The sequence below is a fragment of the Eurypyga helias genome, unplaced genomic scaffold, assembly GCF_000690775.1.
Source record: "Eurypyga helias isolate BGI_N326 unplaced genomic scaffold, ASM69077v1 scaffold6112, whole genome shotgun sequence".
Classification (NCBI taxonomy): Eukaryota; Metazoa; Chordata; class Aves; order Eurypygiformes; family Eurypygidae; genus Eurypyga; species Eurypyga helias.
In genome coordinates, this window is record NW_010233958.1 from 1 (window position 1) to 72,089 (window position 72,089).

General features: G+C 38.5%; 3 protein-coding genes across 3 annotated transcripts in view; 1 reads left to right on the top strand and 2 right to left on the bottom strand.

The window, feature by feature from the left end:
- Positions 1-6: 6 nt before the first annotated feature.
- On the top strand, positions 7-37,104 carry LOC104517271 (serine/threonine-protein phosphatase 4 regulatory subunit 4-like; the record flags this gene model as incomplete). The annotated part of the gene is given in 24 exon segments (XM_010161871.1): positions 7-46; positions 729-802; positions 2,492-2,598; positions 5,118-5,225; positions 9,372-9,493; positions 11,941-11,950; positions 12,041-12,153; positions 15,208-15,377; positions 16,440-16,559; positions 19,575-19,652; positions 20,921-21,004; positions 22,268-22,450; positions 23,217-23,322; positions 24,085-24,232; positions 25,955-26,099; positions 27,012-27,053; positions 27,145-27,219; positions 29,550-29,625; positions 30,018-30,098; positions 30,433-30,526; positions 30,978-31,017; positions 31,019-31,052; positions 31,837-31,972; positions 37,080-37,104. Coding segments are annotated over 24 exon segments (2,211 nt in total), but the record flags the coding sequence as incomplete, so codon positions are not given.
- Positions 37,105-40,625: 3,521 nt separating this feature from the next.
- Positions 40,626-46,931, bottom strand: SERPINA10 (serpin peptidase inhibitor, clade A (alpha-1 antiproteinase, antitrypsin), member 10). The gene is made up of 4 exons (XM_010161872.1): positions 46,223-46,931; positions 44,527-44,800; positions 43,651-43,798; positions 40,626-40,854 (listed from the first exon to the last, which is right to left on the bottom strand). Exons 1-4 carry the CDS (start codon positions 46,929-46,931, stop codon positions 40,663-40,665), a joined length of 1,323 nt encoding a protein of 440 aa, XP_010160174.1. The 3' UTR covers positions 40,626-40,662.
- Positions 46,932-68,790: 21,859 nt separating this feature from the next.
- LOC104517273 (alpha-1-antiproteinase 2-like) overlaps positions 68,791-72,089 on the bottom strand; it is a 9,680-nt gene continuing 6,381 nt past the window's right edge. The window contains exons 4-6 of the mRNA XM_010161873.1: positions 71,624-71,894; positions 69,707-69,854; positions 68,791-69,028 (exon numbers count right to left, since the gene is read on the bottom strand). Coding sequence (XP_010160175.1) covers positions 68,834-69,028; positions 69,707-69,854; positions 71,624-71,894 — 614 coding nt within the window. The 3' untranslated portion in view covers positions 68,791-68,833. The remainder of the gene's footprint in view (positions 69,029-69,706; positions 69,855-71,623; positions 71,895-72,089) is intronic.

Genomic DNA, 72,089 nt, shown 5'->3' on the forward strand with positions numbered 1-72,089 from the left:
TCTTTCCTACACATCATTCTCCAGAACCTGGAACACCGAGATGCAGGTCAGGGCTGTATGACTGTGCTGATGACTGACTTCTGTATGCTTTGTTTCCTTAGTGACCACACAATAATGTGTAAAGCAGTGAGTGCAATCACTGTGACTTTGTAGCTAGACTTGCATGAATTAAAACATTTTTGCATGCTGACCACTTACATTCTGATATTTAAATGTAATTCTGATTTGAAGCAAACTAAAACACTTTGAGGGACTAAATTGCAAAGCTTTTTCTGAATCCAGGCTTCTGCTGAAGGACCAGAATTTTGTGGCTGAGAAAAAGGAGGGGCAATGGTTGATGTTTCTTCTGTGATGATTAGTTTTTCTTAACTTGTTTGACACTATTTTCAGGATACAAAGGAACATAAAAGAGGTCTCCTTGTAAAACTAGAAAGTTTCAGTGGGCATAAGAAAAGAATATGCTTCTAAGTGAGGGAAATTATCTTTTTTAAACAAACAAGGTCATTATTATTTTTGTACAGGAATTGAAAACATAAAAGAAATGGGGGCAGAACTTACTTCTCACCTGTCCTACTTCTTTGAAGTCTTGCATGTTAATTTAGTGCCTTATACATACATAGTTCCTTGAAGAGATGCGTGTAAAAAATGGGAACTTTGTAAAACTGATGTGTGTTTTGTTATACTCACTATATGCACAACATAACATATAGCCCCTTTCTTTCTCACAGGTGTCAGCAATGCATGGCTAGAAACTCTTCTTGCTGTAATAGAAGCTTTACCAAAAGAGACTATCAGACATGAGGTAATAATATTCTCCCACTTATGCTAACAACAAATTAATAATATTTTGTAAGATTGTGATTCCCTGCAAGTCTCCCTGCAAATCTCATTCACTTTAGCAAGACTTGTGGTAGTTCTACGCTGTGAAAACAGTAATGCTTGTGAGAGAGATGAGTGTGCTAAAAGGCGAGACAGGAAGATCTCCGTAAAACATTTTAGGGCTCTTCAGCAAATAAAGGCTATTTAGTGTAACCCTTAAGTTTTCTCAGTAACGTGTTTTCACGTAACCTGTTTTGGTTTACAGGATAGTATATCAGTGTCTTCATGAAACAACTACATTTTGTTTGCTACTGGACTAAAATATTGGTTTGTGCTAAATGGGACTGAATGCTAGAGTTCCATTTCTCTGTATTTCAGGTGTTCTTGATGCACCAAAAACCTAAGACCCTGCAAACTCTCTTTCACTGTGTAGCTCAGGAAAGAGGAATGAAATCTGTCACTGTCATAATGTTACTCCCCTTTACTCAGCTAATTTATTCATTTTTGTTTTGAGTATTCGTATTTTATTGTTGTTTAAAAGCTTTGTACCAGGCATATTTTACTGTGTTTATAGTTTAAAACAATATGGAGATGTAAATATATGAGTGTGTAGCATAAGGACTGTGTCAAGGTCAGTAACTGGAGTTAGTATTACTAGACCTGGTGTGTTTGCTGTCACAGTTCAAAGACCAAGTGAGTAATACAGAGTTTTGTAGATAACTAATGATACGTTCCTTTATGCAGTGTTATAATTAGAAGCATACCTTATGTACTAATTCTAGTGTGGGTGATCTATTTGTCCTTACAGTGGTAAGAATCTCTCATCTCAAGTTTTCAGCTGGAAAGAGGAGGGGAAAAATGCTTTCAGAATATTGCTGGATGCTCCAGACCTGTATATTATCCTTTTGTTGAGCTCTGCAAAAGAGGTTGAGGGAGGAACTGTGGCAGACCACAGGAGACATCTCTTTGTAATGTTTTCCTTGGCCTGGCACCTGGATTTCTTAGATTATTTCAAGGAAAAAAATAACATATCTAAATATGGTGTTCTGCAGGCCTCTCTTTGTTTCTGACACCATAGAGGTGATCCAGTAAATGACAGCAAAGCTCTAATGAAGATGAAGTTTTTCGGTGTCTGTATGAAAATGAAACCTCATCCCCACATCCCCACAGATCCTCAAAGTGTGCATAAGTGAGGGGGATCATTGCCTCAAAACTTTACTTCAAAAGTGATGTTTCCTGGGAAAACGTATGAGAAAACCTCAGAGAGCCTTCCTTTTCCTTTCTCTGCATATTTTTTTATTCCTTGTGCAGGAAAATATTTAACAAGTATTGTGAAAATTACCAGATAATAGCTATAAATATTCATATACAACTTAAACTCAAAATAAAGACACAGAGTAGAGAGATGTAAAACTGTGGCTGTGATGTGAATAATAAACTGCTATTTGGGCTGAAATATGGGTTTAATATGCTATAATTAGCACTGAATATTAAATCTAGGTTTCCAATAGACTATTAATGTACATAGGCATCATTATTGTTAGTACTGATTAATTCCATGAAAGGGGTAGATGACATTTGGGTTATGCTTTTCTAGATTTTTTTTTTTTTTTTTTTTTAAAGCTGGGGAATGCATTATTTACTTCTCACATTTCTTTTTTCTTTCATATAGATCCTGAACCCACTTGTTTCCAAAGCACAGGTTTCTCAAACACTTCAGTCCCGTCTAGTTAGTTGTAAAATCATGGGGAAATTAGCTAACAAATTCGAAGCTCATATGTAAGTAGACTATACATATATTTTCATTCCACAGTATATACCAATGTTTCTTTGTCAGTGGGCAAAAATTACTACTGGAAAAGTAGACTTCATTGTAAAAATTAAAGGCTTTATTTTTACAGATCCATTTATCTGGATATTAGTTAATAATAAAACGTACGTTTGTTATGTAACTAGTATTTTCAAACTTGCTGGTGTTCATCAGTTTATAACTTTAGTTTGTATGTTCTTCCACAGGTTTGAATGGGTACCATTTTCATGCCATTCTTCCATACCATTTTTACTTACTAGAAAATAAGCCAAACAGTGTATTTCTCTGCAATTTAGAGAAAAAACACGTCATCAACTTAGAGTTTGTCATTAAGAGAAGAATCCTGTTCCTAACTTCTTATTTTTATAACCAAATTTAACATGTATTTTCTTATCCTAATTTTGTAGAGATTTATCAGGAGTCACTGTTGTTGCCTGATATTATCCAGCTTTTAGATTCAGTGTCTGTGGATTTGGACAGTGATGCAGAAGAGGGAAGCAATGATAAAAGTAAATCTGGGTAACTTATGCCCAAAGCAGTTGGTACAGTACACTCTTCTAAGGGTTTATCCAGTCTTAGGATAGTAGGACTATTTCACCACAGGTGTTTCCCACCCAGGCAGTTGGCCAGATGTGATTTTACATTACAGAAGAAATCCACTGAGGACTACTAAATACACAGAAACCATGGCTAGCTGAGGAAGTCTGCTCTAATAATGAACTTGATCTGCCCCAAAACGCAGGAATTCAGCATAACAGAATAGATGAACAACAGGACCATATGACAAGACATTTAGGAATAAATTTCTTTAAAATCTGATTTTTTTTCTTCAATAAAAACGAGAAAGTAGCAATCAAAAAGAAAGCTATCTACATCTTCTTATGCTATACAGACTATACTTGTTAGACATGCAGAATTTAATAAGCATGGTAACAGTAGTATTTTTTGGGGAATTTACTAAAGCCTTCAAATCTTTATCTTCAAAGTTTGTAGAATTCTCACAGAATCACAATTAGTTTTACTTATTTGATACTACATTCTCATGAAAACAGTGAATTCCCGGATCACCCAGGGATCATGAGAAAATTACAATAGTGTTAGCCATAATACATTCAATTACTCATACCTTTGTTTGGTTTCATTAATATGATTCCTTGTGCAGAAGTAGGAAACCCCTAATTTCAGTGAACTGATAGTAGCACCATTTCTATACAGAAGGTACATTTAAAGAAGATGACTGAGAATTTTCTGGGACAAATTGGTCCTTGGGTAGAGGGCTCTGAGTGCAGGTCACAGGGCTGAAAAGAGACCTGGGTCCCCAAGTTTAGAATGTGGCAGGCTGAGTAAGATTCATGACACAGTCTCCCCTTGCAGGTGGGGTCTTGTTATAGGCTTCGGGAGATATGTCTGGCCTCAGGAGCAGGCAGTATATAAATATATCTTCATATTCTTCTTCAGAATGGCACTATTTTTCCTCAGAAAATTTATGCTATAATTAAAAACCTTTCTTTCATATGAGTCCCAGGTTATTTTATCGAGTATTGGAAAATGTCCTGGCCTTGGAATCAGAATATTAGTTTTTCTACCCTCTGTTCCAACAGCTAGTTAAAAACCAGTCTTTTTTGGAAGTAGTCCCTACTTCAGGGTATTCTAAAATACCAGACTCCCAAGACTTTGTACAATTTTTGAAACTTGAGGCCAAATTTTGCTGTAAAAAGTGAATTAGTTTACACTACGATGAGTGGAGGCTGTGCAAGCTAGCTTGGAAATTTGCTTGTCTGTGGCTTCATATTATTTCTCTTGAGTTTCGCAACAACATAAGGATTTGGATAGAGATATTTTATGAATACTCATGACAGTATCTTGGGCAGTGAAAGGAAACACAATGGCTGATTCTGCAAAGTTGAAGTATGTGTTTTTACTTAAACAGAGTTCAGAATAGTTATTTTGTGTCTTCCATTGATTTAACATGAATACTTGGGTCTACTTACATAAATGCATTGCATTACTGAAGCTTCTAATCTTAAATTATTTTTCTACTTTCTTCCCAAATATCTCTTTGGTGCTGCATGCATACCAAAGATGAGGTATTAGAGACATTTAATTGGGATTTTCACTTCCATTTTTATAACTCTTTGTATTCTTACAGTGGCTGTTCAAAAATTGTGCTGAACATAGTTATTAAATGGGAACATCTTCTCTAAGCCTCCCTCCTATTTTTGTAGTTAAAAAAAAAAAAGCAGATGAAATTGAGATAATATTAATGTCTGAAAGTAATCCTTTTCCTGTTTCTTTATAGCACATATTTGTGTTTGATGTACAGCATTATTATAGAATAGCTAATTCTGAGAAAAATCATTTGCCATGTGTGATAAATTTTTTTTTAAATATTGTCATTGGAAGAAATATATGGGTAAAATTTGGGTACTACAGAGTGGATTCTATATATTCTTTTTCTGTATATTAATAAAAATATTCACATTTTTAGTATTAAAAGAGAGATTCTTCCATTGGTAAAATCACTGTGCCAGGATGTGGAGTATGAAGTGAGAACTTGCATGTGTCGGCAACTGGAACATATAGCTCAAGGAATAGGGTGAGTACGATTTGCATAACTGCTTCTAAATGCAAAATCTTTCTCCAAAATATTTAATGGTAACCTAAACACTCCTTTTAAGACTTTTAATTTCATTCATGTGTACTCAGTAACGAATTTAGAGTGTACAGATGTGTTCTTAGGAATTGGCTGTTAGCACTTGGTTCTTTTCCTTTTTCAGAATTTTGTTTCTCTGTGATAGTAAAATTGCTGAACCATACAAACAACAGTTTTATGTAAATAATTAATTCATCTATAGCTTCTTGAAATCATTTCAATTATGCCTTGATGCCATTAGGCTTATTTAAAAATGGAAGAGGATTATGGCAAGTATAAGCAGTTTATAATAATTACTGCAGTTTTTTGCAAAAGGATGCTAAATGTGTTTTGTTAGCAAATTTCAGTTCAGTATCAACTTTTTTACTCTATGCTTGAAGACCTTCGATACTGCACATAGAGAAGTAGAAGAAGTCTGGAAATTTTTATTGTAACAGCTTAGCCATATGGGATTGGTCTCTGAGTGAACAAATATTTTAAAGTTCCGGGTCTGTCCAGCTGTTACTGTGTCAGGAAGAAAAAAAAGCAGTAACCTCACTTACAGACTTGAAGAAATTGTCTAGCAAGGTTCCCTGCCCTGTGTTACACAGCAGGGGTAGATTAGATCTTAAGATTCCCTCTGGCCTTTAAAATTGTGAATTTATGAGCAAATTCAGGGATGAGGCTGAAACTGAAATGTAATTTGAAAGATCTGGTAAATACGCACTTCAGTTTGTTAGTACTGGTGTTTGCGGAAAAGATGCCTTCCTGTGCCTGTGGAATAATTTTTTTTTTTTTGATAATGGAGAATTGCGCTGTGGTTTAGATTCTGAGTTATGTTAAAAAATGAAACAAAACAAAAAAACCCCAAAAACCAAACTACCAGAAATTCCTAAAACAATGCGATTTACCTCCCAGCCATGGAATGGCTGGCGAAGTGTATGTTCAGGCAGTATTTTAGCTTACTCAGATAATAGGGAATGAATATTCACATCAAGAACTAAGTGTTACTGCCATCTACTTAATTTAGCTTTGCTTTGGTAAGGACATGAGGGATAGTAATTTCTGGATTCCTAGATAAACTTGTCTTTATTGCATATGAAATAATTTTATATACGTGCTCTAGACAGCTCTTCTGCAAGATCCTTGCCCTGCAAAAGTTCAGAGGACATAAATAATGTGAAAACATGATATTACTTATCTTAGTAGTTATTAATTTGTCTTTGTACTTATTTTCTTTTATAACAAGACATACATCAGCTCAGTAAACCATTCTAATATTTTCCATATTGAATGGCTTTAGGCTTAAAAGAATTTGTGATTACAGAAAAAGAAAGGTGTATTTATTTGTTGATATTCTTGGTATTTGTGAAATTGAAAATTTAACACTCAATGCACTGAAATGCTGAATAATTACTGTATGCATGTATTTCATGTATATTTATGTATCTTAAAACTGAATTATATTTAATGGAGATTGAAGATGAGTGAAAGAGAAAGTTCTGTTTATCTTCAGAGGGTGACCAGGGTGTTTTTTGGTCCATGCTGACTGAGTTTTTAAGAAAGCAATGGTTCTGTCTTATTAGTTTGAAGTTTTTGATACAAACAAAATGGAAATCCATAGAAACACATTTCCAAAGCTGGGTTTTTTTTTTTTCCCCCTGTTCTTTCTTCCTGATTTCTGGGTCTTGATTTTTAGGATGTAGTCCTATCCTTCAGTCCCCTAACCCTTCCTTCCTCTTTTCTCATTTGTTATTGCTTAATCCCATGAGAATTTTTTTTGGTATCTTATTTGAGCTATAGTCTGTATTTCCATGGATTCCTCTAACCTTCTCAAATAACCTCTGCGTAGTCAAGAACTGAGAAGCAGTCATATGAATTCAGCTTTGAAAATCGTTTGTGACATATAATACACCAAAATAATTTTAAAAACTAATGTATGTTACTCTGAGTAAAGTAGCTGTTACCTAGGATGTATGTATAGTTAAAGAATATTCCTTTCAGATAGAACTGAAACATTTTTTTATGTTTTAAAAATGTACAGCTGCACAGATTGCCTTTCTCTGTGGCCTGTGGCTCAGTCTATTGAGAACCAAAAAATGGTTTTAGTGGTGGCTTTTAGGAGCACTCAGGTTTTGTGAATCTGCTTTCAGCAGGTTTGTTTTGTTAACTAAATTGAATGTATTACACTTGGGAGCTAAAAGCCTTAAAATGAGATAGGCGTTATGCAGTGGCAAATGACAGTATTGCTAGAAATTTACCCAGCCTTAGAATACTGGTTTAATAGGGCTAAATACATGGTTTTCAATTAGTGGTCTGTTCTGTATATTTTTCTTTCTTTCCTCACTAATGTTTATTTTTAGAATTTATGTGTCCATACACACTGCCATCTCTCTCAGGTTTTTGTCTGGTCCCTTCCCAATGATGTAGAGGCTTTCATCTTTAATCTCATAACAAATGGTGAGCTGTCAGTATTTTTGGTATGTGAACTACTGCAGTGTTTCATGTTGAGGATGAGTAGGTAGTAGGAAAATAAAGGCAAATAAACAGAAATAAACACACTTTTAGGTTAATGTTGATGGCATGATGTGACAACAGTCCCAATGCTTACTTTTACTATTTAGTGATGGTACCACTGAATGATGATATTATGTCATTTCCTAATAATTTTATATGAATGATTAATCATCTGTTTGGAAGAATAATATTAAGCTACATCTTGATTTGCTGGTAACAGTAATAAACTCTATAAGGTGCAAATCACTTTGCTGATTATAAACGTTTGAAAGTGTTATTGTTCATATTGACTGACAAAAGGGACAGCTGTTGTTTAGTCTGATTGGAAGGGGTGTTTTTTGGCATTTTTATTTCAGTAAAATCTGTTATCCTGGAAGTTGTTATCGGTTCTGCATTAAAAACTGTGATTGAAATGACAAAGTCTGAACTCTTCAGACACAGTTGCTCAAAGTGTCAAATAGTTTCAATGTTGTCATCTTGATCAGTGTTCAGGTAGTGTAATTTTATTAGGAGTGTTTCCCTGCAGTTTTACGTTTTGGGCAGTATAAACGTTGAGGGCCGGATATCTGGTGGTTATAAACTGCTGAGATGTGGTGCTTACAACAGCTTTCAGTACTTGATGAGCAGACCAAGGGCTTATACACATGAACAGGATAAAATGGGCTTCTTAACTCAGATGCAGACAAATTGGAACACTAGAAATCATGACTACTATAAATAAAATAAAGGCATGGGGAAAAAAAAAAAAAGATGGGAATACTGGGTATGTCTTCCCAGTTCTTGTTGATAGGAGGGCCGCAGAAAAGATTTTTCTAAGCTCTTAAAGCAATCAGGGATCAGTTATACAGTGGGACATGGGAGATTAGCTGGTTGGCAGCTTCTACAGCAGCTGTACTTTTGCTCCAAGAAGCAAATCTTGTTTCATCTTACTTGTTCTAGTCACCTTACTGCACAAATGTTTCTGTGTCGAGAATATTTTAACGCCTTAGTCACCACTCTGATTAAACTCTGAGCTCAGAGTCAGTCCCTAATACAGCAATCTGTTGCCAATGTAGATTCATGTTGTCAGGACCATCACACATGCAGACCTAGTGCTAGTAGTTACCAAGGCAAAAAGAGACAAGCAGAACCCTTTCTTTACACTTTAAAAAAAGCCTAAAAGCTAGTGTTTCAACTCTGTAAAGGAGGGTTATCGTCAAAGCATATTTCCAGACACTTCAGTCCAACATGACTCATATTTAATAATTTTTGGCTTTGGGCCGTTGCATTGAGCAGTTTCTGTATATTTGATCAGAAGAATTGTCTTAGTGACACGGTGAGGTAGCTGGACTCTGAGTTATTTCAGATTGCACTTTTTTGAATATTTTTTTAGTGATGAAATTTCACATTTGAAACTTGCATGTTTCTTGGGCTGACAAAGAAAAAAATCCTGAGATTGACTGGAGGTTTATATTTAATTTTCATTTCCTTACAACTATGTCAATTTTTCCTCTTGACTGCCTAAAAAATATCTAAGTGAGTATTTCAAGGAAGAATCCTGTTTGACAATATTGTTTCATATGTTTTTTCTTGACTGCTTGCCTCACTTTGCAGGACAGAACTAACAAAAACTGTGGTGCTTCCTGAGTTAGTAGAACTGGCAAGAGATGAGGGCAGCAGTGTACGCCTTGCAGCTTTTGAGACATTAGTGAATCTGCTTGATATGTTTGATGCGGGTAAGAATTTAATTTAGGCTTACTTGCCCAGTTCTTAATACTTTAATGCATCCTGCAAATGTATTTAAATGCTTTTTGTTCTTTCTGCATTCTTCAGATATCTGCTTTTATTTTATTTATTGTTTTATCCCTTATATATTGCATGCCTGGAAGTGCCTTATATGTAATGAGTTTTAAGGAAGGTGAACCGGTTGTCCATGAAATCAGTTATCTTATTCCAAGTTTCTAATGTAATGTGCCTAAGTGGAATGAGTAAAATCACTATATAAATGATAAGAATATTGCGTTGTTAGCATTTACTTACTGCTAACAATACACAGAATACAAAATGCTAGCTCAACAGATGCCATTGCTTGTCCTTTTTTTGGCTCTTAATTAAAGCAAAGCTAGTCTTCACTACAGGCTGCAGCCTGCCTTCTGAGCTAAAGAACCCAGACTGGGACAATGACAGGATATTTTTGTGCATCTCAGTAAACCTTGCAGGTTTTAACAGCTAGTGTTAGATGTTAAATACATTTGTAAATTTTGGAACAGAAAATATTTCTTCATGTCCCATAAACTGCAGTGTGCACAATTTATGCTTAGAGGCACTAAGCACCAGCAATTCCTATTTAAATCCCTTTAAACTTGTAGCTGGATGACATTGAAAACTTTATTGCAGTGAGCAAGTGTGTGTATTTTATAGAGCTTTTCTGTATTTAGAACAGAAAATGTAAATGCTTGTATTTTTCTCAGTACTCTATATCTTTCTTCTGATCAACATGCATATTTCATTTTTCTCCTGGTGTAGTGGTGAGCACCTGTGTCCTCATGTGAGGAAGGAGAAATTCTCTGTTGTATCTGGTTCTTCTGTCACAGTGGTGGTGGGTTACCTACACACATGGCTCTCGGGTTCTCATTGCAAGTTCAGTTCAACATTGGTTGGAGCAGACTTTTAAGACCAGCTACTGTGACTGCTCCTCTGTAGGGGAACATACTGGATAACTGCTGTGCATTGTTCTCCAATCAGCTGCTCTGTCTAGATTATTTCAGGGACATGTAGAAGACAGTAACAACCAGCTTTTCTGTCTCTGTTATCAGTTGTGCGCTGGGTTTTTTTTTTCAACTGGAAATCTATGAGGCAGCAAAGTACACAACAGATTATTGCTGTAGTGTATATGAAATTATATTGTCAGTCACTGCTCATTATTTGCCAACTTCACTCTTTATACTGTCTTTTTACAAACTTTTAGTTGTTTATCTTCATTAGCAACTCTGTATTTTGCACTTTTCCCACTCTCATCTTACTGACTCTACTACTCCTTCCTGATACATAAGTGAGGAGCAAATATTTACTGTACAGAAACTTGGTGATGATTTACTAAAATACATGATTTCATGTAAGCCATATGGAGGAGTACATAATGAAATAAGCTTTTGGGAGAATACCATAAATGGACTTCTTATCAGTTAGTGCTTATATCAGTAAGTATGATAGTAGTTTATTTTTCAGATTATTGAGGTTTCGCACTGATGCAACCAAGTTTGTGCTTCTCTACGCACCTCTCAGGTTTCACATCTCCCTCTGCCCCTGCCCCAATTTCTTTAACTACTTCTTTTAGCTATTGAAAAAAGCATACAGAAAGCAATCGGGGATTATTTACACATTTGTAAGGAATGTGTTTCTAGAAATTTGGTTTGTGTAGTTTTTAACAATTTGAAGGTAGATGAATTGTATCCTAGGATATAATTTTACAATTATATATAAGGTTTCTTTTTCACCATATAAAAATATTTCTTCAGGTCAGACTAAATATTTTGTTCAACCATAATTATTTCTTGAATTTTGGTGTTGATCTACCAGTAAAAATGCGCTTTTATGTAAAATAAGTCAAAACACATAAATTTCTTTTAACATTTACTCCTTTGTTTTATAAGGAGGCAGAGTGGTCAGACTTGACTTTAATTTCTAAATTATTTAGATTCTTTCTTTTACCCTTAATTATTTTGTTTCTTTGTGAATTTATTGTTTACCAGAAGATTTTCAACCACTTCTCAGTAGTTGAAAAAATTCACTTCCAGTGTATCTAGGTTTTTCTTTTTACTGGTAGGAGTACTGCAGTATTCATCTCCCTGTATTCTTGATAAATGGAGAAGTTAATGACTTTTCATTTATTCTCTGTGTCATCCTTTACTGTTTGTTTTTTTCTTGTTTCTTTTTTTTTCCCTATAAACAAACAAGACAGGTAAGTTGTTAAAATTTAGGACCTATATTATGGACTATGTTTGTCATTCTCTGTACCTCTTGTTTTCTGCCTCCATTGAATGCCTGCCAAAAATATTCCTGAGCATATTAAAATATGTTTTTCAGAATTTATTATGGAAGTCCACTCTCTGTGCTCTTTTTCAGATGTTGACAAATGGCTAACTTAAAAAATGTCTTTTTTTCTTCTTTTTTTTTTTTTCAGATGACAGAAAGTCAAACTGTGCTCCCCTTAGTAAAGTCATTCTGTGAAAAATCCTTCAAAGCAGATGAATCTATCCTAGTTTCTCTATCTTTCCATTTAGTCAAACTGTGCTCCCCTTAGTAAAGTCATTCTGTGAAAAATCCTTCAAAGCAGATGAATCTATCCTAGTTTCTCTATCTTTCCATTTAGGGAAACTCTGCAATGGATTATATGGTATGATTTAATGTTCTTTAAAAAAAAAAAAAATTAAAAATGAGGGAAGATTGGAGAATTTGAAGCCCTCAGAAAACACACAGATTTGAATGTATCAAATTAAATGATAGTTAGAAAATATGGAATTAAAATCTGAACTCATCTATTGCATTAATATTGGATTTTATGAAATTCCTCTTTCAGTGTCCACATGTGGATTTTGGGGTTTTTTTGTGTTCAGACAGGGACGGAGTTTTTTCTTTAGACAGGGTCAGAGATGGAAACATGGTGGTTTGTGTTTTCTTGGGTATTCTGGAGCTTGTGAGTTTGTCATGGTTTAACCTGGGCTCGCAGTAAAGTAACATTCCCCCCGCCAGTGCAGAAGGAGAGATGGAGGAAAAGATAAATAAGATCGTAAAAGTTGAGATAAGATCTATTTAATAATTGAATATAAATGAAAATCGTAGTGATACTACTAATAGTGACGATACTATTATTACTTAGTAATTAAAATAATAGTAAGTAGAATATTTGATACAGTAGCGCACCATGCACCAACCAACACACAGCCGGGTCCCAAAGCAGGGAACAGTCCCTGAGCCTGAGCCCCCAGAGCCCCACACCAGGGAGAAAATCCACCAATCCCTCCAACCCACTAACACAACAACCTCCCCCACTGCTAGCAATGACACCAAGAGCTGACAAAGGAGCTAAGCACCCAACTGTCAAGCTAACCCAAGTCTTAATGACCCCTCCTCCCAGGCTACTTCCCTAATGTATACTGAACTGGAATGAAATACTCCTTTGGCCAGGTCAGCCATCTGCACTGTGGAGAAAATTAACTCTTTCCTGCCTGAAACCAGCATAGAGTTGGATGACTGAATTTTTGCAACCAGAAAACTTTGAAAACACAGTATGATGTTAACCATGTATGTTCACTTCTGTGCCTGTGGCTTCTTTTTGAGCCACATTACAAAGTGTGGTCCCTATGGAACTTGAGGGGAGAAGGGAGACCTAAGGGCATGTGGATTCCCAGCCGCAGCTGAGGCCAAGTCTGTATGCATCATTTTTGTGCTTTTCACTTTCAGCACAGCAGATCTTTCCTTGCTCATTCTGCCTGCCACGTACCCTCCCTACAGAGCTTAACTGGGGAGGGACAGCACAGAATCATGGTTCAACATCACAGAGAATTTCCCCCTAGACTTTTAAACCATTTGGTCTTTCTTACAGATCTTGGGAATGATCTTTTATGATTGTGTTAGAGACTATTAAAGTGACTGTTGCTTCACTATAAATAACTTGAAAGAACTGTTCCACAGTGTCAAACTGTTATTTACAGAAACATAGAGCTAGGATAGTCCACCCTGTTTTCATCGTCTTTCCAGTCGTCTTTTCTCTGGGTTGAATGACTAATTGCTGATCTCTATTCACCTCTGAACTATGTCTGGCAAGTTCATACTTTTCTTGAAGTGTTACGCCTTAGAAGAGCTGAACAAAGTGAAAGTTACTTTGTGTCTTGCAAGCTACCTTGCTGTTTAGATTTTTCAGTGTGAAAAACTGCCCTTTTTTTTTTTTTTGGCAGTAGTTTGACATTATATGTTCAAGTGCAGCCTATGAAGCATGTTTGGTTGGATTTTTTTTATAAATCTGATAGGTAGTTAGGCCTTTCCTGGCCTTGTGCAGGTAATCTGGATCTGTACCTTTCATCTGTCCTAATGGAATAATAGTCTAAAGTTTTAAGAGCTTATGTCCAGTTTCTGAAGATCATTTTAAACTCTGTCTTCTGAAGAATAAGCATTCTCCTTCCTAGGTTGATGTTATCAGAATATTTAATAATTGAAGTCTCTATTCCAACATCCAAAAAGCCAGCAAAAATACTGAATAGTATCAGTACTAGGATATGAGTCAAGTCAGTGAGCCCTGGGTAACTTTCTCTTAACTGTTTTTCCAAGCAGTTTTGTAACACCTGTATAGGTTTTCGTCTGTCTTTCCTGATGCCTTATTTTTGTTGTGAAAAACATGACCTTACTGCATCTTTTATATTCACAGGCCCTGTTATCCAGTAATAGAAGGAAGTGGAATCAGTTTGACAAGTTTTGCTTTTGCCATGTTGACTTGCTACTTGTTTTCTTGTTTTTGGTATAGACAAGTAGATCTTTTTGATATTTCTTCCAATTTTTTCAGAAACGTGGAAGTAATCTGCCTGATCTGTAATTATATGGCTTCTTCTTCCCCTTTCCAATTATTAAATATCAGTACCACTTCAGCCTTTTTCCTTTCTGGTATCTCACTTATTTAAGACTTCAGCAGCTAGTACTTTTGGTACTTTTGAATATTGGAATGACATATATCTGACCCTGCACATTTTTAAAACCTCTCTTGTTTTAAGTATTCACTGACCTCTTATTTTTCTACTTAAAGCTTGAATCTTTGTCATAGTTATTAATTGTGCTGAACCTGATGATACTAAGTGGAATTTGAATAAGAAAATAAAAGCATTAAGCAATTCAACCTTTTTGGTACCAATCCCTGATAGCTTTCCTCTCTCTCCTGACTAGAAAACTGAGCCTTTCCTTGATTGTTCTCTTGTTACTAATGTACTTATAAAATGACTTGTAATTTTTGAAGTCATCTTGCTAGGTGCGTTCCAGTTTGTTCTGAGTTTTCCAATTTTATTCTTACACCTCTTTATTATCTGTGGCAACATGGCCTAATTTTTCGACTTTCTGCAGGCATGCATTCTTCATGTGATTGAGTTCCATAAAGATCTAAAAATATAATCAAGAAGAAACCAGTGTTAGCGGAACAAATAAATATATTTGCAATCCTGCAGTTTATATCTTGAGTACGTCAAGAATTATATAAACAGAGGTTGAGATTCACTCTGTTATAGTTCGCTGTCATTTTTCTGTAATCACTTTTACTGTATAATGTGTACTGATGATACTCTGCTAGACTCAAGGCAGGGAGGAAGAAGGATAAGAATCAACATATTTGGTAGATTTGTAAATAAGATTTGATTTGGGACATTATTAATAATATTTGTAATGAGGAAAGTAAACTTTTTTTTTTTAGGTATTTTTACTCCTGAACAGCATTTACGGTTTTTGGAATTTTATAAGAAGCTTTCCATGCTGGGTTTACAACAGGAAAATGGACACAATGATAATCAACTACAACTTCAAACTCTGGAACAGGAAAAGAAGTATATTTCTGTGAGGAAGAACTGTGCTTACAATTTTCCAGTAAGTAACATTAATTTAAGGTTAAATCATTTATGTCATGCATATAGTTCACTAAATAGGACTGCATTAGTTACAGAGGAGTTTCTCCCAAATGGTGTATTTTTAGTTAGATTCTAGCTCTCTCCTGGAAAGTTCAACTTAATGGCTTAAACCAGGGGTTGTCCAAAAGAGTTACCAGGAAAGATTCTTCTTTGCGGAGCCACAGAAATTTATTGGCAAGTTTTGACTGAGAGTGTGCTGCTTTAAGAGGTCACTGGTCTCATTCTTTCCTACACATTTTCTCTAAACCCTTAGTACAAAGGCTTTCAGCAAATAGCAGTGAAAGAATTGCCAATTTCAAACCACTCAAAGCTAGGTTTTGACATTTGCTGCCTGTCATGACGTTCTGGGGAGTTGAAGATTGAATCTGAATAATTAGGTTCATGTTTTACTCATGTTCCTGCTTGAACTCAGAAAGTCTTTTCAAGCTTCTGTGAGGTCTTTAAACTTACCACTCTTGTTTCTGTAAATCTACTTCGTATTTTGGCATTCTGTGTTTGTATTTAAAGAAAACATGTTTGTACCAAGAGCCAGTAGACAATTATTTTTATTCTGCCTTTAAAAGACAAGCACCCTCTATGTAGGTAGACATCTGTTGATTTATTTGAGCAAAACCAAGGTATGTACACACACGATTATGTTGAAATTCAGATGCTTGCTTTGCTGCTTGCTAAAATGTTCTTTGCTTTTGAAGTCTCCAGTTGCAGCTTCCACTAGTGTATGGAAACTTTAACAATATTTATAAAACAAAGGTTTTATATCTTGTGTTTTTAATCTGTGTCTTCAGAAAAAAAAGCACACAACATGTCTGGAAGATATGTAAATCCAGTTGAGTTCTCAACACCAGAACTTGTCTGGTGCCTGTGTTTTGACACAGGCATCAAAAATTACACACTTTTTAAAAATCACATCCTGTTATCTCCCAAGTGTCTTGCTGTCTGTGACTCAGTGTTTTCATCTGATAATCTCTGATCATGGAGTTCTTTAGCTATACAGTTAATAAAAGACTTTATCTTTCCACAGGCCATGATTGTTTTTGTGGATCCAAAGAACTTCCATTTAGAACTATATTCTATATTCTTCTGCCTTTGTCATGACCCTGAAGTTCCCGTCAGATACACTATGGCCATAAGCTTCTATGAAGTAAGTCTAGTGGTGGTTTGTTTGTACTTAGGTATTTTTATTTTATGTTGTTTTGCTCTTTAAGCTTACATTTGTGACTGTTCAACCAAAATAAAAGGACTTGAGAAAACTACTGAACTGAATTAGTTTGTCAGAGGTGTTCAGTCCCTCCTAACCTTTATGTATAGCCCATATATACACATCAGTCTATTTAAGTTCTGTGCCATTTGGCCACAAGAGACTACTGCTAGGTGAGCTTTTAAGGAGCAAAAGCTAGAAGAAACTTATAATGGTGTAGTACTGCAAACACAAGCACTTATAGTAATTACAATGTTTGAAGGTTTTCAGTGCTATTAGGAAATAACAGGACAGACGGGAGAAAGGAACTTGCCACTTCTGATCCTGAAAACCTTCTTTAGAACTGTACAGTTTTACTTCTATGCTGGTGTTCTGTGGAGAATATTTATATGGACCAAGTCCAAGTTAAATGCTGAGTTTCATATGAAACTGCTGGGAAATTTATGCAGATGTAAAAGCATATATGTTCTTATTATTCCACTCATTTTACATAAGTTCCACTGTATTATTTTCATAAAAGTTAAATTTAAAAATGCATAGGTCCTATTAGATATATGGCGTGAATTCCAGAAATGAAAATATACTAACTCCTGATTGGAGTAACCCATATCGGGAGGTCTTCAAGGTTTTCATAGTGTTTTACTGACAATCCTTATGTTTCAGTCCCTGAGCTAGCCTTTTATCCCATTTTGTTGCCAGGGAAGTTGGTAAGTTAATTAGCTTGCTGTAAGCAATTAAATCACTTGTAGAGGCATAAATGAAGCTCAGGTAGCTTTATTTCCAGCATTATAAGAAATATGGATGGATTTCCAGTTCTTATTACCTATTGATGCCTTGTATTAGCAAATGATATTCCAAGGTAATTGTTAAAATTGTAAAATTAACATCTAATTCCACATAATATTTTGGGTTAAATGTGTAACACTCTTGAGGTACTGCCTGAATATGAGCAAAGTATTTTAGCTCATTTAAAAAAATCTGTAAAGTTATACCTTGGTCTGAATGTACATTTAGTTGTGGCTGATTTAATTTTAACATCATAACTAGGCAACCACATGACAGCCAAAAATGAGTAATTTATGGCATTCACTGCTAGGTGGCTTCTTTTTTTTTTTTTTTTAAATAAACTCCCTGTAACCATTACCTTAAAGCTTCATCTTGATTGGAAGTAAGCTTATATTGTCACTTGGCTTGTGTAAACAAAGAAAATATTAAAACCCATCATCTTAATATTCTGTATGGCAAAAATCTCATTCCTCAAGTTTTTCTTATATTTGCTATAAAACCTTTTTAATAGTGTAGAGATGGGCTGCTGGGTTTTTTTAGAAATTTATGTATGACTTATGAATCACAGTAAAAAATCCAAAGAAGTAAGGAGTGAAAACTTCAGATAAAAAGGTTGAGGAAACTTAAAACCCAGCACAGGCTAAGTCAATTTTTATATTTTATCTTTTGTGAATTATAGGTTAGAAACATAACATCATTTAGGTTGGAAAAGACCTTTAAGATCATCAAGTCCAACTGTCAACCTAGCACTGCCAAGTCCACCACTGAACCACATCCCAAAGTTCTCCATCAACTCGTCTTTTAAATACCCCCAGGGATGATGATGTAACCACTTCCGTGGGCAGCCCATTCCAATGCCTGACAACCCTTTTGGTGAAGAAGTTTTTCCTAATATCCAATCTAAACCTTCCTTGGCACAGCTTGAGGCCATTTCTTGTCCTTGTTACTTGGGATAAGAGACTGACACCCACCTTGCTGCTTTTTCTAGGTAGCTGTAGCGAGTGACAAGGTCTCCCCTGAGCCTCCTCTTCTCCAGGCTGAACACCCCCAGCTCCCTCAGCAGCTCCTCACAGAACTTGTGCTCCAGACCCTTCCCCAGCTCCGTTGCCCTTCTCTGCACACGCTCCAGCATCTCAATGTCTTTCTTGTAGTGAAGGGCCCAAAACAGAACACAGGATTTGAGGTGTGGCCTCACCAGAGCCCAGTACAGGGAGCCAATCCCTCCCCTAGTCCTGCTGGCCACACTGTTCCTAGTGCAGGCCAGCATGCCACTGGCCTTGTGGCCACCTGGGCCCATATTCAGCTGGTTGTTGACCAACACCCCCAGGTCCTTTTCTACCAGACAGCTTTCCAGCCACTCATCCCCAAGCCTGTAGCATCTACCTTCGTTCACCACAGCTCTTCGGGCCTGGCTATCCAGCCAGGTTTTTACTCAGTGAAGTGTACATCCTTCCAAGCCATGAGTAGCCAGTTTGTCCAGGAGAATGCTGAGGGAAATGGTGTCAAAGGCTTTGCTGAAGTCTAGGCAGACAACATCCACAGCCTTTTCCTCATCCACTAAGCGAGTCACCTTGTCATAGAAGGAGATCAGGTTAGTCAAGCAGGACCTGCCTTTTGTAAACCCATGCTGACTGGGCCTGATTGCCTGGTTGTCCAGTACGTGCTGTGTGTTGGTACTCACACAGCTTGTACATCTGTTGACCACATAGATCTGCTCCATAATCTTCCCCAGCACTGAGGTCAAACTGACAGGCCTGTAGGTCCCCTGAGCCTCCTTCTGGCCCTTCAAGTGGATGAGTTTCACACTTGCTATTGTATAGCAGACTGTTAGCTCTAATATGGAACATGAAGTACAACATTTCAATATTCTGGAATGAATTTTTCTAATCTTGCATTGCAGTCATAATTTTTGGTGACTCTGAAAAAAAAGTTAATTCTAAAAGCATGTTTCATGGTTAGGTAATAGGCCTGCTTCTTGACTCATATTCTTTATATAAACATATTTTTAATGTGATCAGTGGGAAAGTACACAACTGTAGAAGGCTAATATTAAACAATGATTCTGCATGCATTCCTCTTTCATGCTTGCTGTAAGGTAAGCACATGTAGTGTAGTTGTAGTGCCATGGAACTAAGTAATGTTTCACCTTGTTATCTTACTGTCATTTTTTAGGTTGCTAAGCTTTTAAACTCTGGTGTGTACACAATACATAAAGAACTGGTTACACTATTACAAGATGAGTCACTGGAGGTAATATACTTTTATTGGAACTTTCTTTTGCTTGTTACATTGAGGCAGATAATCTTGATGTTTAGTAACTGGAGTAAGACAGTAGCTGTCTGAAATTATTAACAGCTTTTACTTGTGTTTCACAGACACTTCATAAAGATGCCAGCCTTATGTGGATAAAAAAGAGAAAACTAGGAAGGTGTTTGAGTTTAGTAAACCCGCTCTAAATTTATTAGCTTTAAAAATATTCATTCTAAATTGTTTTAATTGCTATACTACTTATTACCTTACAAATTCTGTGGGAAGATTTGGTTTTGATACTGTATTAAAATAATCATTGATAATGTTCCAAGTTTTTGCTTTGTTTTATTTTCATTTCTCCAATTGAAGAGATGATGATGATGTTGCGTATGGTTCAAAGATCAAGATTTATAGAAAGAGTTTCAGTCTAAGATCTGATACAGAATCTGTGAGTGTTTATGAGACAGTTTAGTGTAGAGCACCTGGGTTTTAACCTGTGTAAAAAATGAATCATTTAGCTATATTACAGACCTTACGTTGTGACTTTTTTGGATTGAAAAACAGACAAATATTTATGTCCGAGATAAAATCACCACTTCATCTGATACCAGTTATTCCACTAGCTGGTCTTTCTTTTTTTTTTTTTCTTTTTTTTTTTTTCCTTTTTAATGTAGGATCTTTGGGTATGACATGGAAAAATGAGTTTTACTTTCAGGTGCTCCTTTTTGTTTTGATACCTTTTGTTAGACATTTTCCAGGAAATGAAAAGTATTCATAGAACACGTACTTAAAGTGTGAAATTCTGAGACATCTTAAAACATTTCTCACCTGAAAGTTGAGACTCAGAAGCAGCTGGTGATTTTGAAAAATTCCTGGTTTGATCCCTATACAGTTACCTAAATAGTAAAAAAATATTAAGGTCTTTTGTCTTAGATACTACCTCACTCAGAATTGGTGCTCTTACATAACTGTCTATGAAATACAGATCTTTCTTAAGAATGAATCTTCATTTTAAAATATTATATGCTGTGAATAATTTAGAAAGCATTAAATGTGTTATTCATATAAATCAAAACTAGAGTTTGCTTTCTTAAACTGAAACTTGCAAGACCAGTCCTCATCAGTGCAAATACATTGCATCTTTTTTTTTTAATATGAATGTGAGAGAACAGTAACATAAGAGATGTCAGCTTGGATATGTTGGTAGGAGATTAAAATTGAGTCAAGTTAATTTACAGACCTCATTCATGCAGTCTTTCTTTGAGTAGGTGTTAGATGCCCTGGTAGGTCACCTTCCTGAAATACTTGAATTAATGACTAATGGAGGAGAAAACAGTGGATCAGAAAGCAAGGTGTGTATTCTTATGGTTTTTTAAATTGCTTTCTAAATGTAGTAGCAAAGTTGTTCAGACGTATATTGTATTAAAAGGCTTTCATGATTAGTTCCTGCTTTGCAGAGATAAAGCCTATGTGGGGTTTTTTTGGATTGTTGGTTGCCTTTATAAACTTTAAGATTAAAAGGTTTTGAAAGATTAAACTTAATATAAAAATGAACAGTTTACCCATGTTCTTTTTCTAATTAAACACAGATTTACTGAAATATATCAAATTTTGAAATACAGTCCTTGAGTTAAAATAAAACTTGGTTTTATGCTACAGGTATGATAACTAATACCTATTATTTTATATTGGTTTGGCAACTGCTCATGGTTGCCATTTTCAGACACAGTTTCTGCTAGAAGGAAGCCTATTTCATGAAGTAAAGGCACTGAGTTAGGATTTGGGATATCTGTATTCGAACTCCCAACTTGGCTAATTTAATTGTATGTGACTCTGAATGATGGTTTATTCAGTGACTTCTCACCTGTAAAATGGAACATAAAAGGTCGTCTGCTTCAAGATGCTGTTTTGAGCACAATTCCTAAATTTATAGAGAAATTGAGATATTCCAACAATATAAGAACTGAATAAATGTGTTTTCTTTTATGGACAAAAGTTGAGAGTGTAATTTGTTTACAGCTGTAAATATATATAACGTATAACAAGTACTATGTCAAGTGTGGCAGTCCGTTTCAGTTAACTTAGCACTAAAGAGAATTTAGCTTGGCTACTGTAAATTCTTTCCCTCCTACTGACGAAAGGTATATAATTCCTGCTACAATTAATTAGGGAGCTGAGAAGAATAACTGCAAAGATTACGAGGCTAGAAGGAAAATGGGATTTATTTGGCTTGAGAAAGAGAAGAATGAGGACAGTTCCTGTAATGTTCTTCATATCTGTTAAAGGGTATTGCAAAGAGCAGAGTGATTAGTTTTTCTTTGTTGGGGTGAGTTTGGAAATGAAAGTGTACTTAGTTGGGTACTGGGATGGCTTTTTGACTAGTTAAGTGGAACTTAATGCTTAGGGGAGATTGTTTAATCATGATCATTGAATTTTTTTAACAAGTTAGACTAATATCTACTGGAAGAGGTCACAGTGTCTGAGAAGAGGAATTAATTGACCCTTTAAAAATCTCTTCCCTCCTTACATTGTTATTATATGCTTTTTAAGTATAGTAACATGGCATATGGCTAGAAGATGTAAAATTATTTTAATGTTTATATTTTTATTTCTAGTTATTGTCTATTCCTGACTTGATTCCTGCATTAACAACAGCAGAACAGAGAGCTGCAGCTTCTTTAAAATGGAGAACTCATGAGAAGTTACTACAAAAATATGCATGTCTCCCTCATATCATATCTAGTGATCAGATTTATTACCGTTTTCTTCACAGAATGTTGACAATCATTTTGACAAATGTGAGCCTGCCTGTTTCTTTCCCTTTGTTTTTTATTTGTTTACACTATTTAGAACAATGATCACCAGATATTGACTATCTGTAGTACTTAATATATTACATTAAATACTTAATATACTGCGTATGCATCATTGCATACGGTTTATCAGGCCGTGTTTTTTTCTATAAGACTGAGAGGTTGCTCTGAAAACTCCCCCCAGTTTGAAGAGCAAAATTTGGGGACAGATTGTCTGTTTTTCCTCCCACCCAAGATTTCTTTCCTTTCCTTGTGCTCATTATCAGTTTTTATCTAAGTAAATCGTAACTTTTTCCTCTGAGCTAGGCCTTCTTTTTCCTGATTCCATACATTACTTTGCATTGTGTTCCATGCTTTATGAAAGAAAATTTTATTCTGAAAATGAATGCTCATTTAGAGCTACTAGTCTGGAATTTTATTGAATTAATTCAAAGGTAAAACTGTTTGTTGTAAGAGAAAACATTGTTTTATTTTCTAACACCTACAAATACAGACGGTGCCTTCCAAATGTGGAATGCTTTAAAGTGTTTATAAAATAGTTGAATAAACAAGTTAGGCAGAAGGGATAAAGAAGTAGGTGTCTCATGATTTGGCCAAACTTCCTTATTCTCCCTTACATTATGCTAATTATTTCAAAATTTATGAAGTCAGGCTAATTTTTAGCTAATTTTTCTACTTCTAGAATTTTTTATATGATTTTGGTCATATTCCTTCAGGTATGTTTAATTGTGTTCCCTTTATTTCTTTCAAGAACGTCCTTCCAGTCCAAAAAGCAGCTGCTCGAACTCTGTGTGTTTATTTACGTTACAATCGCAAACAAGAACAGAGGCATGAGGTTATTCAGAAACTGATTGAACGTAAGATCATTTTTCCTTGATTACTTAGAGATGCAAGTTAATTTTGACTCAAGATCTATTTATGGTTTTATTTATTCAGTGTAACTTCCTGCATTCATTACAGTTAGAAGATGTTCAGTTGCTCATATTATCACCAGGCAAAACATATTGTGCATATGCAAGGAGTATATCTGAAGCTTATGCAAGGGATTTGGGAAAGGCAATATGGGAAATGGATAATGTGCCAAGACCCCTCCACCCCTCCTTCTTGAATCCAAGATTGCTTAGGTGTAGGTGCTGCAATATACAAAGCAGAGTTCCTCTGCAGAAGTAAAATTCATTAGAGCCTTCAGCATAAGAAGTGCTGAATAAATATTCTCAGAAATTAATTTATGAATGAGTTGTTAGTCACCCAAGTGGACTTTCTGGTATATGTGTTTTAAAGATAGAAGGTTGAATAGTTTCCATTAGCAATCCTTAATGTTAACTCAGTAATTTTCATAGACTTGTGACCAGGTTTGAAAGGCATACAGAGCTTTGTTCAACACAGTAGCTAGTTCACTTGCTATTTTAGCCTTTCCACATGGTTAAAGGGACAGGTTGAATTTCTGAAAAAAATGCTCACTAGCAGAAAAGGTCTTTGAATTCAGAAGGATAGGTTTTCACTGAAAGAAAGAATTGAGATAGGCTGAGAAGCTGTGTCTTGTGATGAGTGTCATTATCATGTTTTCCAGATGCCATTGAAAACTTAATAGATAATACCTGTGGATTGTTATTTTTCAGAACTGGGCCAAGGAAAAAGCTACTGGAACAGACTTCGTTTTTTAGATACTTGTGAATTCATTATGGAACTGTTTTCAAAATCATTCTTTTGTAAATATTTCTTTCTTCCTGTGCTTGAACTTACACACGATCCAGTGGCAAATGTGAGGTACTGTATGAAGAGTATGTAGCAGTGCAAAGAAAAAACCTTTAAATAATATATTCAGAAATATTGTTACAGGGTTTATGTCTTCTTTAAATGATGGGACTTGAGTAAAAAGGTACAGAGCCTTCATAGTGACCAGTATTAAAGGTGTAGGGGACTATGGGAATAATGTTAGAAAACTACAGAAGCAGGTCAGTCTGAGTGTTTGAGGGACTGATCAAAAATGTTCTCTTTTGGGAATGAGAGGACCACTGAGGCAGAGGACCCAGTAGTGGATGAGAAGAAAGTACACTGTTTCACAGGAGGAGAGAGAGAAATGTAACTTCAGAGTCTCCCTTAATTTCCATCCATTAAATGTATTAATACAATAAACTAAATTTGTATATAATCTGAAGTAGCTTATTGGTTTTAACAAACATTTTAATTAAAAGCTCTATTGATACAATATTAAAATTTAATGGAAACTTGAAATAACTCATAATCCCTTAACTGACATTAAAATTAATTTTGTCATAATCCTTTTCTGGATTGTTCCCTAAAACTTTTTACAGAAGGAATGCACTGTCTGTAGTGGACTGTAGTAGTTCCCTGAGCAACCCATTCCAATGCTTGACAACCCTTTTGCTGAAGAAATTTTTCCTCATATCCCGTCTAAACCTCCACTGGTGTAACTTAAGACCATTTTCTCTTGTCCTATCACTTGGTACTTGGGAGAAAACACCAGCACCCACCTCTCTGCAACCTCATTTCAGGGATTTATAGAGAGCGATAAGGTCTCCCTGCCTTTCGTAAACCCATGCTGAGTGGGCCTGATCACCTGGTTGTCCTGTACGTGCCATGTGATGGCCCTCAAGATGATCTACTCCATAACCTTTTCCTGACAGGCCTGTACTTCCCCAGATCCTCCTTCCAGCCCTTCTTGTAGGTGGGTGTCACATTTGCTTCAGTCAACTGGGACCTCCTTGGTTATGCAGGGCTGCTGATAGATAATTTACTGCATTTAAAATTGCATCCTCTGTCAATAAAGCAGCTCACAGCTCCTGAAAGCATCTTAGCCTGTTACTCCTTTTCTTTCATCCTGATTCCTAACCACAATTGACCCCTTCCATTGCCTTGAGGAGTGCTTATTGGACTTTTGGCCAGTCATATTAAACTCACTAAGGCATTAGAAAACTGTCCACTTTTTTTCAGCCCTCCCTGGCTCAATTAAGTTGTTTTTTTGCTATATTAGTCAGTTGAGGGTTGGTCTGACTGAGCTGATGAAAAGTCCAGCTGGTCACAGAGACAGCACAAGCAGGAGGAGCCTCCAGACAGAAGCTGGGAGATAGGGTAGGAGGAAGAAGGGCTTTCTTCTTTTATGGGGCAGTAAATAGTTAAATCCTTTAGTCCATGTGATACTCTGTCATCCTTGTGGTTGTATGGAGCTGCAGTCACGTACTTTTTGGTGATACTTGGGCTCCTTCATACCGACAGACCAGATTTCCTGGGTATTTATGTACCTCATAGACTTAGTTACGTATATAATTTTGAAAATCTAGAGGTCTGCTTGTTTTTCTAGGTTAAAAACAACCCTCCAAACCCAAAGATACCTTTATTGACTTGCAGATAGAGGACTGTAGTCTCCATATATGGAGAAGATTTTGAAAGTGTTACAGTATGTTTGGAAACAACACACAAACATCTGCATCGAAAGGTGAATATTTACTCTTTTTTTTTTTTTTTTAGAATGAAGCTGTGCTATTTGTTGCCGAAAGTTAAATCTACTCTGAAGATTCCCACTGATAAACATTTACTTCAGCAGTTGGAATTATGTATAAGAAAACTTTTGTGTCAAGAGAAAGACAAAGATGTGCTGAGTATTGTAAAAAGAGTAAGCATTTTTCTTTTTCAGCAGCATTTGGTCTTGGGGTTACCATTAAAATTTAAGATGATCGTAGTTATGCTTTCTGTTGATTCTCTTAATCAGGAGAACAGAGACTAAGGATTTCTGTTGTCTCATATGGAATTTTGAACAATTAAGAGAGGATGTAGTACAGTGCCTTCTGTCAAATTTAAGAGTTGGTGTTTCCTTGGTTACTTATATTACAGTTATTTTCTAGTGACTGGGATTCATGATATTGATTCAGTGACCATTTGTGAAAAAATAGCAGATGACTGAAGATAGAATTAAAGGTTGACCCTAGTAAATATGATCAAGTATTTGACGTAGAGATATCTTGTTCATGTATTTATTTTACAGTGTACAGAGAAGGGATTTGCATGATTTTTAAATGTTATGAATGTATTTGTAACATGAATATTCACATTACAAGTAAAGTTTTAAGGGATGCCTATGCTTAGTCTCAAAGAAGCCATGAAGTGATGTAGCTAAAGTAGGTGGCTAATCCTTGTGGGGCTAGTCTGCAGGAGAGATTGGGTGAACACCTGCCTTGAGCATCCTGTCTTATTCACAGGTTCTTGAGTTGTTTTTTTCAGTCTTGTTTCCTACATCCATGCTCCAGCCATTCAGGCTTCTGTGCTTTCCATGAGTGTATTTTGAGTTCTACATCCATAGTCTATTAGTCCTTTGTCGTGAGTCTCAGCAGGGCCCTCAGAATACTCTTGCAGTTTTTAACAGCGTTTGTAGCACAGAAATACAAGCATGGGCTTGAAATGTTTAGGAAGAAAAGGTATGTTTAATTTTGAATGCCACTATTCTAAGATGCTTATCTGGAAATTTTTTTAGTTAGAAGTGTGGCATGCTTTTGAGTAATGATAAATAATGTTTCAATTTTCTTTATAGACAGTGTTAGAATTGGACAGGATGGAGATGTCTGTAGATGCTGTAAGTACATACTAACTTTAATACTTACCAAGTACTTTTAATTCCCATTTTCATGTAGTGATTTTTTATTTTTATTGATTTTATTTTGAAGTTTCAGAAAAGATTTTACGAAAATGATTTATTGGATCAAGAAAAAGAGAGACAAGAACATCTCCTTTTGGAAATGGTATATTTTATCAGTACAATCTGTCCTTTTTTAGTAGTTTGTACCTAAGTATTATTGAGGCAATTAATATTAAGGTAGGGGAAGTGCATATTATGGAGAGGCCTGGCAAATTCATAATCTGTGTGTGGTTTAATTTTATACTTTACTGTAGGGTTAAGTCCTTTAAAGTAACATATAATTTCCTTTACTACCTAAATTTTGCTGTATCAATTAGGAAAGCAAACTGGAATTTCTTGAGAAATACTCATACTTGATGCCTCTGTAGTTCCAATATACCAAGCCGTTCGCAGCAACACCTTTATGAAATCTTTTTGAGAGAGCTTAGCAATTTGTCAGATGTGGATAACATAATAAATTGAATAATGAAACACCTCAGAACTCACATATAGCTTCCAAGAAATGAATGTCCTATTTTCTTTTGTACCAAGGAAGCTAAAGGAAGCTCTGTGTGCTACAAGCGTTCCTGATAGCCATTAAAAAAAAAAAAAAAAGGAAGGCAGGCAGGCTGATGGTATCTGCAGCCTGTCAGGAGGGAGACAGTGCAGGTTGTATAAGAGCAAAAGGAGCTACAAGTTACTTAGGATTTGGAAGAGAAATTCGCAGAATGCTTTTCCAGCTTACAAAACTATTTATCTTCAGTCGTGGCTATAAGCTGAAGGCGCAGCAGGCACTTCACCACATAGCCTACTACAGCCTCACAAAACCAAGGTGAGATTACCGCAGTCCTCTCTTCTGCTGCCTCCTCCCCAGCTTGAGGTGGGAGAAACTAAGAAGCTGGTGGGATTTAGAAGAGGCTAAATTTCATTGGCATGCTTCCTCTGACTTGTAGTAATTGGGCTCCTCTGTCGTAAACCAGAACAGATTCAAGACTGTCCAAACAATGTCACTTTTTCCTCTTTGGGATTGCTACAGAGCCTACATTTGTGGCCCACTTTGATGGCAGCTAAGTACTGCAGGCCTTTTCTTGAGCAGCTGATCTTCTCAATTTATGTCTCATGTGCTTCCTACCACCTCCTATTAGCTGGAGCCAAGGGTTCAAGCTTTGTTCTCAGGACCTATATACGCATATTCCGAGACTTGGTTAGCTTTAGTAGTGTTTAGGTACATACAAGTGATGTTTTTCTAGTGAAACCATTTGGGGCTGTGGTAAAATAGCCTCCAGTGCACTCTGTGTTACTGCATATTGTACGATAACATCAATTTTTACCCTGTTTCTACAGCTAGACGTTAGAAGGGCACTTGTATTTTGATATATGCTGTTGGTATGGGCATACACTCTCTGTCAGAGTCTCATTAAGCATTGTCTGTGAGAGGCATGCTTTTGAGGAACTAGATGTACACAGTAAACTGTGACATGTTGCTGTCCCAAATAAATGAGGCCACTGAACTCAGTTAAATGTATCTGACTAATTGTAATACTGAATATATTAATAAGTTTCCTTAATTTTACTAATTGACTTAGTAGAAACTATATTCCAGCAACCTTGACCTGAATTAATTACCTCTTTCTTTTTTCTTTTCTTTTTTTCTTTTTTAACTTGGGTAGTAATTAGAGTGAAATAAAGAGATAGAGTAGAACCATTATGGTTCACTTGGTGCTTTTTATTATGAACATAGTACAGAAAATAATATGATATGAGTAGAACAATTATGGTTCACTTGGTGCTTTTTATTATGGACATAGTACAGAAAATAATATGATACAGTTTTTTGAAGTTGGAGTGGTATCTATTCACCAAGAATCCTGGAGCAAGTTTTGGCTTTTGAAGTCATTGATGTAGCTGTGTTAAGCTTGTCTATGGATGTGCTCTCAAAAGGTATTCTAATACCTTTGAGTACTGTAGTACTTGGTTTTGTTTTGCATAAAGGCTTATCAACTGTAGAAGTTAATTTTAACCCTTTTTGAGCATATGTGACACACCTTACCATTTGAGAAAACATTTTCATTGAATTGTATGTTTGAATTAAAGATATTGCCAAGTCTGTTATCAGAATATCCCTGTAGCACAAAAATTTTATGTTGTCAGCTGCCAATCTTTTTAATTAAGAAAAAAACAAAGGCCAAGCATAATCTTAATAATAAGTTATAAATGCATACTTCAAGTCTGAGGTTCCTTCATAACTAAAGTCAACACTTTTTGGTGTAATTTTTATATAGGATATATACCCTGATTTCATTCTGTACTATTTAATTTGTTCTCTGGATATTCATTAGGGCTTGTACTAATAGTAGGAGAAACTGTTATTTTGGTGATTTGGAAACAAATGCCTAGTTGGAACACAACTTATTTTTTTCTGAGTAATACCTAAGAAAATTATTTATTTTTTAGGAACAATTAGAAAAAGACAAGCAGCAAAATGAAGGAAGATCTACAAATATTAATGATAAAATATTTGAAAAGAAGCGTAAGTTTATTTGTTTACCTGTTGTGTGTGCATGCATTGCTCTTCTACCAGGGTAGAAGAGAAGGGAGCAGAAAAGAGACACTTTGTACAATAAATAGTACAGTTGTAGAAAGCGGCAATAATACCTTTTTTCTATATATTTCTGAAGATATGTATGGCCTCATTATATTATAGGGAAGACTTTTGGCTTTATTAATAAAATACGTGACAGTTTTAGTTCTCTGGTATTTTTCATTTTGGGATGTAATGTAAGCACTTGTCTGTGGTATTTTTTAAGTGTTAATAGCGCTGGATTAGATATTCTTACTGCTTACCCCGGGCTGTGATATGCTATGTCCTCTTTAAATAAAGTTAAGCTTTGAGAGAAGTATTTATACCAAACTTTATTTCAGGTAGAGACAGTAAAACATCATCAGTGTTGTCAAAAAGCATCAGTCACTCTGTTCCTGGAAACTCTTCTGGTACATCAGCAGGTCAGAACTCTTTAAAAACTCTTAGAATGCTTTTATCTCACACCAGCAGGGTAAACCCCAGCAAAGCTGCTCTTGGTATTTGTGGGCCATAGTTTCACCTACTGCACATAGCAAAACACTCCACTGCTAGAACTGAATGTGCTTTCTTTATTTTTTTATGTTTTACTTTATTCTTCAGTGTATAAATAGCTGACATAAGTTTTTTTTATTGTTACTGACTTATTTAAATCAGTTCTTTCAGCTAGCATAGGTGGACAGAAAATTTTATTAAGAAGTGTTCCAGATTACTGAGAAAATGCATTGACATCCTTGGTTTTGCTACTTAAAATTTTAGGCAAAGAAGACAAGAAATCCAAGTTGGTTCGAAGCCAGTCTTTCAGTACTCAAGCACTACATCCAAAATACAGCAACATAGACAAGTGTCCTAAGTATCTTTATTATCTTCATTTCTTACCTCATAGGCAACTCTTTACCTAATAACTGTTATGAAATTCTATGCACATGAATCTATGACAGTAGTGATGTGCTCATTGAATTGTGACCTAAAATTTCAGCTTTCTGTTTAATTGATTAAGGTATGCATGAACTAAGGAAGAAATACCATTTCTAAGGCATGCTGAGGCCTACAAATAGTTATGAATTCCTTTTAAGTTAATATATCCCATCTTTTATCATATATTAAGAATATTTTTAATATGAACTGTTAAATCTGAATTTGTACATTTCTTAAAGAAATTTCAGTATAACTTTCTCATTTAATTTTTTTTTCATATAAACTCAGAAAAAAATCCAATATTATTAAACAGCAGGATGATACAATTGACAAAATCACTTTTCTGTAAAAAGCAATTTGGTTTTGTTTTCTTTTTGGTTTTCAAGTAAAAGCTCGGCTACAGGATATACATCTTCAGTATCAGGAAAAAAAAGGAAAGAGTTGTATGTTATCCTTTAGTGGTAAGTAGGTTAATACATTATATTTTACATTAGTTTTTTCTGTGAGTGCTGAATATGTGGGACCCGTTAGACAGTCATAGTCTAAGATACCATACTGCTAAAGAATGTAGAATAATAGATATCCAGTTGTTTGAGCACTTAACTACTAGTCTAGTTAGACTATTTTTCAGATTCTTTTTTTTTTTTTCTTACCAGTTAATTAGAAAGTGGTAAAAAAAAGAGTTTAGTATTTATTGATTGGAATTTTGGTTAGCATAAAAGATTGGGTTTGCAATTTGCCTCCAGCTGTTCTATGTGAAGTAAAGGATATTATGTGTAACTTCTACTGTATTAGGAGAGACAAACTGCTCTCTGGAAATGCCTCTCCATTTGCTGTTGAAGAGTTTAGATCATTAAAGATGAGAATAAGATGAATTACTTCCTGGAGGAACCTGTCTTTTTCCATCCTCTACCAATAGACACTAGACCACTAGCTTAGGTGAAATAGCTAAATTTTAAGCAGTGAAAGATTAGCCAATTAAATCCCACTATTTTCATATATTAAATGTATTAATCTTCTCTTCCAAAATGTGTCATCTAATTATTTTTATTTAGTCTTTTTTTCATAAAAATATTTTTTAAAATGTTATGTTGAAACCATTCCCTTACAGAAAGTTAAACTTTTGGGTTATTGCCATAGGAAAAATGCCACTATGGCCACAAGGAAAACAGCTCATTCTTTTTACTCATTGTGTATTCTTTTTCAGACAAAATTCTTTGTCTAAACTGTAAGTCTTTATTTCAGATGATTCATTCCGGACTCATTCTACTGGTAATAGCGGGAATGCTGCCTTCCCTTCCAGTTCTTCTCGCAACTTATTTAACTCAGCTGATCAAAAAAGCAATGGAAATAAAGAGAGTCAGTCACGGAAGATGAGCATGTAAGTGGTTAATAGGTTAAATCAGCTTCTGGGTAACATTTTCAAAGGGAACTCAAAAGAGCCACGTAAAATTAAGCCTATATTTATCATAGTTCTGCACCCAGATTTTGAAATACTAAAATAGCAGGAGAGAAATGTGATGTGTACAATTACAGGTGTTTTTAAGATTTCATTCCCTTTTAATTAGTTTTTCACAGTTTCTCCTGCACGTTTGCGTTCAGCTGATAGATTATGGGGAGGGTGGAATGGGACAAAGTGAAAGTTAGTGCACTTTACATATAACAACTACAGTGACAGTCAATTAGCTGCCTGTAGTTGGAAAAACAGAATGTTAGATTCATTGTTACATGATTTATTTTTTCCTTCTATTCCTTTTTGTGTGCTTATATATGTTTATGTATTATTATCTATCAATTCCATCATTAATTTTGAGAGTTATGGTGACCTGGTACTGCTACTTGTGATTAAGGCTGCCTTTTTGCCACTGAGATAAAAAAAATTCAATGCTAGGCATCTCCCTCAGGCTGGTTTTCTTTAAACATCAGCCTAAACTGTTAAATGTTTTGCAAGAGCAAAATCAAAGATGAATTTCTTTGCTCCTGTGATAAGTGTTACAGTCTTAGAAAATCACTGTGATGTGTACTTACTCAGTCAGATCTCTGTAGACTCTAGCAGCTAATTCCCTGCAGATGTCTTTTGCGCTCTAACTTGCAGTTCTAAATTACTGTCATTGGACTAGCTGTAATTTTGGGTGCTCAAACTAAGATTTTTCTTTGCTGTCAGAGGTTTGCTTTCTTAGCCAAGGCAGAATGTAGAAAGGAAAGGAGCCAGCTATAGCAAGAAAGGAAGGTTGTTTGGGAAAGCAGACTGAAGTGTAATAGAAACTAGAAGCAGAAGCTGAAAAATATGGGGAAATGCAAGATGGGCCTTGGAACTGTGAGTAGGTATGAGAGGCCAGGAGTGAAAAAGAGGTCCAGAATGTGAGGCTATGCCTTCCTGGTCAAAGATAACGGAGCTGAGATACAGAGCCTGCACTGGATAGGAAAGAGGAAACACCTTACACTGGTTTGCCAAGTAGAAAGAGGAAACAGTGATAGTGATAGCTCTTGAGTGGTCCTTTCTGGTGAATTAAGTTCTGTATGAACTCATATTTTTCCGCTTCAGTATTTTCAGTTTCCTTTAAAAAACCAAACCAAAACAGCCTCCCTTGACTTGACTCGCAGTTAGATATAAGTTAATAAAACTTCTAAATTGTAACATTCAAAAGTTTAACAAATGTAAAAAGGAGTTTTCTGAACAGTTTGCATTCAAGTACTTGTTTATGTTATTTTATGATACAGTCTCTTGCTGTGTGATCACATAGGATTTTTTTCTACTGGAATTTTACCACCTTTATTGTACAAGATAGATTTGTTATGGAATGAAATCAAGCTTGCACAGTGGCCTGTTGTTTGTAAAAATGCATTTTCTTTGTGTAAAAGATGTTGGAAGATTAGTAGTGAATGAAGGTGTACTGTTTCTGTTGAGTCAGTGGTTTCACAGCAGAAATATCTTAGGGTGCCAAGTCAAATTGCACTCTATCTTTGCCAGAATCTAATGCCTTCACTTAAATCTTACAGTGCTTACTTCAGACGTTTTATAGATTTTCATTAGGTGGTCACTTATTTCAAAGTGCATGATTTCAAACTCAACAGTTATATTAGTAGATATGCTGACAATTTCAGCTATTTCCAAGTACAAGGGATATGTATCTGGAGTACCTAAGATGACATCGAGTGCGTCATACCTTCAAAAATCAGATGTGCTCAAAACTCCTTTAGTTTCACACTAGTCACTATATACCTCTGTTCACTCTCTTTAAGACCAGAAAATTAGTTCAAATGTTGTAAATTTTTTTAGCAACCATTGTAGAATTCCAATTACTCATCTGTCTCACAAGGATTTGAGGAAAATAAATGGATTAATATTCACTAAGCAGTTAGATGCAAAGATTAGTTAGATATACCTTTTAAATCACATAAAACTTTGCCAAATTTCAAAGGTGTTTCTATCTGTCACTTAAAACTGATACCCTTTGTTTGAATACAAAGGGACAGAAGAAGACTCACGCAGAGCAGTGTGTACCTTTGTCTTCAAACAGGAAAGTGGAACGTGAGGGACTCAGCTTCAATTCTCAGTGTACCATTCCTAAGTGAATACCTTAACAGCAGACTGTTTGAAAGTAGGTGTCTGATCAAACACAAAGATCTGGATGCTCTTTCTGCTTCAGAAAGTCCCTAAACTGCATAGTGACAGAAGGCAAGAGAGTATACTAGGGGAAGAAAAACATTTTTGGAGAAAGGAGTCTTAGGATGACCTACATTTAGCAGTGAATAAGAGTTTCAATGTTCTGTGTTCTTAAAACACATCTCTCAAATTGGTATATCATCTGCTGCACTCTAGATTCAACTTCTCTGTTGTAATCTAGCCAAATACTTAATTGTTTTCATAAAAAAATGGAGCAGCTCTATAAGAAGATTTTAAGAGATCGGGATACATGAATGGTTTGCAGTAAATGTGTTCATCAGAATAACCTTGTTGATCACACATATGTTCAGGTGTACCTCTTTTATCTTTTGTTCAGAAAGTCAGTCCTGGTGCTAAGTATACAAAAAAGTCAGTTTCAAAGACACATTATTTTCTGCCTTGAATGATGGAAAAATTTAATATCCAGATTTATAAGCAGTTGACAGAAATCAATCTTAATGAGAGAAGAATTTGAAAATTGTGTAGGAGAGAGTTGCGATTGAATAGATGCTCACGTGTGAGTGTCGCCACCTATGCACTCACTAAGGCAGGAAACTTGTGAGAAAATAATAATTGAGTATATACTCAATTTAGACTGTATCATCGTGTAAATTTACATATGTGCTAGTTAAACATTGCACTGATCGTCTTAATTCTGGCAAGTCCTAGCTTTCAGTTTATTGGCTCTGCATCATGAGTAAGGTAACTTGTAATATCTTTCTTTTTCAAAGTAATTATGTGCTTTTGTGAAGAATGGAAGATTGGGCAGTAATATGTTGCTTAATAATTAAAATATCAACAGATATAACTAATGATTTTTAGTTCAAGTTGATGATTGGGCAAAATATTATTTAAATGCTTAAGTGTATTATTTTCCATGAAACTGTGCTACTGAATTTTGAGAAATGTTCACTTTTGACCATATAGTGTAGTTTGCAGGGATGAAGAATTTCTGATTTTTCTGTATTCATGTTGTTCCAGGAACTTATCAAAACCAAACGTTACTTTGGTGCAGAACTAAGGTCTTTACTTACCATACTCATGAGTTGATACTTTTTTATTTTTGTCCCATTTCAGAGATATGTGTGCCAGTTAAAAGATTCCCTCTTTTAAAAAATAATGTAGATGCAAGAAAAAGAAAGTCTCAGTAAGTCCTGATCCAGTGCTCACAAGCAGGTGACAAGAAAATGACCATTAGCTTTGGTGTCATTTGCTAGACCTTAGGTAATAGTCAATATAAAATGCAAGAATTGTGCTGTAGGTACACCTGTATAACTTACTGGTGGAATCACGAAGGAGATGAATATTTGATTTTTAAGCACCTTATGGAATAGGAAAGAATCCCAAAGAGCATTGGTTGAATATTTCATCCCACAGATACTTTAGTTAAGGTATTTTGCAGAGTAAATGTTCTTTTCGGACTTTCTGTTGAAGAGTTGCCAGTTAGATCATGAATAATCCTAGTGCAGGAATTGACATGATCCATAAACACTGCATTCCATCAAGTAGTCCAATCTTGTATTATTATGCCATGTAGCTTTATTATATTCTTTTAAATGTTTTCATCTTTATGAGATTAAGATATTTTCTTTTAGGACAGGAACTGCTGTTTTGCTTGGGTTTACCTTGCTGTAATATCACTGATTTCAATATGCAATTGGTTAAAACTATTTTCCAGAACTTTATAGGTTCATATGTAAAAATATTCAACTTTATAGACAGGATTTAAGAACATTGCATCTTGCCTATAGACATACAGATAGTGCCTGAATGAGGGATACAGGTTTTTCCATCTTGTAAAAAAATGAGGGTAGATAATAAATCCACAAAAATTAAATTCTTAATAATAAATTTATACCAGTATTTAATAGGATGCCCACAACTGACTTTTAGGACATCTGCATTGGTGTGTAACCATGTTGTAACAGTTAAATGCATAAGTATCTTAAAGTAGTGTTTTTCATCCAGTCATAATTGCTTAGGAAGTTGGGCACGATATGAAGTATTGCTGCTACTGACCTGCTATACTTTGAGTTGGTTATTTAGAGATTCTAAACATGTTTTTGTCCTGCCATTTAAGATGGCAAGAGTTCTGAGGTCCAGTAGGGCTGGCATGTGATTTGGGTCCTATTTCTAAGATGGAGCGAGTAGGTATCCTGACACCGACATGTTATCATGATGGCTTCCATCAGCAATTTTAAAAGGGTGAAGCAGAACAATATCTTGTGTTGCTTGTAAATGGTATTTTCAAGTATTGATGCAAATTAATATTTCCACAGAGTTCTGGAAGTTAAGCCCTGTTCTTTGAAATATTTCTGACCATTACAAACAGTTTTTAATGGACATAGCTACTACTCTGTGAAGCTGAAGAACTGTATATTTAAAGATAAAAAAGTTAAGGCTATGAAAAATGCCAAAATTGCCCAAATGACATTGTAGTCAACAGAAGACCTAGAAATAATACTGTAAAGAGCTCTAAGTTTCTCTTTCTTCCCCATCTCCGCTTTCCCCAGATTTTATCATGGCATTATTTGTAGCCATGAGGAGACTTCTTGTACTACCTTAACTATCTCACTTAGAGGGTACTCTACATGACCTTCTGTACAAAACTTAAAGGAGAAATACACCCTTCTTGAGAAGAATGACCTCAGATTGTGTCCATTTGGCTTTTTCAGTGGGTGCAGTAGAGCAGGTAGTAATGTTCTGAAGTACAGTAACTAAGAGTTATATTAAAATGTTGCATGTTATAAGAGTTTAATAAGTTATGTTATTTAATAATACAGCAACAACATATTATGTATGTTTCTTCTTTTGTATGAAGAAAAAACAGAAAATCAAACTCTTAGATCTTCTGACAGAAAAAGAAGGCAACCAGCAACTGGTGGAAGCAACATTCTGGTATGATAAGGTGGGAGCAGCAGATGGGACTCTCTAATGCCTGGAATGAATAAAATGCATCTTGCAATGTTAAAACCTTTTAAATAAAATCCCAAGATGTAAAATACGTTCTGATAAGTAATGTAATGGTTGCAGAATTCTAACGTTGTAGTGAAATGTTATGAAATATAACTTCAGCTATGTACTCTTAACTGCTGCAGCTAACGGGAGGATTTTGTTGTCATTGATTATGCCTTTGGTAGTTGAAATTCTTGGATTTAGAATGCACATATCCATAACTTAATTGGCTTATTTACAATTTTAGCAATTATTAGCATCCACGTTTTATGTAAGAAATAGAAGGAATGAATATGAAAAAGTAATACGACATTTTAAAGAACCTTCAAACCTAGTTTAAGACCAAAGTTGAGAACCATTGATCAGTCTATAAAAAACATGAACTTCGTAGCATTGTGCTGTGAATATGGAGGTAAAATTTTTACAAGTACTAGGTAAAGTTCATAAAAATTCTGTGTCAGTTTCAAAGCAATCTAAAAGCGTATGTCTCCAGATGATATTAAAAGTTTAATTTCATAGGTTTTGTTGTATAAATACTTGTTTTAATTTTTAGTATTTCAGATTGTATTTTCACTTGAATAATTTCTAATGATGAATCTAGTTTTTAATCAAATGCTATTGCAAGCTATTGTGCTTCAGTGATGTCATCTACATTTGTTTGTATTAATGCTAATGTTTCTATCAAAATTTGTCTGTGGAAAAACATACAATTCTATTTTAAAAAATTCTATTTATGCCAATACTTGAGAGAGAGCCTATGAAGCTATTGTCAGCTTCTCTGTTTCAGAATGGAAGCAGCATAAATATATTGATAACAGAAATATGTGTTTTTTAAAATCTGTTGGTGTATGATAAAGATGATCTGATTTGTGAATGCATATGCGTGTGTGGTTACTTTTTATAATGTAAAAATATGAATGATGATTTACTCAAAATAAAGCCTAGGACAATGCTGTACATGCATGTTCTTGAAAAAAATTTCTCAGGGCATCTTTTATAATTAAAATAAATAAAAGCATTTACCTATAGAAGGTATTTCTTTTAATTAGTAATAATGCTAAATGTATGCTGTCCTGTGTGAAGTAGAAAATGTGTCTTTTGGATTTAGCAATTTACTGTCTGAATTCTTAAGCTTCTTACACTGCAGTTGGATTTAGGTGTATTCTCTGTCTTCAGTCGCAGACATTGTTTGGATTCTGTGGAAACACTCAAGTTTTCAGTTTGTTCTGCAGCCTGGCGTAGGATCTTGTAAATCAGATTTCTTTGAAAGCTTCTTCAGCCATTATGAAGATTAACATGCAGTATTGATACAGATATACTGACAACTTGTACTGGCTCCTCCTACGTTCTGTTTTTATCTCATTGATGAAAACAGGTACTCCCAGTTCCCCACAACAACTAGCTGAACGTGCCAGCTACAGCTGGTCACCCATGGGCCACAGGAGACTGCTCAGTCTGTTCTCTGACTTCTGCCAGGGACCAAACTCAGATCAGCCATACCCAGCTGCAGAACAGGACTCAAAACTGTGTTTGACCCTCAGATGCCTTTACTAGAGCAATGCAGAACAGCCAGTAAAATCAGAAACTTGAATCCAAGCTACTTCTCCCCTGAATAAGCATGTAATGAGTTCTGTATACAGTCTGTCTTTTGTTTCTTATTGGCTGTCATTTGTCTGTCTTTGATTTATTTATGCTGATAACACGTGCTCCACTCAGTAAGCCTACGATGTATTAAATTCCTGCTATGTAATCTTTAAATGCTCTATTTAGACGTTTTTTGGTCTGCACATCTTCCTTGTACGATACTCCTGGTGTCTTATGTATACTTTCATCAGTCTTTCATGCTACAGACCTCCATCCAGCAGTCGCTGGCAGGGCTGCTTGCTTCTGGGTTAGTTTTGGACAGCACCAATACTTCTGAATCGTTCATAGCATTGTTTTTCTGGGCAAATTAGAATAACAGCTGGAGGTCAACTGAACATTGGTAATTACGTGGTTCTCTGTAGCAATGTTCCTCCTATTAATTGTCCGGAGGCAGGAAGGAGTGTTTTCTTTCTGGGTACGTTCATACTGCAGTGTGGAGTTAGGTTAGAGGCACCTTCGTTGACTAGTCAGATACCAGAGTGCCTGCTAAATGCTTTTCTGAGTGGCTTACACCAGTGTCTGGGCTGCTGTGGGTCGACATCGAATGGTAACTGAGGTGGCTTTTAGAGATATTTACCAGCGTTACCCTGAATGCATCTTTTGTATCTTCTCTTGCAAATGCATCTGTCTGTGTGCGTTTACCAGTAGACACACCTTGGATACTTCTATGCCAAATGAATTTGAACTCTTCTGCCCCCTTTTGAGCAGCTATTTTGTGAAGGCTGTCTGAGCAAGTAGATTAATGCTTAGATCTGTTAGTTTTATATAGCTAGGAGTAGCTTTTTGCATTGTTGCATAGGCAATATATATAGGGCTGCTGCTAATTAAAATTACTAATTGTTAAAGGTCTTGTTTTGTTGGAATCAATACACTACTGGAATAAAGTGAATTTTATTTAGACCATGGAAATATTTTTCTGAAATATTTTAGCAACACATTATAGGTTTCAGGATCGACTCTGAATAGATTTACTCCACTTTTATGGAAGTATGTTTTTTCCTACCAAAGTTTTGGTTTAGTTCAGGCATAGTTCTGTTACATAGTTCACCCTGATACCTAGATGATAATATGTGCAGAAAGTCTGTTTTTTGGAGAGGCCTAGCTTGATGTTATGAAGTAGCAGAGATTCAGATTTTTTAGGTTCACAGTACCTAAGTTACTTTTCAGAATTATTTTATCTTTAATAGAAGGAATATTTTAAAAGCAGGCACATCAGTGCTCTGAGAAAATGAGGTGATTCGGTACTCTGAATAAACACTTTGGAAAAGGTCACGCTCTCAGACGATGCAGACTTCATGATAGACTCGGCACAATTTCTGTGGTGATAAAACGAAGATCTCTAGGCAAAGGTGGTAAATTCTTTCTTAGGGCTTTTTCCTGGTTCTGGTTTTCTGTCAAAATTCTGCTAACACTGAGGGTTAAGTCTCATTGCAAGAGAAGATAACATTGTGGAATACCAAGCTGCACTGTTTGGGAATGAGCTGCCTGAATATTTTGGCATATGAGTATCTGGTTGTCATTCAGACTTATCATTAAAATATTGAATTTTGAAGGTTCACTTCTGTTTTATTTTTTTAATTTGCATAGTAGGTTTTACAAGACATGTTTTTGTCATTTTGTGGCTTAGTGAATTTAGCTTGTTACTTGGGCATTAATAAAGTATTAATAAGATGACCTACTGCTAGCTGGAGAGACAAAACAGATTCTCACATTTTCATATTTCACTATCTTTTTATTCTAATGTGAATTAATAAAATAGAAATAAAGCCTCTTACATACCCCAGAATAGAAACTGTTACCTTTATTCACATTTCTGTTGGGTCAACCACCCTGCCAATGAACAGTAATGTTTTAAAAGTTTCTTCAAAAATCATAAAAAGGAACGGTCGGTCCACTTTGATGACAGGAGGCACTGTGAATGCAGTTATTTCTGACCCACTAGCTGCTATGGCCTCGGTTCCTTCTTCATCCACTTCAATTACTGCCTTTTGCACAAGCTGAAATGCAATGTGGAAATAAAATATATGGCAAAAAAAAAATATTAACATGAAGAACGTTTTTCAAAGTGCAAGGCAATGGTTGATGTAGGCCTCTGTTAGGGGTTAAACTGAGTAAGTTTCTGCAATCTAGCTCTGTGTGTTACACCTGTAGACCTGTATGCTGACTGCTTCAGCAGCAGAGGAGTTAATACAGCCACTGTGACCACAGTACCTGCAGTGGGGATGCTAGTTCAGGTGTCATTGTACTTTTCCACATTTCTGAGCATGGACCTCGCTTAGAGATTTTCTTCTTGTAGCTGGTAGCACACAGCAACCATTGCATTTGCATAGTGCTCCTCTTTGACACCCAGCTGTGGAAAGGAGTGTTTCTCAAAAGTGGGAGGTGTCACAAACACTGACTGACTGGATATGTCATTCACAGCTGATTTTGTGAGAGCTTAGGCAAAGGCACCAATCTTGGCTTTTTTCCTGTATATTTCTAATTTCTACATTTGGTAGCACAGAGTAAATATGTTCAGCAATGAGGTACAATCCTGGATTAGCCTGAGGACCTTCCCTTCCCACTGAGAAGCCTAGCAGGATCTGATTTGTTTTCCCTTCTTGTTCTTTCAGCCTGCATGTATCTCTCAGTAATTCTGTATTTGGGTCTGTATTGGTGAACCTACTAGTCAGCTAGTACATTCCCAATTCCGAAACTCCTAATTCTAGGAATGACTTATCTCAAGGTAGTTGAAGGACTTAAGCACTGTTGAGCTTTCTGCTAAATATTCTTAAATAGTGAAGCTGGCCACTGTGATTCCCAGGGACAGGATACTTCTCTGGCACTTGGTAGCTGATGCACATATTGCTTCTACTATCAGTTACCAGCTACTATTCCAGTGTGATTTCCCCCCCCAATAACATAAGAGTTAACTGGTGAGAATCAGCTTGGAATAGTTATATGATCAAGAGGACAGGGAAAAGTGCTGTGGTTTGCCATTGTACTTCCCAAAAGTGAAATATCTTATACCAAACTGAAGATCACTGTAATTTTGTCCGTTAAGTATTTATTCCTAGGATGTTATGTTTTACCAGAAATGTTATTTTGTTAAGCCAGCACCATTTTGGAAAACCGTAGCTCAGGGCTTAGAGTTTTTGAAACTTGTGTAGAAGTGTTTGTCATACCCGCTGTTAGCAATTTTGGCAAATCACAAAGGCTTCTGTAATTGTTTGCTGCAGGGAGACTTGTAACAGCAAAATCAGTAGCTTAAAAGGATTCTTTCTGATAGGGTAAAAATACCTGGAGGGAGGGTGCATGGAAGAGGGAGCCAGACTCTTTTCAGAAGTGCCTAGTGACAGGGCAAGAGGCAGAAGGCACAAACCAAAACACAGGAGGTTCCCTCTGAGTATCAGGAAATGACTTTTCACTGTGAGGGTGACCAAGCACTGGCACAGGTTGCCCAGAGAGGTTGTGGAGTCTCCATCCTTGGAGATATTCAAAAGCTGTGTGGAGAAGGTTCTGGGCACCCAGCTCTAGGTGACCCTACTTGAGCAGAGAGGGTTGGACCTGATTCCAACCTCAACCATTCTGTGGTTCTTTGAGGTCAGAGTTAGAGTCCTAGGTTTTATCAGCGCTATAAACGCTGTACAACAAGGATTGCATTATATAAACTTCAACAACCAGTTGCATTATATAAATTTCTTACACAGATTTATAAAGCTATGTTTTTAAATCCTGTGTTAAATTAATCTCATTTGAGTGTTGTTTTCCTCAGCCATTTATAAGTCTGGCTTGGTGCAGAATTTTTTTTATTTTTACTCTAATGTATGAATTTCATTTAGGATTAACTGCCTTTCATCTTGTTCCATACACTCTTGAGGTCACCAGTTTCTCTGTTATCTCTTTGATCTCCTTTCTTTGACCATACCTCTTAATTTTCTATCATCAGCATGCTGTCTTTTGTATAGGCTAGCTGTTTCTTCTTAATGGGACATCTTTGGTCACATAGACCTGTTCCTTCTTGATGTGTGCCTGTGAAGTCCTTCTCTTCCATTCTTTCCTGCTTTTCTGTCTGCCTCTGTTTTCTATCAGTCTTCTGAAATACATCTTTGCTTTCCCTTAAATAGTGGTCCTGAGTTATCTTCTCTTTTTCTGTGAGGCTGTGTTTCCCTCTTTTTGGCCATTCGCCACCTTTGCCTGTCTACGTGTTGATCTTCAAAAGTTTTGGTATATGAAGTGGGACAGCTGTATGGGTTGGAATACAGCTGCATTGTGCTGATGCTTTGCTGTGAGATTTTGGCTTTTCTCTGCCAAAGTATGCGGAAGGAAAGGCAAGACTGCTTCAGCTTCTCTTTCTCACTGTTACCTGTTTGAGATTTTAGTATTTGAACTTTCTGAAGTTTTTTGTTAATAAGAATACCTGTTCCTGGACTGTATGTGAGGGATTCCCTCATTGGGTTTCCTTCCTTGCTCTGACATTGCCATTTGACTGTCATTTATAATGTCTGTCTTGTTCACAATTCTTTTTAGTTGTGCTCCTTCCTCACCAGCCACATTCTTCTTGAGGCAGAGCTTTCCTCCTGTGATGGGCTAGCTTTGGAAGGTGTTGAGCACATATGAAATGTGACCGCCTCTTCTACACACCTCATCACTTGAGATGGGATCCATACTGATTAAGGTGTGCAGATTCCATATACTTTGAAGATGAGGTCCTTTCCTATTATTATCCTTACAGCTGTATACGACATAGTCTTTTGGCTGAACCATTTATATACTGTTATAATCCAAATAGCAAATAATTTCAGAATGCTTACCTGTGAAACACCTACATATCCTTGATCCGTGAGATGACTAAGATCTGCCGTACGTGTAAAGAGATTTTTAATTCCAAGACCATGAAGCAGTTTCTTCATTTTGTATTTTTGCTCTAGTTTGAACTTCGGAAATGAAATATCCACTTCTCTGTTTGTGGGGGGGGAAAAAATTCAGTGCAAACTTGGACCATAAAGTAGATTACTTGATTGATGAATGCAAGCTACTCAGGAATTAAGCTTTACACAGAAGAAGGGGCAAAAACTAAGGAGTGTCTACTGGAATTTAGGTTGGGAGAATATGATCTCTGACCTGTTGATTGCCAAAGATGCTAGAAACCATTTCCTTCTCTATATAAAATATTTCGACCAGCACTGACAGTGCCCTGATAACAGGGTGACACCCTAATTTATTTACCAGTGAAAAGAATTGTCACTTCAGGAACCACGTTTCACAGGAATAATTTGGATTTACATTTTCATATTCAAATGTATCCATTACTCTGGCTTTCCACTGGTAGGAAAGGTTTCATAAGTATACTGCATATCTAGATTTATTGTGCATGTTGCCTTGCAGTGGTAAATTTAAGGAGAGAGAAGGCCTAAGGAAGAATTTGGAAAGACTAGATCGACTGTGCCATCAGAGAGAGAGACATTTCTAGCTGAGATGGGCCACAGACTTGTCACCTCAGACTACGAGTTTTCACATGCTGCTTGAGCTGTGGGTAGGCCATTAAAGGACCTGTACTCTGTAGATAGCTAATGCCACAGAGACACCAGCATGTTAAACGAGTTAGAAAGACCAGCTAATCTTTGTTGTGCTTTGTTGCTGTCCTGCAAGACAGAAAACATTAAGGCCAATGGATGTCAAAGCAATACCTGGTCTTCATGTTTCCAAGCCAGGATTCCACGAGGTCTGTAGTCAAATGGTCTTCGAGTGAAAGGTAATCTCCCTCCTTTTCCGGGATGACAATCAGCATGTGAGCTTTCCCTTTGTAAGGTAGCTTTATCACAGTGCACCTTAAGTTCTCATCAAAAGTTGAATTAACTTTATCTGACTTGAACATCATGGGTACCTGTACACTTCTGTACTTGTTTATGTGGAAAGTCTCAATTTCTGTGAATTTGGAATTAAATGGATAGACCCACTTGCCTGAGGAAAGAAAGAAATAACTATTCATTCAGACTTGTACAGAAACATGTTCAGAAATCTTAAAAAAGTAGTATAGGCTATTATCTGTATTTAGTTAAAGTTCATATCAGTTGTGCCTGGGATAAGTGGATGACAATTGCCGTATAGTTAATGTACATTCTTTAATTTTTTTACAACAGAAGAAAGTAATCCACAAAATAGAACCCTTCATTTGCAGGGAAGGCAGGGAAATTTTTTTTCTAAGGTTGATTAGTTGCCAGTCAAGTTCAGAACAGATATCCTTTTGTTTATTGAATGCCATATGAGCATCTGTCTTTTATTAGCATGTCACCTTCTCTGAAATTCTCTACTAGCCGTTCAACATCCTGTTTTTAAGTTCATTATACAATCTCTTGCATGAGGATTCAGCAGTGCGCTGGAATATGACCTCTTCTATACTAATGATTCTGATCTCTATCGTTGCTTTGAAATGTAGCCACAACCATTTATCTCTTTTGTCTGATTTTCTGGTAAGGAAATTAACTGTGGCATTGGACAAACTGCACTTCTGTAAATATGAAAGAATAAACTAAGCCCACAGGGAGGATGTATGGCTGAGGGGTGATTTGCTTTGTTCTCATGTTTGCATTTATTTTAGGGGAGGTTTCTGTAGATGGCATCTGCTGAGTGCCTTGGGCTCGCCCCCTTTCTCACCCTACCTCTTTGTCTTTGCTTTTTATCTAACCAACTGTCTCTGGCTTCTGTATGGCTGTTTCAGAGTAAAGGGTGAGCTATGGCTCCCTGTCAGTGCCAGGAACCCTTTGGGGTTCCTTATCTATCTTCTAAGCCAGCAGTCAGAAAGACCCCAACAGCAGGAAAAGGAGCATAAGATATTTGACAGTAGAGGACTTCTCCACAGGACAGTCTCTGCCCATCACAGCTATTTCTTTCCCTCACCCTGTAAGGTAATATAACGAGGTACTTTGTTACTTTGATTCCTCTGGGAAAGAAATTCGTGACAGAGTAAGAGATTTTTTTTCTATGATTTCGCGTACTCTGTGAAATCATTCAATGCTTTTATGCCCAGTATTTAGCATTCAAAAAATTATTGTGATTAAAGCTTTTTCATTTTAATTTGCAAGTGAAAAACACCTTTATTAGTCATAAAGAGGGATTGCTCAGAGATGGATTGAGATAGTTTGATGAAGGGCCTTTTGTTCTCCTTGAGACTATGTTGTAGGGAAGAAAGCATGAAATTGTCATTCCCTATCATGAAAAGTAATCTCCTATTAAGTAAACCTGATAGAAGAAAGTAAACCTAGACAGAAATGTAGAGAAAACAGGACATCTGAATTCATTTAAATGTCCCCTAAAGCTGATGAAGTCAGAGTCCTGTTTCTTCTAATATATAATCATTTTGAAAAACAAAAAAACCCCAGTTACCTTTAAAGACAATGTAGTCCACAAGTAGCAGTTTGTTATGGCGGTCAAGCTCTTCAAAAAGCTCAGGGATTTTTCCTTTTGTCCTTTTGTTAATATTTTGATTTATGACAAATTTTGCCTGTGTGAAGTTTTTAAAGTCTACTTTCAGGAATTCCATATCAAAGTACTGCTTAGATAAATTGAGGAAAGACTCCTTGAGTCTGAAGTCCGTTTGGATAAAAGAAAGAGTACCTTGCACAAGGAGAAGTTCTTCATTCATTGTGATGTTATCTTTCAGTTGTTTAAACAAAGCTGGTAAATGAAGGCATTCCACTCTGTCCTTCAAAGCATGGAGGTTTAGACCTTTTACTATTTGTCTGTGTGTCTCCCCTTTGGCTGCCAGCATATATGCTGTCATGAGAGCTGATACGGAAAGGGGAGAGATGATTACATTGTTATCATGTGTCATTGCAATTTTTCTGTAGAGGTTAAATCCAAAATTTGCAGTCCTTTCAGTGAAGTTGTAAGGAGTGAACTCTTCGAGACTTGGTTCTTCAGAAGGCCCAGAGATATTTTTGTGATGATGACATTTGTCAGAAATATGGACATTTTTATTTCTTTCCAAGAAACTATTATCTCTTTCCTTCTTTGGAATTTTAGGTTTGATGCCAGCCTTGCTGATTTCAACACATACTTCACTTAAGAGAAGTAGGTAAATTCCTGTTTTCATGTTGACATCCAGTAATGATTTTTCTTTTCTAGTAAAGAAAACAGAGAAATAAAAAAAACCCTCAGTGACTTTCTTCTATTCACAGTGCAAAAGGTAACATGATGGTCTTTCTGTGTCTTCGATGTATACACTCTAAGATCTGGTTCCTATCTGAAAGGTCTAATTTAGATCAGTGAAAGAAGTTTCCAACATCATTAGGTGAATCCAGAAGAAATGTCATGATCTTGTGGTATTAGTGGTTCATGTCAGTATTTCACTGATTTTTCCCTTGCTAATTTATAATTCCTTTACAAAATCAAACCCAGGTTTCAAGTACAATATGCATACAAAGATGAAAAATCAACTTGTTGGACCTGTCTGGCAGTTTTTGCTCGTGTGAAACTGATGTCATCTATAAGCACAAGAACTCTGGCCAGCATATGGTGGAAATGACATTTTCCCTTGAGAGCTCTGGCACAGACTAATCTTAGAAAATTTGGACAGTGACCTGTAGAGAGCTGTAACTCCCTTTCTACACTTCGTTGCCACTGGCAGGTGGATTGTGGTCTCCACAGTATGCATCTTATTCATGGTTACCGTTCTTATGGCATCCATCTTTTCCTGGATAATGGTAGTGTTCTGACAGGTACCATCCCTTCTGCAGAAATCTTGACCCTTAATATTTGCTATCTTATTGTGTTTTATATTAGTGACATGCTGTATCAACAAGATTCAGCTTCCTAGGGGGAGAAAAAAATTAAGAAGCACAAAAAGTGTCTGATGCTGATGATAAATGCCAACCCGAAAACAACCTGGTTTTGAGTTGGAGAACATTACATTAAAACTTGTCTTTTAAAAACAGACATTTAAGTGTCTGTATGTTGTACACAAAAATCAAACTGCAGCCACTAGGTTTTGTTCCAGAAATGGTAGCTTCCAAGAACCATGCAGAAAAATACTTATTTATGTGAATATTTTCAAGTATTTCAGATATGAATCAGAGTGTGCTGAAGTCCTGTGCTGCAAATTACTTTTACAAACTTCAAAAAATACAGTTTTGCCATGTAACTCATGCCTTGTTGATATTATTTTAGAAGGATGTATTTATCTAGTTATGTAGAAAATTAAAATCAGAAAAAACAGTCCTCCTTTTAAGAGACTGCCTTAAGCCAAACTCATCAGAATAAATCAGGATTAACTCCCCTGACATAAAGATTGCACAAACCTAGTCTAAGGCAAGGCAGAATCTGTGCCTGTGGGACTTTTACCCATTGATTCCTCTAAGCAAGTAAAAAGCACAGTCTTGAAATAGGTAGCCATAGCTTAACAGGGAACTACACCAGTAATGACACTTCGTCAAGGTGAGGTATTTTCGCATACGTGAAGGAAAACAAAGATCCTAATGTTAAGGTGGCACCAGTAGCTCTTTGTCAAGAAAATATTCTTTCAGGGATTGATTATTGAAAGATTGATGTGCTCAAAGAAACCCAGAGTGAAGTGCTTTTATACTTTGTCTTGCTCTTTGGTTCACTTACAGAAAAGTTCATTTGGGGAAAGTATGAGACACACAGCAGATTTTAATGGTATGTCTAATCATACCTCTTGCCCAGTCAACTCTTGCATTGATACGCTCTGTTCATAGATGGTTGGAGAGCTGGGCTTCAGGTACCCTCATGACAACTATAAAAAACCTTGTATCTAGTTCATTTTTAGTATCGATAAAACATCTGGAGCTTAGTGTAAAAGCAATAGGTGAAGCATTTCTGCAAATGTGAAGGAGTGTACTGATGTGACTCTAGAGAAACAGGAATGATTTAGACATAGGAAATTTTTGCCAGTGAACCTGATTGACACTGCTCGGCCAAAAGCAACCTCAAAAAGAAGGTCAAAGTTCTGTGAAAACCTACATGAATATTTTAAGGCGTACCAAATTTTGTGTGCAGTGTACGCAGCAGCAGTGGTCGAGGAGACATGAGGGCTACTGTGTTTGAATCCCTAGGATTAACGTCCTAAGATATGGCTGCATCAAGAGGGCCAGCCGCTAGCTGAGCAGTGGAGGAAGGGTGAAGTTCTAACCTCAGTATCTGTACAGAGCAAGGTGTTGGCAGCTGCTAACGTACTTGTGTTGAGAGCCTGGTGTGCACTGTTGTTTCTAGTAAGTCGATGTGAAATTTCTTATGTTACTGCCCATACTTACCAAGCCCTGAAAAGATTATGGGCCCAGGGCTGAAAATACAATGTCATTGTGAGGAATGCTTGCCTTTCATCATTCATTTTACTTTTCATCCTGCTGCTATAGGCTGTTTATTACCCCATTTAGATCATTCTCCTGATCACATGCCATAGGATTCCCTGTTCCTTTATACTTCACTGTCCAGCAAATGCTGAAGCAGGTTTGTCAGTGCCATCTGCTTCCTGAAAATACCATGTTTCAGTGTCAAGTAGCACAAATGGTCAAATCCGTGCTTAACCATACAGTATTTTACACAAGTTGTGATTTCTGAGCAAAATTAATACAGGCTTTCTCATCTATCCAACAGAATTTTTGGAGAGAACGGGACACATAGCAGGCCTCAGGCAAACTTTGGTATCAGACATTGCTTCTGTTAGTGTACACAAAGATGCTTTTCAAGCATAAAATGAAAATATGATTATCATTAAACTTTCCATAAAAGCAATACATTAATTTGTCTCCCATACAGCAGTGTTGAGTGGTACCTTATGGAAAAATAGTGAATGGCTGTAATACTTGGATATGCATATTCCCATTGTAAATTAAACAGGATGTTCAAGACCACCAAACCTGCGCAGAATCCTTTTTTATAACATTGGCATACAAATGGATAAATGAGATTAAAAGATGGATTATATTGCCCATCATTAAAGTAGTAAGTGATTTAACAATCTAGAAAACACATGGGAACTATTAACTACTCCTTTTAAGTTCAGGATCTGTAACAGCAAATTATGGTCATTGTATAATTTGTGATTTTGGCATATGGGAAAGCTGGCTTTATTTGATTGCTGTTTATTCAGAGTTCAGCTAAATTTCACAGTTGCCTGATTCAGGCTGTGGGAGTTAATCCTGAAAAGGTATGTTGATGTGAGTACTGAGAAATTTGGGTGCCAAGTCACAGGGTGCTTCGGCAGTCAGGTGGTGTGCTATTTTCTTTTGAGATAATATGTCACGTTCTGTACTTGGTGCAACACAGATGGGCTGTAATGACTTAATCGGGAGGCAGTGAAATCCCTGAATGCTATGCCTCCTCTCGAGTGTGTGGCAGCCAGGGAATGGAGTGAAATATGCAGTTTACTGTGGTTGTGAACAATTTCTCTTTATTTTTCTTACCCATTAACTCTTGCTTTATTTTCAGTGAGATTCCCAGTGTCTGGACCGGATAGGGAAGGGGATGACTTGTCTTCAGCCGCTGCCTTGTGGGCCAGCTGGTGCCCCAGCCACTTCTGCAGGGTTAGGGTACTTCCTCTCCCCTGATGGACTGCAAGCTGTGCTGTTAAGAGCAGTTACGGTAACTGCAAGGCATTTCTGCTCCTTACGGGGTGACCCACTTCTGCGGGAAGTAACGTAGGCACCTGCCACAGTGCTGTGCCTGCCCTGGCAGCAAAGAGGGAGGTCCCTTCCCCTGGGAGTTATCCCTCCTTTAAAGTGGTATCCTTGGGCACTGCAGAGTCAGCTTTAGCATAGAGACAGGGATTGGAAAATTTTGCTTTTGAGTGTATTCAGTTGCAGAGAAAGGGCTTTCTGCAACAGCAGCAATCCCTCTAAAAGAGCATCATACCTAACTGCTCACTAGACATTGCAGAGCACCCACTCTTCCCCATCTTTTCTGGGAGTAATGCAGTTCCTGTGCAACATCTGACAGCGTTGTGTTTGGCAGATGTCACTGTTGCATCTCTCGGTCTGGGACAGTACGTGGCTCAGGTGGGCTCCCAGATCCCACTGGGAGATGTGAAGGGACTAAATGGGGAAAGAAGTGAGCCGCCTTCCAGTGGGCTCTGACTTTCTAACACAAGTAGGTTTCGCACTGAAAGGATGGAGCAAACGCAGAAGCCCTTGTTTATAGGCACATCCCAGACCAACACTCGACAGTCCTGCACCCTCAGGCATACACGAATGATGCTGATTTGGGTGTTAGGAACATCATAGGAGTAAGAACCTCACAATTGCACTAAGCATTCATTGCAAATTTGAGATGGTAAAAATTAACATTACACCAGCTTTGTCATTCACCTTTAGTAGCAAAAATAAAGCATGTCCTCTAGGGGTAGGTAAAACAGTTGTGGAAGCAATAAACTGATATTTTTGCACAGTAGAGACTTGTAATTTTAGACCTGAATGAAGCTTATTGCTAATTTTTAGAGAACTTACTTTATGCATAGATCAGACAGCCAAGTGTTAGAGCAAAGTTACCATTCTTTCCATTTTAAGAAATATTTGTTTCTAGTAGTCTCAGATATCAAAGAAAAGTTTCTTGCTCCAATGCATTTTTCTTCTGAAGGCATTAGATCAAGAGGAAAATTAAATATGTTAGAATGCTGATTAAGATCTAGAACCATTTAAAACATCTAGAAAATACCTGATAAATAAATATAATTTATGTATAAAAATATAATAATCCTTCCCTTCACAATCTAAATGCTTTGTATAAATCTTGTCTTACCTATTAGGCAGCTCCTCTGTTACTTTTCTCAATCAACCACTCATTTAAAATGAGATGAAGATGCCTGTCCCATATAGAAGTTTTTTCAACAAATATTTGCTCTTCCAAAGAGTGATAATCTGGGTTTGTCTGTTACAAATTAACTGCTTTATAAACACTGCATGTTGTGTTTCCCATAAGTGGCATAATGAGGGAGTGGTTTATTCCAGTGAATACATTCTATCTTTCATGAGAAACAAGAGGACAGTAAACTTTGCATCCAGCCCTTCAGCACCCTGACAGGATTTGGCCTTGCACATCCAATCACTCATGAGAATTATTTTACAGGCAGGCTCTGGGCTACTCAGTGGTGGAAGCAGTATCCAATCCTGCTTAAAATACAGCCTTCCGTAAAAAAAATAGGTCACTATTCACCAAGGCGGGAGGGAGGGAGGGAGCAGGTACAGAGCATTTGCAGGGGTGTTATCAGCTCCCTCGCCCTGCAATTCAGCCAGTCCTTTTTGAGGAGAGACCAGGCTCCACTCCCTGTTTAAAGAGCGTGCCAGCTATTCAGTATGCCAAAATTAACTGACTGATAAGCACTGAGTGATGTTTCTCCTGAAAAAGACAACGTGCGGGAAGCTGATATTCCTGCAAATGTACAGAGCTACGGGAAATAAGAATAAACTTTTAAAATTTTTAGTTTGTCTTACTTGGACAGATTTGACAGGCCAGTTCTGGGTCTTGAGCATTATTAGTTGGGCAAGGCACATTCTTTAAAAACAGATAGTATATTCAGCAATTTCTGTAGTGTGGGCATGATCTAAACTCTTCACTATTTTGATCATTGGCCCTATTCCAAATAAAATATAAACATGGAACTCCTTATCTTCCCCTCATATTTCTAAATTACTTTTAAAAATACTCCCAAATGAAGCAGAACATTCTGATTTGGATTATAGAAGAAAAAGAATTTGGCCTTAAAATTTGAGATAAGGAGACTAGTTTCTATTTTTCAACAGAACTGGAAAAAAAAAAAAAAATTCCAGTCTAAATTGCAGCATTATCAGAGAAAAGGGTGAAATTTTTGAAAGACCATGAGGGACTTGGGCATCCATGACTCAATGCAGAAAGGCTTTTGCTTGTTGCTGATGAGTATTACTGCTATGGAGGTGACAGCAGTGTTTGGTTACAAGGTGCAAGATTTGCTTAGGAAGTGCTTGAGACCTGAACGCAGCCCCTGCGTGGTTTGTATCCTCATTGCAAGGACAGGTTACTGGAGGGCACTTGTGGGAGTTATGCAGCTAAGTTCAACAGAGGCATGAGGAGTTGCTGGCTCTAGGTGGCTGAATTCTTCCTTGGTTTAAATTCTTTTAAAATACTCTCTGTAATCCCTGTCACGATAGACTCCAAGTGTAGTCATTGTATTAAAGAACACAGGAACCTGAGACTCGAGTTGCTAAATTAAGGCCCTGTCCTAACATGATGTGGCCTAGTCCCTAAGCTTAAAAGCTCCGCTGTGAATGCCCCAGTGACTGCAGACCTTCACTTCTCTGCCCAGATGACTGGATTTTTATTTTTTTTATTTTTTTTAAACTTCCTGGTCTGTATTTATTTCTGGTTAATTTAGTTGGATTTGAAATTCAAATTTCTTCTTGTTACGTGGAAGAAATTTACATCTGGTGTGGTCGAACAAAGCTGCGTTGCTGCAACCTGCTTCTCAATCTGTGCCTGTTCTGGAGACTATGGTACTGTGGTTGTAGCCCAAGAAGACAATACAAGGAAAACCTGATACATACAAAACATACCCAGCTTTTGTGCTGAGCAAAATTAGTACAGTTATTAGCAATGGTAGTAGAAACCAAGCCTCTTCGTAGCCCTGGCTCCAGGACCCTGACATGCATTATCACCTTGGAAGCCTTGCCAGAGTTAAGATGCAACAATATTGATATTTCATATTCAAAAGCTGAAATCTTGTGTATAGATCGTAGTGAAAAGAAGGGTTTGAAGAAGCACTGAAGTCTTTGAATCTCTCGGGTAAATATTTCCTGGACCACAAAAAACACATCAACCCTATTTTGTCTGGAAGAAAAAAATGAGATGTATTGGCTGTGTACAGAAATCTCAGGCAATTGTCTTCCTGTCTGGTTACTCATGAAGCCCTTGCTAGTTTTTCCTGCTGGGTAACACCTTGCTGAGAGTATCCTTCACACTACTGGGAGTAACGTGTTCCTCCCACCAACTACTATTTATATTGTCAGTCGCCCCTTGGATTCAACAGAGCTTTCAGAGCAGTAAAACACCACAGCATATGGGTATCACTGTGCCAAATTATACATATTCACAAAGACATTTCCTGGGAGGGGATTGCCGGTGTGTCACACTGGCAAAATTGCACTTTTCTGCAGTTTAAGACAAAACTGCCTCTGATACCAGAGCAAGAAAGGGCAATACATGTGTATTGCTGCCCTGTTGCATCTCTGCTGGGAGCTTTGGCCGGTCCAGTGTGAGGTTGGGCAATAAGCAACTGATATGTCAGCAGCTGAGCTAAAGACTGTCTGTTCCCCAACAGACAAGGTTTTTTGGATGCATATACAACTCTGTAAAACTTGGCAGTGATTATATAGTCCAGGTTCTCACCAGTCTGTTCGTCAAAAATCATGTGACTCTTGGCCACCTGGGGGGAGATACTGCAGAGTCAGGCTCAGCTGCTTGTTCCAAGTATTCAGAGGATTTCTGTTATAACCCCTTCTGTCCTTTTGCTGTTGTTCTTGTGGGGCTGGCAACGCCTCTGCTTCAGTGGTTGCTTTTCCTCGTAATGACTTTCCATAGTCTGGTTTAGGAAACCTTCATTGACTGTGGACCAGCCAGTCATCTTAATATTTGGTTTGTTTTGGGTTTAGTTCCCTGTGCTAACTATGGTTCCTTCCAGTTGTAAGCTTCTTGGTGCAGCAGTCATGCTTGCCAAAGTAAGGTCTCTGTTTCACATGCTGTGCCCCATTTTAGCAATGTTTGTAACGTGACTACAGCTGAGCTCCAAAACAGGCAGTGAGGTATGATGGGCATGATTGCAGTACCAAGAGATCAGGTTCTGGGAAGCAAACTGGTGATTTGGTGATATCTGTACCAGGTTGCTAGTAAAAGATTTTTTCGAACTGAGTTTCTTGCCTTGGTCAGCCAAGGTAGTACCCAAATAGATACGTTTCACTCCAGGCCCTGCGAATTTCTGTCCCCAGCTATGGGCTACCCATTTAAGTTCTCAAGGATAGATACAGGATATTTACTCCTGTCTTGGTGGAGCTACTTGAGATCAGTCAGAAAAACTGTCCACGATGGATTTTGATGAGAAGAATTAAGAAGAAAAAGTGTTTATTTAGGAAAATAGTGGAGCTGAATGTGATCTAGCCTCTTCCATGTTTCTTAGACTAAAGATTCCAGTGTACCAGAAGTATTGCAGGAGATACGCAGAGATGATTTTGAAGGATCTAGATATCTTCAGAAGTCTCCTTGTGAAATTACTCATAACACACAAACTAACATGCTCTGACAGTTATAAAACAGCTCTTTGTACAGTCTCTTGAACATAATTAGTTTGTTAACCAGGTGATTCATCAAGGTGGCTGCTGCTTCTCCCACTCAAAGAGTGCACGTTGTAATGGAAATCAGCTGGCTGCAAACATCCTGAGGGCTCCATACCTACGCTGTTTACAAGCCTGACCCTATTTGTAGAGAATGAGGCCTTGACAGTCGTTCATATGGAAGGATTCCCGTAGAGAAAGCGTCTTTGAAAAGTATGTATTCCTGCATCTCACCTGGGGCTGGGTGGGTTCGCTACTGTACGGGATGGACAAAGCAGTAAAGCTGTGGTATTTAATAACATGGGGCTGAAGTATCTCCTTTACATTTTCAGCTTCACAGTCAAGTGGCGTCTAATTGTCCTTGAACACACAAATAAAATTATAATTGTCTGTTAATAGTATCTGGCTATGGAGGCTTTTATAGGGAATGCAAAGATGCTGATTACTGACAGAGTACCCTCTGCTGTCAGTAACAGGTCAAAGAATCATCCATGAGGTATGATGGAAGAGGCATGAATCCTGCTTTATTCCAGGGGATGGAGTAAGTGACCTTTTAAAGTCACTCCCAGCCTTGCTTCCTGTGATTCCATGCTTGCAGCACAGGAAGATTTTTCCTTCTCAAGAACCCATCTGGTCTGGGTCTGTACACGCAAGGCTTGAGGAGCTGACGGGTCCCTGCCTACTCCCCGCGGAGCCAGCAGGTGTCATCAGATCCTTGATTTCTCTGGTGGGAAGAAGGGTAATTTTGTGTGTTTGGACATCTGCCCTTCTCTGTGCTTCACTAAGTTTGTATCGTGAGGCAGGACTTTAGCAGGCAGGAGACACAGACTTAAAAAACTGTCACTGGAATATATTTCTGTTCTCCTGGGAGGGCTCCTCAATGTTTTTCCAGTAGATGTGGAATCTAAGTGCACTTCTCGAGGAATTTAAAATAGAAAATCAACTTTAAAGGCAGGAATTATGAAGTGTCTAAGAGATTGGTATGCCTAAAGTGAAAAAACTTACTATTGCATCTTCAGAGTGACAGAAAATTCTGACATCATATTGATCACCTGAGCTTGGAGTATGATGTATTTTCCCACTATTCCTTATCCAAATCCCATGTTTACATGCACTGCACATGTATCTCCTTACTGCTGTCATAATCAAGCTGCTTTTCTGTGACTTGCACTCTTGACTGTCTGGCCTGAAGCAATTCCCTGCGGTAATTAAGAAATCCTGCACTTTGGCCTCTGTAAAAGACGAGCAAAAGATACCCTCCTGCACTTTTGAAATTTGCTGAGTTTTACCAAGTACCAAATGAGTGCAGGTTAGTGTTATCCACCTTGCCCAGGGTGGCTGGCCAAGAGCTCTGCACTGTGGGGCTGGGATTTTTTGTTTGGTTGCTTTTTCCTGTTAAACATGGACATCAATACAGTAACTGCCTGGTCTGGTAGCAGTTCTCACGGCTCAAGTGTGGGCTTCCTGGAGGCTGCATGTGGTGGGTATTCAAAAACAACTCTCCTTCCTAGAGAAAGTACGTGTCTACCTGGCAGTGCTTTCACAAAGTATTTAAGTGTGACTCGAGTCTTTGTTAAACTGCTTTAGCACTTTACCTGGTCTTCAGTGAGACAAATCAGTAGCCGTGGACTTCTATTCATTTCTGCATGCTGGTCTTGGTACCAGCCCCTTCTGGAGATATTTAAAGGCAATATCTGAGTTTACCTGAAAACAACAAAACTAAAGTGGAGAAACAAGAGCAGATAAACAAATCTTTAAGAAGACATGAACATTGTCTTCAAATACCATATGAAGCTGTCATATGGCCACAGCATAGTTCTTTTGAGTTTGAGTTAAAAGGACAATAAGTGATACGCTGCTACGTACAAGAGACATCCATAATGGTCATTCTTAAGGGTAAGACCAGACACTGGATACGTGTGTCTGTCACTTGAACATAGATATTATATTAATTTTCAAGAAACAGACATATTAAACTAAAAATACACTGTCAGTTGAAAATGTGTAACTATTATTTCCAGTTTCTTTCCCATAAGGAAAAATATTTAGAGAGCAAAATAGTTAAATGTGCAGCAACTCTTGTCTGTGAGCTGTGTGGGACCCATATATGCTTTTCTTTATGTTTCGTAAGAATATTGCATTTAATATGTGGGCAGTGCCAGATGTGAGGTGTTAATTATTCATTTCCTTGATTTAAGCGCTAATGTCACTTAGCAACCTCATCTGTGGAATGGAACTTTTCGAGGATGTACATACATTGCTAATGAGAATTAACATTTATATTTGGCAAATGGAGCAAATTCATGAATCTCTTTCACTCCTGATGGGAACCAGGTGAAAAGATTATAGTTCTTTGGAGAGGTTTCCTTTAGACCACTGCAGCATTTGGTTGCTTTTCCCAGTTCCTGCTATTTTCTGGCTAAAGAGCCATCCAACTTTGCAACTGTGACTCTGAATTTTCAGCTTGGTTTTTTTTAAGGAAATTCAGGTTATGTTTTCTCTGTCTCATTCTCTCTCTCTCCTGTCTTCTCTCCATTCTATTTTATCAATTTTAAAAGTATGCTCTTTTTGCATGCAATCAGACAAAACTATGAAGGTCTGAAACATACCAATTTCATACAGATTTCAAGAAGTGCAATGACGTGACCTAGGACAGACAGACTTTTACAGCCCGCACTGTGGGAGGAGCTGATGAGCTTTGCTAGATATCAGAGAATCTATGCCAGAGCAGCTATAGAAATCAGGTTTCACTGAATTTGTAAATCAATTAAATATATATATATATGTATTTATGTATATATAAAAAGTGCATAGGTTTGCTTTTGAATCTTTATGCTGGTGAGTATATTGGAGGTAAATGAAACCTTAATATTCACTTGCTGGATAACAAAGAGTAGTGAGATACCTTCATGCTGATCAGTTTTTATGTAAGTATGCACACCTAGAAGGTGATAGGACAGCTGGAAGGAGGGAAGAAGAAAAGGAAGACAACCAAGGTAGCAGGAAGCTGAGACTTCACTGAACAGTGCTCAGAACTCGTAACTGTCCTTGGAGACACTCGGAACCCAGGCCAGGATTTCATCCACCCGTGAAGCGTGACTGGACATTCAAGGTCTGTTACTTGGCTAGTGACAGGGGTTCGCCACATGGTTGGCGCTGGCAATGCAGTCTCTTTGGACTCTGACTGACTTGGAGTAGAAAGTTGTGTTCCCACAGGACGCGGACCATGGGCCAGCCTAAAGCTCCTTTACCGTCAGGGCCTCTGTGGAGATTCAGCTGTAGGTTAGTCTTGCTTCCCTGTGCTACAGCCATAAGCACAGTATCAGCACTGCTGTACAGGCTTTTTCTTGGAAAGATTCCCAGTCTCCTACAGTCAGGATTTTGTGCTGAACTGAAGCATTTAAAAGCCTGTAATACACTGTATTATATATTCCTTTAAAGCAAGTGGTGTCTCCAGCATGGGAACAGTCTTACTTATCTCCGAGTCTGTGGTCAGATCAGAATGAGTCACTGAACACATCGAAGACATCCTTCTTACCTCCCAGAAGGCCTTGTCTAGCATCTTCAGTTCTTCCTTCTTAGTAGTTTTTGATTGAAAGCACCTATTTTCTCCCTGTATAATGAAACAATTTTTGGATCCCACTGAAGTCACTCCATACTGAATGATAGTAACCTTGGTCAGCAGCTGATTATAGAATGAATGTGAGATTTCTGCATCATATAATTTGCCTTTGATGGGGGTATTCATTTTTCTCTTTGGCATTGTAATGAGCGTGGAAGCATTTGCATTGACAGGAGGTTTAAATTACAATTCACCACCCATTCTTCTTCAGTGAGCAGTGGTGTCTTAAAGCCCCAGTCATTGTCCTTCTAAAGGACAGCCAGTCCTGTGGTCAGACTTCTTGTCAGCCAACATTTCTATTTAGTAGAAGATAAATGTAGGGTGAATATGATATCTCAACTACATTTTATTGAGTGGCTATATTTAACAAGACTGCTCTCTCTGACTAACAGGAAAGCAAGTGTTTGTGAACATCAGTTCAGTATTTGCACAAAACTGAGGACTCTATCAAGAGAGTGCTCGGGAACAGACTTTAGTCTTTAGCTTCATGGTTCATTCATTTGTCACCCAAACTTGTATCTTAGACACATCATATCCATCATAGGCATTGGAAGATCTAACCTTGGATACAAAGATCTTCTGCAGTCCCTTTCCAGTAAGAATATAGCCATTGGACCTACTTTGATCCTTGTGGTAGGTCAGAGCCAGTGATATTCCACCTTGTCTGTGCTTCATAGAGCTTGGACTGTACAGGCAGATGTCTTTGTTTCTAACATGCTCCAGATATCAGGTCTCAGCTCCTTCTTTGACTTGTCTGTGAGTAATGTGGACCATATATGACAATGCTCTCAGGTGCTCAGACTCCTGCTGTTGTGTTCCAGATCAAATTGTTCTTCCCAGGAAATGTGTCACCTGATGAACTATGGCAGAGGTATGGCTCCTACCAGACACATCAGAAGTGCTAAAGAGAACATGGAAAATACAGAACTGATGTTTTTCATCTGAAGAAAGAAATGTATAAAATACAGACCATTACAGTAATAAAGAGAGGAAAACCAACAGTCTTTTCAGTGCAGGTATGTTTTATCACTGTATCAGTAAAATTTAACTGACATAGGCTGTCTACATGAGGAAATAATGCAGTGGAACTGTGGTGGAAAAATGTTACTACCCTGAATCCTCATGTGGACTTCCATTCCAGCATGAGTGACTTCTTGGTTGAGCTTAAAGTCTTTGCCAGGTAACAAATGAAAAAGGATTTCTCATGCCAGAACAAAAGCTTCTGTACAGAAAATTTTCACTCTAGAGCTATATTGCTTTAACGTAATCCTTTAGATTATAGCAGAACCTTGTTCTTCTGCATGTACAGTGTTAATGTGAAGGTGGGATTATTAATCAAATATGATTTTTGGAAATTAATGCAACTTTTTCTGCCTTTTTGACCAAAATTCAACACATGAAGACTTGCAGAAGTTTCAGCTTCCTCTGCTAGCTAGCACTACAGGAGTAGGTATCAGCCCTCTGTGTCTGTGTGATTCCACACTTACCTGTCTTACAGAGCAGCTCTTACCCTGGGTGTGTCCAGACTTACCATCGTGTGATGGGTTTTGAGTTCTCACTGAGGGCTGCACCGGTGAGAGACTTCCTGTAGGAGTGCTTATACTGGTGCAGCTGTGCTTAGAGCAGTACAGCTCGTGCTGCTCAGGGGAAGGGGCACAGACAAGCCCCCGTATGAAGCAGTTGTATAATGACATAACTGTATTACTTCACTGAGCAGGCTGTGGGCTTAACTGTCTTTGCTCAGGGAAGGACCAATTTAGTAATTAATTATGCACATACTGCAGTTCATGTTAGCAACAGCACATCTAGTTCCAGTAGATGTGATAGATGCAGGTGTGGAGGCCAGGCTGCAGCAGGGTACTGAGAGCCTGCAGGTAAACAGGCTCCAACAGGTGAGGTTACAAAAACAGAAGTTAAAGCCAGACTGAAAGTTTGGTCCTAAGCACTCATGAAATGGAAATGCCTCTTCTCTTTTTCAGTTCTGCTGAAGAGAAAAATAAGCTGTGCAATGGAGTCTTTGCGTAGAGTTTTTATCTCTTAGTTTAAAATCAAGCAATAGGGCATGGGGGTGGAAGAAGTACGCAAAGTCAGCATGCTCGCTGCAATGCAAACATGAGGGTTATCTTAAATTTACCCTGAGAGACTGGAAAACAAAGATATAAGCTGGCAAAGCATTTTCTCATAGAATCTCCACTGTGCATTGAGACTGCCTTAGCTCTCCTAGAGAGTCATTTGGTTTAATTGTAAAAACAACAGTTAACACTTCTGTGACCCCAAAACATACAACAAAGATGAGTGTGCGTGCGCACGCACACGAGTATGTGCATTTGTGTGTGAATGCACCTGCAGGGAAGAAATACAGTGCCACCGGACACAGCTGAATGCTGGGACATCAAGCAAACAGGTGCAGGGCTGGCAGGATGTGGGCTGTGTCCCTTTGCCCGTGAGCCAGGGTTTGCGTAGGGTGGCAAACTGCAGTCAATCTCAGAGCAGGTCTGGGGGGGAGAGCTGAGGAGAAAGCATGGTGGAGCACACTCCACGGGAGGTCCTGCTGGCATACCGAGCAGCACCAGCACTGCTCAACGGTGGGAGGACTAGGCAGGAAGGAGCAGAGGCTTAAAACCCACCATTCTTTCTTCTAACCCAAGCAGTAACACATTTGAGCTGGGGAGAAACCTCTGTTACAGAGTGCTGTCATCACAGCCTCCCAGTAATCTCAAAAATGTCCACATTTTGTGCTACCTTGGTATACTGCCTTGGTCACTTCTCCCTCTGCATGGGATGTGGGGATCACCTCTTCCAGAAGCACTTAACAAGCCACTGAGATATTCCCTGTGCTAGTAAATGTAACCTGCGTTGTTTACAATGGGATATGCATGGTGGGCAGAACTAAGCTGAAACAAAATGTGCTGGCTGTCGTGAAGTGTGTAGTTTTGATTCCGCAGTGATAGGGTGATCCCAGTTGTTGTGCCCTAAAAATATGGGGTTTGCTTGTATCAGGTTAAAGGGAACATTTGGAAATTGCTATTTCTTCTGCAGGGGAGATTGTGCCTCCGAGTATGGCAGCAAACATGTTTATACTCCTGACTTCAGACTTTCAGATTCATGGAAGTCACTGTTCCCCTGCTGTCCCCAACTCTGCTCCCTGGGGAAGGACAGGACGGGCAGGGCATGGGGCAGATGACCCAGCGGCTCTTGCAGCATGGGCAGCGGCTCTCTGCTTGTCAGTGAGGTTGGGCACCACAACCCTGTGGCTGCTTCCATCCACGCTCCTGTTTATCCTCAGCCCTCACCGTAGGGATGCCCCTGGTTTCTCGACCCAAGTGGCCTTGCACATAGCCAGGCTTGGCCTCAGTACCCCAGTCGTGGTGGCCATGGGCAGAGGAGACCGAGCTAACCTCCCCTGCTAGCCAGGGCGGCTGAGCTTTCTGCAGCTGCCGGACTAAATGCTCCTTTTGTTTCGTGAATCTTGCATTTGGATTTCACTAAAATCTGGAATCGTTAGAAAGTTTTTCTTGTGTCACCAGAGGAAGACAACTTCATGAAGAAAAGTGCATATGAGATCTGTCTGTTGGGAAGACTGCTGAGCGAGCCAGGCTTCCCGGGCTGATGCCGGAGGGCTGCATGGGACAGCATCGCCCTTACTGCCTGGCATGACAGGCTATTCTCATTTCCACTGCAAAGCCACTCCAGGAGAGTATCTTTTCCGCACTACTGTGTAAAGAAGTCAGGATGTATTTTGAGAATATATGAAAAATAAATCCCTCCAGTATATCTTGTTAAAGTTTTGGATGTTATGCAAACATTAAGTCACGCTAGACTTTTACCTGTGGCCAAACATGTTACATTAGTTAAACAGTTATCATCTCCCTCACTTTGAAGCCAGCTATTTCAACACACTAGGTAGGCTGATAATCTCAGCTGCATCATTTAGCAGGCAAATAGCTTCTCTGTGTAAAAAACTGCCGTAAACCCAGGGATATAAAATAACAGATAGAACTAGATCAAGCAGTAGCACTTCAAATTCATATACTCAGATTGCCTGAAACGCAATCACAAACGCAACTAGATTCGCAGCCTGGTCTCCTACAACCGATAACCTGCACAACCACAAGCTGCCCTTAAAAACGCTGGCTGTTGTCAGTGCCCCAACACCAACACAACCGTGTGCTTCATCGTCAGTTCTGGTGAGAGGCCAGGCACTCTGGGAGCGGTGATTTTAACACACGTGAGTGAGCACACCAGGGTTTTGCCACAGCAACATCTGTGTAGCTCTCACAGAAGGATAGTCACAGTCATTTACAGCTGGGAAAATTTGTTTTTAAATAGTTCTTCCGTGTAACCATGAAGAAAATAACCTACTAGAGTGTTAGCTGGGATTTTGCTTTGACTTGGTGATCTGCTGCCCCATGTCAGTGAATAGAGGCCTACTGATGCCTTCCACTAGCCTGTAGCTGACTGGCTCAGTTACTGAAGATAAGACAGAATAAATAATGATGAAATCTTATTTCTTATGGCTATCCAAGGAAAAAAAAAAAAAGCTGCTTTTGGTCAAGTTGCTAAATATCTAGTGACTGAATAACAGAGTATCAGTCTATCAGATAAGATAAGGAAGCAAAGAGAAAGGAGTTGTACTGCTGCCTGTTGTACTGCCTTCCTTGGTCATTGCTGGCAGAGCTCAATGACTGACTGAAAAGGGGTGTTTTTTTGGGGGGTGTTTACTTTCTAAAGTGTCAATTCTTTATGTGCTAGGCACTGGAAGAAGAGACCTCTGGGACACTGGTATCACTCTGTGAAGCTGATCTTATGCTAAAACACTGCCTTTTGGGTAAACCCATGATGTACTCCTGCTCCAAATACCATAAAAGCTGGTATCCAGGGCAGCTTTACCATTTCCGTTCTGGACCCAGCATTTGGCCACATGTGAGTCTCTTGCATATTTCCTGGGCTTCTGCAGCCCTTCCCTTCTCAGTAACCTCTCTGATCATCCTCCCACAGCTGGGGCACTGTGCTCACCATGTTCTCTGCTTCCCCATGGGTGCTGCTTCCTCGGACTTAGTGCCGAAATGGGGATTTTGGTGCCGCAGCCTTGATGTGCCCTGAGGCTGACACCCGCAGCCTTCCCCTTTTACCAAGGAGACAAGTTGGATGGCTCTGTGGTCACTGATACATCATTGCATGTGGTATGTCAGCCCTTTGGGTGTCACTTGGCAGAGGGAAGAGAAGCTGTAGACAGTCATGGGGTAGTAGATGCTGGTGCCTCCGTGTTGAAAGCTCCCATTTTCCCCAGTCCTGGGGTCTTGCTCGGTATCTCTGACATCCTGCACTTATTACGATGATAGATATTAGTCATGCTGGCTCACGTCTATGGCCTGCAACAGCCCCTACCTTGGGTTTCAGTCAGGAGAGCGCTATGTTTTCTGGAAGCATTGTCTCTTCTCGAGAGGTCAGGGCTGTGATCATGCTCCTCCTCCAGATCCACCCATTTAAGAGATTACCTTGCACTATATGGGGCATTTTCACATTGCATACAGGAAGCAAGAAAGCAATAGGACTCTTCTGTCCTTTGGCTCTACCCAAGTGTGTAGGGGAATCACTGATATTACCAATCATTTTGCATCCAAGTAACAGAGGAGGTGACTTGAATTCCCACTGATTTCTTATACTCAAAATCCTGTTATGGTGAAAACAAACATGCCTTGTATGCAAAGATGAGAATTTATCAGTAGTACATTTAAAATCTGAACAGTTTTACTCAAGAATTATTAGTCTGGTTACAATACTAAGACATACAGTTCAGGTTATGTATAGTTAAAATTAATACACACAACCTTTTTAGTATCTTCCCTATCCTCCGATGTTATGCTCACCTTTTCTCTGCCCCACTGGTTCCTCAGGTCGATGGCTTCAGGCCTAAGGAAAGGCAATAGCATGATGGCTGCATCCTGCATCCGTGCTGGGAGGAGTTCAAGGGTGGTGGGTGCAACCTCTGTGCTCTGGAGTCTGATTGGGGTCATTTTTATACATTTGGTTGCATGCTCTACCTACTGCTCTTCCTTCATTGGTTCACAGACTCACATTACACCTCAGTTTACTACCTGTGCTGTGTTTTACATACACTGAGTACTCAATCTCTGATCTTCTAGTTATCCCCCAAACTGGTTTTACCCAGCTCCCAAGGCTGCAATCCTTTGACGGCCAGTAGCTGAGCACTGGTGAGCTGTTTATAGCCCTGAGGCCTTCAGTATTATCCTGTGTCTGTGCTCTCAAGTCCCCTGCTGTCATCCCAGCATGCCTGTAATCCGTTTTTCATTCTAGGGCCATAGACACTTCACTGCAGAATAGTTACTTGCTCTTAGTATCTCTAATTATAGAAACACTTATATTTGTAACAATATGTAAATGTTAAGCCATACAATCATATAAAGCTAAGGAAAAATTTAAACAAATTACATAATAGCACCTGATTGCTGGGTAATTACTGTTACAAACAGAGAAACTAAAACAGAGCCCCAGGCAGGCCAGGACAAGTCCAAGTGAAGCCTGACATGTGCAGAGACCCGAGGCCTGGGCTGTTAGTTTAACACAAAGCCGGTAGTTGTGTTACAAGCAAAAACACTGCTGTATTTGCAAGGCTAAAGGTTATGCTGACCCATGTCTGTCTTCATGCTGAACAAGAGTTATCAGATTACACCTCCCTGGAGTGTAAACGGAGTTTCTCTTTTGACTCCTCTTTGCAGGGGTGTTTGCAGAATGTGGGGTGGGAAGTGAGGGGGGTTTTGGTTCCTTCCCTCCAAGTATAGCCTTGGATGATGGTGAGAAAAGAGCAAAAAGTACCCCAAACACCTCCTTCTGGAAATGGTGTGCGAGCTGGAGGGGCTGTTGCAGTCCTGGGGGGTGGTACTTGGAGGCTGTTGAGCTACAGCTGGTTGCATGGCCCTGGTGCAGTCAATGAACCGGGGCTTCCCGCCTGGCCAGAGGACAAGCAGGTCACCCAAACCTGGGACCACCACAGGTGCAGCTGTGAGTCCCATCTCCATGCTCATTAGTTGTCCGCTGCATCAAAAACTAATGAAGCTGGTAGTTAATTGCTCCTGAGATGCGCCTCTGGCTCGTTTATTTCCAGCCATTCCCCATCACAGTGGATGGGAACAGCTCAGTGGCCTGAAGCCCTTCTGCCCAGCCTTCCCTGCTCTGCCGTGAGTGCCCCTCAGGAGGTCTGCGGGAGGCAAGGAGCCCTGTTGCCTCCCAGCCTCCATTTCTTGGGAAGGAGGAGAGCAGGACCTGCTGGTGGAGCAGACACGATAGCCAAGCCAGCAGCATCCCCCTCCCGCACAAGCAACCGGCACCATCGAGTGGGAGGGTTAAAATGTTCGTCTGCAGGAGGGAGAGTGGGAGGCTGTGAAAACGATGTGGTGCGGAGAGGAAACGTGGAGAGCGAGCGTAATAGGGAAAACCTATTTGGTGTTGCTTGTGGCGACGAGAGCGGGATTTGGAGAGTAGGACTCAGTGGATGGGGATGAGAACGGGCCACACAACAAACGGCGCAGCGCAGCATGGATGTAGGCAGGGAGCAAGCTGTTTGCTGCTCTTTTGTGCTAAGTGTGGTGCCTGCCTCTTCAACACCGTCTCTGGCAAGTCCTGCAGCGGAAAATCACAGCATGATGTCAGTACTCCAGGAGCTGTTGCCTGATGAAGCAAGTCTGGCACACAGCTCCCAGACGCTGCTTTTGACATTGGCAGGAAATCCCCTGTGGGAACAGCAGGCACCCCTTGTCACCACGTCACCACAGCGCCGTCTTCCCGTGGCTGTGGCCAGCACACAGGTATCGCGTCACCCGCTGCCCCTGCGACCTCTCCAACACACTACAAACACAGAGATCATGTGGGAGATGCAGTGAGAGGGGAAGCACAAGCTGCAGAGTGCCAGTTCTGCATGGAGGCATGTCTGCCCCTGCGTCTCCATCCTACAGCTCTGTGGGCTCATTTTTCTGGAATATGGCAGGAAAACAGAATTTCCACATCCTGCTTCTGAAGGGGGCATGTGTCTGTGAGAGCACCAAGCTACTGAGGGTAGGAAAGAAAGGAAACAGCCTGGAAAAACTGATTTAGTTGATGTAAGGGATTCTCTTGATCTTCAAATCTCCCCCGGAACCACATGGAGACAACCTTCCTCCTCCTAGGCAGTATTCCCATGTCTGTCTCCATCCACTCCAAAATGGTTTACAAGGGAGTGAGCAATATTTAGTCGTGCAGCTGCCATGGGTAACTGTGCACCTGAGACCTCTGTTTCTTCCACATTTCTTGATGTAAACTGAGGATCACACTACTAAAATGTCATTTTGCAAATGGTGCAAGTTCTCTAGGGAATTCAATACATAACTGAAGATCTCACTTCTTTGAGCTATCTCATGCCTAAAGGCTTTACTATTGTTTTGCTGAATGCCAGTTCTTTAACAGCAGTCAAAAGCAGGAGGGATAATGGCTAAGTCTGACTCAACTGATGCTGCATGGTGCAGGAAGACAAGAAAACTGCACAGTCAGACAGGATGCCTTATGAATTACTGCTGTGTGGACATCAGGCCACAAAGCCACCCAGACAGACGGAGGTAAGCACAGGAAAGAGCCGGGAAGATGATGTAGCACACATGCATCTCTTTCACTGGGACTCCTGCCATCGATGCTTGTGAGTTGTCCATACACTTGTCTATGTAGAGACCATATCTGTTTAGTCAAAAAAGCACCACATATGAGAGTTAACAGGAGCTTTTTACTGGGAACACGGAGCAGAAAGGGGGTTTTCCTTTTGACTGTGAAAGGGGAGACATTGCTTTGCACCAGACTGATAAAATCACACTTGTTCTTGGTTTCAGAGAGGACACACAAGGCTTTGGTGAAGCTGTGTTAGCTTCCCAAGCCATTTGACTGCTCTCAACGTGATTCCTGATGCCATGACACCATTTCTTCTCCTTCCAAAAAAAAACCAGCTGTAGGGAAGAAGGGGGCAACTGTGCTCTTTCTGGTACCTGTTGCCAAGACAGGTCTGTTGAAAGTGGTTACCAGCCTGCCCTCAAGTTGTCCTGTGTCCTACCTAGGTGCCCGCTACCACCCGCTGGGTCAGGCAATCTGCTTATTGGGTGCTCCCTACCTATGTTGTTGGCCATAAAAGGATGGCACTTGAAGTATCTACAATCTTCTAGACCTTTGTTATATGTTTTCAACAAATCTCAGCCGACATTATGCTTGTGTCATTGCCATCCAAACACCTCACCTGCCCATCCAGCTGCATCCTCCTGACCACTGATGGATACCGGTGTGAGAAGACAGCTACTCGCATGGGCTGTCTAGGTCTGTCCAATTGGCAGTACGTGGTTGGAAGTCTTCAGGATCAAGAGCAGATTTGTTCCTCCTGCTCCGTTTTAAGCTGCAAAAAACTCAGGCAGATTTGCTGCTAGATTAATACTAAAAGTGATTGTTGAAGACAGCTTTTCACATTCCCAGTGCTGTCTCCATTAGAAGCTTCAGTTTCCCTTGACCTTGCATTGCTGATCTAACTCTTCTCATGTCTTGTTTGCTTACTTATGGTAAATTACAACCACTTCTGCTTTGTTTGCAAGAGTGTTAATCATTTTATCTGCTATTCTGGCAGACAACCCCATATTAAGCAAGAGTCTTCTGTTGTAATACGGAGGTCTCTGAATGTAGGCAAATCTTAGGTCTTTCCTTGGCTTTCAGTCAAGTAAAAAAGGAATTCTTTGCCAGCTGAATTGAAAACAATTTCCTTGCTTCCTCTTAAGCAAGTGTCATGGTCAATACCAATAGTTTTTGATAATGGCATAGAATGAAAGCTCTTGCTAAGAAAATTCTTTGCTAGCTGAATTGAAAACATTTTCCTTGCTTCCTCTTAAGTGTCATGGTCAATACCAATAGTTTTTGATAATGGCATAGAATGAAAGCTCTTGCTAAGAAAGAACCATATACTAAGCTGGTACAAATGGAAATAAATCACCTCATGTAGTTTCACATCTTCTTTAATCAGTAATAGCAAGCAGAATTCACATCACTTCAGCTAGCGATAGTTGGGTTAACTATTTTCCCTATGAAGAGTGTACTGTTTGTATCTCTATCAAAAATCAGCATGAGGAAGGGATGGTTGAATTCAACGGTTGGAGGAAGAGACATTGTCACTATTTCAGCAGCAGTTGCTGCTGCTGCCTCAGTACCTCTCTCATCAACATCCAGAGCAGCCTTATGAAAAACCTAGGAAGAAAGAAAACAGACAGTCATTCTGGGCAGACAACAGCCACCTGAGAGGTGGATCATACCCCTTTTAAGGCAGCCCTGCCTTGGAAGATCTACTGAGAAGTGAGTAGACACAGCGGGGATGTGAGATGTGTCGTTGTAGTCATGGCTTCCTTAAATAAGGACTAGGATGGAGCTACAGAAATCACCTTAAAAAAAAAAAAAAACAAACAAAAAAACCCCAACAAAAAACCACCAAAAAACCCCACAGACTATTTTTACTCTGTCCCAAAGATTGGGTGAAGGATGGAGGCTCCACTTGTAAGAGTTTGTCTGCACTTCCAGAACTGTGTCTCCAGGGTGAGAAGACAAGCTATGGTGTGCCTAAGAGCATTAGCAGATCCTCTCAAGGAACTTGGGGTTGATGTTACTCTCATGTTCCAGATACCACCAAGAAATCTTGGCTAATACCCTTCTTGGAAAAAACAGACAAAATATTACTTTGCTGCACATCTTGAATATCACCAAGGGCCAAACTCCTCTTGTAAGTGTGCAGGCTAAGGCCAGGGTTAGCCCAGCTGCAGGCAAGCTGGGAAGATGGGAACTGTATTTAGCTGGTGTTTCTGGATACTACCACAGAGGATTTTTCCTGCATGTTTGTGAAAGGAAGGAGAGGGCTAACAGCCATGGACTTACTTTAGAAACCTTCAGCTCTGGAGTGCCAGTGATGCCAGAGAGGTCTGCCCGGTCTGTGAACACATCCACAATTCCCATCCTTCTAAGGGTGTTTGTTATTTCATAGCTCCCAGAAATAGAAAATTTGGGGAAGTAGAGGCTCACCAGGCTGTTCGGTAGAAGAGAAACACAGAAGATGGTGAGAAGGATTTTTTCACCGAGGTAAATGCTGGTGAGAAAGCTATGCAATTCCCATGAGTGTCAAACCCCAGGGGGTTGGGCCCTGAATGTACAATCAGCACTAATTCAATTGCTGGTACTGCTCATGGTGATACAGGCACTATCATTCATAATAATAATAGCAGCAGCTATCTGGTGTTTTGCTTCATCAAATCTGAGAGCACTCTCCAAAGGAGAGCAGTAAGGAGGCCCTCTTTAGAGTCAGGAAAGATGAGGTGCAGAGGTGGCAGCCCATGTCACTTAAGCCATAGGACATCTGAAATGGGGCAGACGGAGCCTGCCTGGGGAGAAGTGTGGTAAACCCCAGCACTTCAAAGCAAAGCAGTGGTTTTGGTGTAACTGTGGCATCTGGCATGGCTCCAGGGAAGGTCTGTGCCCTGCTGCCTGCACCTTTGGACACCTCTAATCATCTTCCTGTGGGCTGGCCATGATGGAGTTTACCTTTTACTGTGAGTTATCTGTAGGCAGCTCCTGCCTAGTATGCTTTCTGTTGGATTTCTCTTTATTCACTGCCTAGGGATCCTCAGAGCCTCCAAGCCACCTACTCCATTGATTACCCTTTAGGTAGCTCAAGTCTTTTGCTCTTGCCCAGAGACAGCTTGGGTTGAATAGCAAAACTGACCTAAACGCCACTGGCTGTAGCCTTTGTAAGATACTGCCCAGTGCACTAGAAGATGATGGGATCAAGTGTATTGGCACTGACATCAACGTTATAGTAGAAGTGAAATGGCCATTCAGTTCTCACAGCCTCTCCCATGAAGAACTTATTCATGTGTTGATCTTCAAGAAACATGCACCAGGAATTCATTTAGACAAAGATTTTCCTGATTTTGCAGCTGAAAATTATACATTTTTATTTTTCATATGAGTACCACATTATTAGCTCATATCCCATTTTCTACGCATTATGTTTTTATTAACTCTGCTGGCATTTCTATAATGATGCACCAAGAATCACGGGTGTGAACTGCACAGCCTTATTAGTTGTGAATCAGAGCAGATCTTGGTAAATTAAGCACATATTAACTTGATATTACTCATCTACTGGTGCTAAGATCTCTTCCCTCCCAGACAAACAAGGTTGTAAAATGTATTAGCTGATGCTAGTGTCAGTGGTAGGAGCTAACAGAATCTCCTCAGATTTTTATAGTTTCAAAAATAAAATGCCAGAAAAACCAGACACCCACAGTTAATCACCAGCCTGTTCTAACAACCACAATGGTTCTTGTATCGAAGATATTTGTGTAGGACACATTATGTATGTATGCATTACTACAAACTGTTTAAGTTACGGTTTATTTAAGGTTTAGACATATGTCTGAGTCACAGTGTGTTAGTGACATATGAGCAGTAAAACACATTAGCTGAAACCTCAGGATAGGAGATTTGCCTTAGAATTGGCACCCTCCCACTCAGTCAATGGGTTATTTTAGAAACGTCAATCTAGACTTGCTATTCGGGACTCCTGAGAGCCCATCAGGACGGTCTCTGCTTTGGTGGGGAGAGCAGCACATCACTCAGGCATCAAGAAGAGAATGGTTAAATACCAACCAGATGCAAGATTTTTACAGCTAGGGCACACAAGCCAAAATAACTGACTCAGTTCCCAGAATCAGCAAGTCCATACCATTTGCATTCCCAAAAAAGGAAAAAAAAGACTATAACTCTAGGTGTCGCTGCAGCTGACTGGCAGATTACCTCTGGAAGAGACGGTCTGACCATTCCTGGACAGTTTCCTTGACCAGAGTTTGCTCTAACTGCTTCATTTTCCCTTTTGCTGGCAGAACCAGGAATGCAGTAGCACTCCCATTATAATGAAGCTGTATCACGGTGCACGACAGCTTCTCATCAAAATAGAAGTCAAATCTCCCCGTCTGGTGCATCATGGGGACTTTCACAGTAGTTTCAGCATCCACAAAGAACTCCCTTTCTTCAGTATACTCTGAGTTAAAAGGCTTTTCCCAGTTGCCTGACAGAGAGAAAGAGAATGCAATTAAACATCCCACATGCCATCCCATCATAAATTGAATTTTATGTAACTAGTGATAATCACCTATTCCTCCATTTGTTAAATGCAGAATTTTCAAACACAACATTTAAAATGTGTGTGCATCATAGTAAGGCAAGAATCTTTTACCTGGTGAAAAGAATCTATTAGGTTCCA

Coding starts and splice junctions, on each gene's coding strand:
- SERPINA10 (XM_010161872.1), bottom strand. CDS start 46,931: ATGAAAACAGGAATTTACCTACTTCTCTTAAGTGAAGTATGTGTTGAA. Junction 43,799..44,526: donor CTTGGAAACATGAAGACCAG/GTATTGCTTTGA, acceptor CCCCACAAACAG/AGAAGTGGATATTTCATTTC. Junction 40,855..43,650: donor GATATGTAGGTGTTTCACAG/GTAAGCATTCTG, acceptor ATTGCATTTCAG/CTTGTGCAAAAGGCAGTAAT.